At 44.2% G+C, this 72,089-nt stretch overlaps 2 protein-coding genes across 2 annotated transcripts; one reads left to right on the top strand and one right to left on the bottom strand.

The window, feature by feature from the left end:
- Nucleotides 1-14,738: 14,738 nt before the first annotated feature.
- Nucleotides 14,739-22,527, bottom strand: TMEM250 (transmembrane protein 250). Its single transcript, XM_084650469.1, has 2 exons — nucleotides 22,337-22,527; nucleotides 14,739-15,341 (listed from the first exon to the last, which is right to left on the bottom strand). The coding sequence occupies exon 2, from the start codon at nucleotides 15,206-15,208 to the stop codon at nucleotides 14,789-14,791; it is 420 nt and encodes a 139-aa protein (XP_084506595.1). The 5' UTR covers nucleotides 15,209-15,341; nucleotides 22,337-22,527; the 3' UTR covers nucleotides 14,739-14,788.
- LOC311532156 (uncharacterized protein) lies at nucleotides 20,124-46,824 on the top strand (the record flags this gene model as incomplete). Its single annotated transcript, XM_084650379.1, has 5 exons — nucleotides 20,124-20,176; nucleotides 22,838-23,310; nucleotides 36,309-36,460; nucleotides 42,903-42,989; nucleotides 43,881-46,824. The coding sequence occupies 5 exons, from the start codon at nucleotides 20,124-20,126 to the stop codon at nucleotides 44,178-44,180; spliced, it is 1,065 nt and encodes a 354-aa protein (XP_084506505.1). The 3' UTR covers nucleotides 44,181-46,824.
- Nucleotides 46,825-72,089: the final 25,265 nt, after the last annotated feature.

Below are 72,089 nucleotides of genomic sequence, written 5' to 3'. Positions count from 1 at the left end.
CTCATCTAGTCCAACCCCCTGGCTCTTGGGTTTAGCAGGCCAATGCTCAAACCACTGAACTATCCCTCACCCTCAGTCTCCTCAGTAACTTCCTTATATTGTGCCAAACAATAAAGGGGAGGGGAAGCTGGGAGCTTTACTTTTCATTCCTCCATGGTGGGGAACCAGGGCTGATTCTTGAAGGTTTGGGTCACACCTTCCTTTTTATTATATCTTGACTTTGGTCTCCACAGTGGAATAGTATTTGTGTACACCAAAGCTGAATTCAACCCTGTGGGTTCACACTTTTCACAGCAAAACCATTTCCCCACTGAAGGCCCAGTGTATGTGCAGCAGATTATCCAGTCCCTTAGATGTCTCCCAATAAAGTTTCCATCTCAGATTAAAGAGTCTAACGTTTTTGTCCAGCCCTTCCAGCATCCATTTGCGGGAGAGTATAAAGGACAGCACCACAGACTTTTCTGCCCCAAACCCATGAAGAATCACCAGGGTGCACTGAAATACTGTGCCATTGGTGAAGTCAGTGGAAGTTTGTCCTGGATAAAAATGGAGTAAGGACTCCAAGATTTGGCCCAATATATATATATTTTTATGCTATATACCGACGAAAAGAGACGGCTATGAATAGATGCATGCTGTAATCTGACCTTGTGAGCAGTTTACAAATGTGTTAGTCATTTTCCAGAGAACAACCAGTTTTGTTGGAGAGAAACAGAGGATTAAATCCTGGGTTCACTGAAGTCTGAGTGAGTTTTGCCATTGACTTCAAACGGAACTAGGATTTCATCCATAGGCTCTACAAGTCTCACTTTCCACCTCTGCTTTTGGTTGGTACCTGTGCGCTTTCCTACAGCAGGGGTCGAAGTATAGACCTGATCTCACTTCCACTGACATCAGCAGGAGTTTTGCCATAAACGTCAATGGGAGCAGGATAGGCCCCATATAATGTGAAGGTGTATATATGCTGCAATTGCTAGGTACAATGGGGTGAAATATAGGTTTAGGATAAAGATAATGATGGATCCTTTAAGGGCCCGAGTGTGTGGCTACGGTCTCCTGCTGTGAGGTTTCATGTATCTTTGATATTGGAATAAATGATTGTGATACCATATTTGAGGGGCAGCATTACGCTTTTTTTAAATAGTTTTAGAAGCTTGGAAATGAAATTCCATTTTGTACTGATTTCGTTCTTTTGCTTTTGACAAATAACAAGGAAGCCCCTGCCCACCCAATTGCAAATTCCTCCCCTTGCTGAGCAAATAATTTGTAACAAATCATTTATTTTATGAACTTCACCTCTTTTTTGGATGGCCGCAAACAGATTGCGATTTTCTCCAATTTATTAATTTTTGGCAAAATTTTCATAAAAATGTCTTTACTCCTTGAGAGCAACTCACTCAGTAGGAACATTCCCAAAAAGAGCAGGAAATCTGAAGGGAAGAGTGGTTCATTTCATTAACATGTACAACCTTGGCATCCTTCCTCAGGAAAAAAAGAAAAGGAGTACTTGTGGCACCTTAGAGACTAACAAATGTAAAAACTTAAAATTTAAAAAGGAAAAACTCTCACTGGAGCCAATGGGAGATTCGTCTGAGTAAGAACTAGGCAATGACTTCAGTATTTGTCTCCAGTGGTTTATGTGGTATCTATCAAGGCTAGTTCAGTTCAACTATTTACTCGCCTCTACTTATCCACTCTGAATCACCCCAACTTCTCCCCTGTTCCCTTCACCAACAAATGTCTTGTCTGAAAGGACTTTTCTGAGGATTTAAGAGTAGCACCATGACGTTTATAATCGAAGGAAGGTTACAAGTTAAATCATTGAGAGGCCATAAGACACTAGGCAAACTCTGAGATAAGGCCTTGTTTACATCCAGAAGTTGCATTGGTTTGACTTATGCCTTCTCTACTCAAGAAAGCTGCACTAGTTTAAGTTAAAATGGTTTTTAAATCAATTTAGTTAGTTAATAACCCCTGGATGGATGTTTTTATTTTGGTTTAAGAGGGGCTTATTCTGGTTTATTTTAAATTGACGGGTCAGATTTATATTGATTTAAGAGTGTCCGCACAGGGGTTTGCACTAGTTTATCTAAATTACTTTAAAACCACACCTTTAGTTAAACTGGTACAATTTTGCATGGAGATAAGCCCCACATTAGTGTGCATCAGGGATTAAACTCTGATTTAGAGCCACCAAAGCAGCAAAAATTCAGAGCAAACCCTGACAACCCCAGCCCTCGATATCCCTTAAGCACAGTTTTTAGTAGCTGAATAAAAATATCTTGTACTTCGCAATTTTCATTGGCTTATTACTGGACAAAAACTTTGCTTTGAACTGACATTTTCTGGGCATGACGACTGCTTTGAAGCAGGAAGAGAAAATTAACATGGTGAATTGGCTGGTGAAGAAATGAGATGAGTGTTTTTTTTCCCCTTGGCAACATAGCTGTCCAGGGGCTATGGAAACGTTGTTTGGCTAAACAAAGATGTTAAAAGATAACAAGGCTTCATTTTTCCCAGCAGTGTCTTCACCCGAACTGCTGTGTCACTGTGCAAAAGCACCCCTAAAAGCCTTTCCTGGGAGTAAACACACCTTGTTAGTTTTCACAGCTTCCAGAAAAAAAAAAACCAAACCCCAAGACCTTGCCTATCACCGTGGGTTAACTGCATTGGGAATGATAGCTCAGGGAGTGAGCTCCAGGCCAGACTGTCCCTGTTTGTGATGAACAAGTAGGAGAGAGCAGAAGGAAGCTTAGCCCCTTGGATTTCCTGGTACAGGGGTCAGCCACAATCACAGCTCTTCTAAGCACAGGGACTGTTCTCTGTTAGCACTCCCAAGGGCTCCACCACCCGAAATGTGGCAGGGAGGGAGCACGGCTTTGCCGTGCACCATCCACACTGCACCCTCCTAAGGGAATGCGCAGTAGAAACACACACACACACACACACACCCCCGCATGCTGAAGAGCTCCAGAAGCAGTCGTGGCAATACCTCCTGGTGTCCTGCTTGATTGGCGTGGGTCCACGCAGCCCCTGAGTAGGGCTTAGGCCTACAAGATAAACCTGGCTCTTGAGCCCTGTCTACAAAAAGGAAATTCATATACTGACGTAATTACCAGTGTGCTAACCCCTAACATGGACACTATTGCAACTAGTGCAAGGCATGGCTTGCACAAATGCTGCTTGATCTTGCAATATGTAGACTTAACATCAATATGGTTGCAATAGTTTGAATTTCCTTAGCACATACAGGGCTTTTGTAAGCAATCCAACATGACAAGGAGTGGGTTGTTACTAAGACGGTTGCATCTCTCAAGTGCTTTGGGAGTCACAAGGCCATGAATAACACGCTTTCAAGCACAGATAGTCTTATAAACGTAGCACACCTACAGGACTCCAAACTCATTAGTTGATCAAATGCCTCCTTTTATCTATCCCATTGTATGGCTTGCACCACACTACATCTTGCCCTGTCTACTAACTAGAAACTTAAGGATTTACTGTACCAGATCAGAGACAAGATCCACCAACTCCAATATCCTGCCTCCAGAAGCGGCCAACACCTGGTGCTTCAGAGAAGGGCTTCTCAAACTTTTTCACCGTGTGGACCATGTCGCAATAGAAGCCACTGTGGCACCTCCCCAGCCATTGATGGAAGAGCGGGTGTCCTGCCCAGTCATCTGTCATCACGTAACTAAGCGATGGCAACTACAGCACTTGCTTGCATAGATGAATAACATTAGGAAAATAGATCATGTATTTTTAGCTGTCTTTTAATACAATAGAGTAGCTGGATACAGCAAGGAGATGATTGAAGTAATCCCAGGGCTAGACCCTCCGCTGGTGCAAATTGGTTTAGCGCCACTTACTTCATTTGAGCTACACCAGTTTACACCAGCTGAGGATGTGGTCCCCCGTGTACAATTTGAATATCAACTAGTTAAGTTTGTCAAATGCATGAGGATGACAGATGCTGTATAAATACAAGTTGTTATGACTTGTCTAAGAACATGGGGCAGAATGGAATTAGCTTTTCACCAACTAATGCACTTACAAAGGGCTCATATACTGATTTTACTTCCACTAGTATATTTCCAGTGCCTTCAGTGGAGTTGCTGTGGATTTCCACTGGTGTAACTCAACCGGAATCTGGCCTGAGCTTGCTCTCTTACACAAAGAGCACATTATCGCCAATTAAAGCAGCCTGATTCTTAAAATGTTGAGAAGTGAAATGGTCAGCTTCATGATGTATGCTCAGAGAGCACACGCATTAATTTTGCTTAAATTAGTGATCCTGCACAGTACATGACTCTGAATGGGCCACGCCCACACACAGAACTCTGATGTCAGTACACCATTTTGCTCCTATCATTCTCATTCAAAAAAAGAAAAGGAGGACTTGTGGCACCTTAGAGACTAACCAATTTATTTGAGCATGAGCTTTCGTGCGCTACAGCTCACTTCATCGGATGCATGCAGTGGAGAGATTTATATGCAGAGAACACGAAACAATGGGTGTTACCATACACACTGCAATGAGAGTGATCACTTAAGGTGAGCTTTTACCAGCAAGGGCGGGGGGGGGGGCGGTAGTGATTATCAAGGTGGCCATTTCCAGCAGTGGACAAGAACATCTGAGGAACAGCCGGGGGGGGGGAGGCGGGGGGCGGAGGGGGATGGAATAAACATGGGGAAATAGTTTTACTTTGTGTAATGACCCATCCACTCCCAGTCTTTATTCAAGCCTAAGTTAATTGTATCCAGTTTGCAAATTAATTCCAATGCAGCAGTCTCTCCTTGGAGTCTGTTTTTGAAGTTTTTTTGTTTAAGAATTGCCACTTTTAGGTCTGTAATCGAATGACCAAAGAGGTTGAAGTGATCTCCGACTGGTTTTTGAATGTTATAATTTTTGAAGTCTGATTTGTGTCCATTGATTCTTTTACGTAGAGACTGTCCAGTTTGGCCAATGTACATGGCAGAGGGGCATTGCTGGCACATGATGGCATATATCACATTGGTAGATGTGCAGGTGAACGAGCCTCTGATAGAGTGGCTGATGTGATTAGGCCCCATGATGATGTCCCCTGAACAGATACATGGACACAGTTGGCAACGGGCTTTGTTGCAAGGATAGGTTCCTGGGTTAGTGGTTCTGTTGTGTGGTGTGTGGTTGCTGGTGAGTATTTGCTTCAGGTTGGAGGGCTGTCTGTAAGCAAGGACTGGCCTGTCTCCCAAGATCTGTGAGAGTGATGGGTCATCCCTCAGGATAGGTTGTAGATCCTTGATGATGCGTTGGAGAGGTTTTAGTTGGGGGCTGAAGGTGATGGCTAGTGGCGTTCTGTTATTTTCTTTGTTGGGCCTGTCCTGTAGGAGGTGGCTTCTGGGTACTCTTCTGGCTCTGTCAATCTGTTTCTTCACTTCAGCAGGTGGATATTGTAGTTGTAAGAACGCTTGATAGAGATCTTGTAGGTGTTTGTCTCTGTCTGAGGATTTGGAGCAAATGCAGTAGTAACGCAGAGCTTGGCTGTACACCATGGATCGTGTGGTGTGGTCTGGATGAAAGCTGGAGGCATGTAGGTAGGCATAGCGGTCAGTAGGTTTCCGGTATAGGGTGGTGTTTATGTGACCATTGCTTATTAGCACCGTAGTGTCCAGGAAGTGGATCTCTTGTGTGGACTGGTCCAGGCTGAGTTTGATGGCGGGATGGAAATTGTTGAAATCATGGTGGAATTCCTCAAGGGCTTCTTTTCCATGGGTCCAGATGATGAAGATGTCATCAGTGTAGCGCAATTAGAGTAGGGGCATTAGGGGACGAGAGCTGAGGAAATGTTGTTCTAAGTCAGCCATAAAAATGTTGGCATACTGTGGGGCCATGCGGGTACCCATAGCAGTGCCGCTGATTTGAAGGTATACGTTGTCCCCAAATGTGAAATAGTTATGGGTGAGGACAAAGTCACAAAGTTCAGCCACCAGGTTAGCCGTGACATTATCGGGGATAGTGTTCCTGACGGCTTGTAGTCCATCTTTGTGTGGAATGTTGGTGTAGAGGGCTTCTACATCCACAGTTTGCCAGGATGGTGTTTTCAGGAAGATCACCGATGGATTGTAGTTTCCTCAGGAAGTCAGTGGTGTCTCAAAGATAGCTGGGAGTGCTGCTAGCGTAGGGCCTGAGGAGGGAGTCTACATAGCCAGACAATCCTGCTGTCAGGGTGCCAATGCCTGAGATGATGGGGCATCCAGGATTTCCAATTTATGGATCTTGGGTAGCAGATAGAATACCCCTGGTCAGCATTCCAGATTTGTTCGGATTTGTTCTTGTGCTTTTTCAGGGATTTTCTTGAGCAAATGCTGTAGTTTCTTTTGGTAACCCTCACAGATCTTGGGAGACAGGCCAGTCCTTGCTTACAGACAGCCCCCCAACCTGAAGCAAATACTCACCAGCAACCATACAGCAGAACCACTAACCCAGGAACCTATCCTTGCAACAAAGCCCGTTGCCAACTGTGTCCACATATCTATTCATGGGACATCATCATAGGGCCTAATCACATCAGCCACACTATCAGAGGCTTGTTCACCTGCACATCTACCAATGTGATATATGCCATCATGTGCCAGCAATGCCCCTCTGCCATGTACATTGGTCAAACTGGACAGTCTCTATGTAAAAAAATCAATGGACACAAATCAGACTTCAAAAATTATAACATTCAAAAACCAGTCGGAGAACACTTCAACCTCTTTGGTCACTCGATTACAGACCTAAAAGTGGCAATTCCTAAACAAAAAAACTTCAAAAACAGACTCCAAGGAGAGACTGCTGCATTGGAATTAATTTGCAAACTGGATACAATTAACTTAGGCTTGAATAAAGACTGGGAGTGGATGGGTCATTACACAAAGTAAAACTATTTCCCCATGTTTATTCCATCCCCCTCCGCCCCCTGCCCCCGGCTGTTCCTCAGACATTCTTGTCCACTGCTGGAAATGGCCCACGTTGATTATCACTACCGCCCCCGGCCCCCCCGCTCTCCTGCTGGTAATAGCTCACTTTTCCACTGAATGCATCCGATGAAGTGAGCTGTAGCTCACAAAAGCTTATGCTCAAATAAATTTGTTAGTCTCTAAGGTGCCACAAATCCTCCTTTTCTTTGTGCAGATACAGACTAACACGGCTGCTACTCTGAACTCTATATATAGAGTGTGAATATAATGTAACTAAAATAAAGGTCTCTTGTAAGGTATCATTACAAAGCTTATAATCTATTGAGTGTGGTCATCCTATGTGTATAAATGTATCACTCTTGTATCTGAAACTAGAAATATGAAATATAATTCTGAGGGCCTATTGTAGTTATGCAAAGTGTGGGCCATTAATGGTGATTTGGAATCTTGATGGTTCCCGTCAACCGGGACAATTGACTGTGGATGGCTCTGGTTGCAGGTAGGCCTTCCTGTGAGACAGGCTGGGAGGAATGAAGGCTTGGGGTCTGACAGGACATGTGACCATGTCACCTGAACTGGAATCCATCTTTAATCTGGTGCTTTCCCACTGAGAAGGAGGGGTGGGAATCCAGAGGGACAAAGGATCCCTGCCTTATGCAAAAGATATATAAATGGGTGGAACAGAACAAGGAAGGCAGCCATCATGAGGAATCCCCTAGCTACCACCTGAGTTGGAACAAGGGCTGTACCAGGGGAAAGGATTGTGCCCAGACTAGGAAGGTCTCCAGCTCCAGTCTGTGAAAGAAACTTACTGAAACATCTCTAAGGGTGAGATTTTATCTGTATTCAGTTTTTATTACTGTACTAGACTTAGTCCGATGTCTTTTATTTTATTTTGCTTGGTAATTCACTTTGTTCTGTCTGTTACTACTTGGAACCACTTAAATCCTATTTTCTGTATTTAATAAAATCTCTTTTTACTTATTAATTAACCCAGAGTATGTATTAATACTTGGGGGGCCAAACAGCTGTGCATTTCTACCAGTGTTATAGAGGACGAACAATTTGAGTTTACCCTGTATAAGCTTTATAGAGGGTAAAACAGATTTATTTAGGGTTTGGACCCCATTGGGAATTGGGCATCTGAGTGTTAAAGACAGGCACACTTCTGTAAGCTGCTTTCAGTTAAGCCTACAGCTGTCAGGGGACGTGGTTCAGACCTGGGTCTGGCTCTGCAGCAGGCTAGCAGGTCTGGCTCAAACCAGGCAGGGTGCTGGAGTCCTACGCTGGCAGGGCAGGAAAGCAGGAGGAGAAGTAGTCTTAGCACATCAGGTGGCAGCTCCCAGGGGGTTTCTGTGATCCAACCCCTCACAACCTCCTCTCCCCACAGCACTCTGTGGCTGATATTCTAGCTTTTGGGCAGTAGTAGTGGCTACGGCCTCTTTGTGCCCCTTATGGGAGGGTTTGGGTTCCTGGAGCCACATGAATGCTGCTCCAGAAGTTTATCTTTTCCTGCTTGTAATCGCCCTCTCCATACTTGTCTCTCTGGAGCCCATGGCTTCATTGGCTAGAAAACATTACACAAAGCTAACCAATTAGTGCAGACCAGAGCAAATCATGGTCAGCATCTATCTTGGATCTGTGTATGCAGCTGCCCATCACCCTACCATCTGAGTACCTTCTATGTAAAATCAGGAGCAATAACAACGTCCTTAGTAGATGTTATGGAGTCTCTGGCACTTCTCAGTTGATGCAAAAAGTGAGATTAACCCCACAATTGGTCATGGCCTAATTGACTGCTGCATCGTGATCACAATGTTGTAGTGCAGTCCCATCCCCCCACAGGAGAGGGACAGCAGACAGCAACCTGTGCATCTACTCCACACCTGCAAGGGGATATGGCAAGACCTAAGTCAGGTTAGAGCAAGGGCCTGGGAGTCAGGACTCCTGGCTCTCCCAATAACTCCGTGGTGACTAACCTTCCTAATCATTAATTTACCCAGCTATAAAAATAGATATAATTACACTCACCTCACAAGGATGTCTGTGAGGCTTAATTACACTGGGCCTGATTCTCTACCGCCTCACCACTTGCTGTAATAATTTACATCTGTGCAATGTGGATGGCAAACAATACCAGAGCAGAGTGGTAGTATCTTTGTAAAACAGAATCTCTAACATCTTCCCATTGGTTTAAACAACCAATCCATTCAGACATTAAAAAAAAAAGTTTATTGAAGGTGGCATGTTTCATAAAGAACTCAACAGGCACTCAAGACACTGAGTTGTATCCATGTTTCAAAAGGTTAACATGGTGCAAATCAAACACTTTGCATTGTATTTTCTACATTCATCAGTTAAAGGGCAGAGCTAATGTGACTTTGTTACCACACATACAATCATCCTTGCCCTCAAGTCTGCTGTAACAGATTGGGAGTTCCTGCTTCAAAAACATAAAGGTCTTCTATTCCCTGCATATCTGAAACCTTCAATGACTTGAAAAGGAGATATCAAAGGGAGTTTTGGATGTGCAAAGACTGCAGGATTGGACCCCAAAGGGACATTGTCAGATCAAATACAGCCCAAAATGTCGGTCTGGTAAAAATAACCTCTCTCAGAACTTAAGACAAATAGAAATGCTTCTATGGTTTCTTTTTAAATTTCCCTGAAAGCACTTTGAAAACCAAACAAACATTAATCTGCAGTAGCCCAAAGAAGCAGCATGAGAGGATCAAGGAAAAACTGACTAAAAACAAAAGTGACAGTGACGAGTTTATCTCATTGTCCAAGATGAAACTGGAAAAGCGAAGCAAAAAGCACCAATGGTGAAAAGTTGGTTAAATTTTTCAAATCGTTTCAGTTTTAATGATCTATAGTGTTATCTGTAATATAATGAACTTTTTTTTTCTAATTATTTTTAATCTGACCATGTCTGTCTCTCTCTCTCTCATGTCTGAGAGTTTGGGAAACAGGAATAAATCCAAGGGAAAACTGATTTCCACAGTGGAGTAGGGTTTGCACATACCTGCTCAGGCTAAAATATTTCTGGCAACTGACATTAATTGGCTATTTGTCTGACTCCTAAAGACATAGGAATAAATTCCATCTTCTACCCATTTTATTATTTGGTCTGTTCTGATAATTTTTTTTTCTTTTTTTTATAAAAAGGATTTTTGCAATGAAGAAAGCTTTATGAGAAAAAATTGCGTATTGAAAGCACACGCTTCACCATGTCGTTTACTCAGAGGCTCGTTCACCTGCACATCTACCAATGTGATATATGCCATCATGTGCCAGCAATGCCCCTCTGCCATGTACATTGGTCAAACTGGACAGTCTCTACGTAAAAGAATAAATGGACACAAATCAGATGTCAAAAATTATAACATTCATAAACCCGTCGGAGAACACTTCAATCTCTCTGGTCACTCGATTTCTGACCTAAAAGTGACTATTCTTCAACAAAAAAACTTCAAAAACAGACTCCAACCAGAGACTGCTGAATCGGAATTAATTTGCAAATTGGATACAATTAATTTAGGCTTGAATAGAGACTGGGAGTGGTTGAGTCATTATACAAAGTAAAACTATTTCCCTTTGTTTATTCCCCACCCCACCCCCGCCGTTCCTCAGACGTTCTTTTTAACTCCTGGAAATGGCCCACATTGATTATCACTCAAAAGGTTTTCTCTCCCTCCACCCCACTCTCCTGCTGGTAATAGCTCATCTTAAGTGATCATTCTCCTTACAATGTGTATGATAAACACCCATTTTTTCATGGTCTGTGTGTATATAAATCTCCTCACTGTATTTTCCACTTTATGTATCCGATGAAGTGAGCTGTAGCTCACAAAAGCTTATGCTCAAATAAATTACTTAGTCTCTAAGGTGCCACAAGTCCTCCTTTTCTTTTTGCGAATACAGACTAACACGGCTGCTACTCTGAAATCTGTCCATAATATAGCTCTGGCTTGGTTAACAGGATTTTCCCCTCACAGCCCACCGTCACCTCCTTGAACTTGTAGGTCACCTTGAACATCTCAACTCCTTGAGAAAAACCTTTAATTAAAAGTAAACTTAAATGCTTAAAAACAAAATCCCTGTATTAAAACACTGATTACAATCCCAAATCGTTACCAAGATCTTACTTATTCAGCAACCTCCTAGGGACGTTGTGAGGATTAATTAGCTAGTGTTTGTAAAACACTTTGAAGATGAAAAGTTCTCTATAGGTGCCAAATATTAGTCTATTCATGTACACCTAAAATGTTCAAGTTGACACATTTTAAAAATTTGAAAACTACTCCCTCTTCCTCTTACCTGCCAACATTGGTGTTCAAAGGCCATCATTTCCCCAGCTGCAGCTGATACAATGCATAGGTGATGGTGATGTTAAGGAATATAGGTCTTGCACTGGCTTAGGGCCTGTGACGTAATATTTTTCCCTTTGTGTATTTAGTACCTTTCAAACAAAGATCATTAGCACTTTACAAAGGAAGGCAGGTATAATCTCCATTTTACAGATGTGGAAAATGAGTCAGTTTCAAGGACTTACCCAAGCTCTCAGCAATAGTGACACATCTGGGAATAGAACATAGGAATCTTGCTACTTGTTCGCCTGCTGTAATCACACCATGCATTTACAGCCTTCCAAGTTATCCACCTTTCCAGGAGAATCACAGAGTCCTGAAGTCAGGTCTTGGTAAGTGAAGCTTTAGGGCATTTTACAGCAGACATTTGGGTGTAGGGAATAAATTGGGGGATCATTTTCATATATAGGGCACCATTTTCATCTACATTTAATCTTTTATGTGACCTTTTATCCTTGACTTGGTCTGCTCCTTTCCTTGATTTGATAAACATTTCCCTTTTACTTGACTTTAGAAGGACATTCACTTGATAAGTAATATCCAATTTTGGACACCGAGGGCCAGCATGGCGCTTTAGGAACACTGTAATGCACTGAAACACAGGGGTGCATATTTGGTGCCTGGCTCCCTGGATCAACAAGGACTGGGACTGCTGTAGATAGCTCATGCAGAAGATGGAGCAGGTGAGGAGAAATCAAGACAGCACACTCTCCAGTGACCCCTCTTCTGGCTGTTATTTAAATAGGCACTGAAAGAGATCCCCTCTGCCAAGAGTTTTCACCTGACTTAAAGCCAGACTCTGTGATGTGCCAGCCAGGCACAGTTGGGAGGAGCACAAGTGGCTTTACCTGACTTTTGCAGCTGTGGGATTTTGGATGGTTTGGGGGCTGCTGGGGCCCCAGCATTAGTCAGAGCAGCTCCAAGGCTGCTGTAACTTATATTGCCTGCAGTGACTCCCTATGAATTGTCAGGGAGGCTAGGATAATCGGTGCCCAGAGTACTCCAACTCTACTCCTTCCTACTCCCTTAGGCTGGGAGCTGCATGGAGAATGGAGATAACAGGGCATTGTTATCCCACGTGGGAAACCGCCCTCCCTAGAGACCCGATACAGCTTTGCTAGAAAGGGTCTGTGCATTGGAGCCCAGAATCTGGGCCTCCAAATTTTGGGTGGGAGGATTGGGGAATGGAAGTATCACAGAGGATCTCCCTCCCTCCCATCAATTCTGGAAACTCATATATAAGAAACATAAGTAAGGCAGTGATACTGTCACGGAGGTCGCAGATTCCATTACTTTCTGGGACCTCCGGGACTTCTTCTGGGGCAGGGCTGGAGCAGCTGTCAGTCTCGGGGCTGCTCAAATCACAGTTGCCAGAACCTTTGACCAGTGGCTAACCCCTGGGCCACCAAAACAGCTGACCGGCAGCCAGCCAGAGTTGGGTCAGTCCCCCGGGGGCAGTGGCGGAGCTGGAGCAGCTGCAAGTCCCAACAGCATTGTGTGTTGTGGCCTTCTGTGACTTTTACTAAAAAATACCCATGACAAAATCTTAGCCTTAAACATCAGATATTACTAAAACAAATTAAGAATGTGCAAGGTGCTCAGACGCAAGGGTGATGAGTGCAGGTTGGGTAGCCAGATTTAATAAACACAGCAGTTGCGTGAGCTCTCCTAGAACAAAGCCCAAGGGGAGCAGTTACATGCAGAGTTCTGGCAACTACCACAGAGCATCAAGAGAACATGGTTCATGGCACACTGATTAACCACTTTGCTCCCATAGAAACGTCCCTCAGCTCCTGCAGTGCTGATCTAAGATTTATTCTGCAGGGACCCAGCCTTAATCAGCACCCTGTGGTCAGTCTGTATTATTGGATTATCAGACTGTATAAATAATTTCTGGTTTTGCTCTAGATTAAGGCTTCAGACAGAAGCATCCCTACTCTGCATCCGCAAATTTGCAAAACAAAAGGTCTACCACCAAAAGGCACTGTTCCCACAAGCTGCAACGTAAAAGTACCTTTTTTCTCAGCATATGAGTATGTATTGGACTCTGTGAAGTAATCCTACTGAAGGCAATACAAATACTGGACCACAAAAATGTTCTTTTCAATACATTAGTGACCTAATTCTCATCTCACTTACACTAACTTTATATCAGCATGACTCCATTGACTTCAATGGACTGAATTATAATGGTTTGAAAACAGAAACAGGTCTTGGTCTTTGTAGTCAACCTTCCTGTAAGGAATCAATCTGCAATTCCTTACAGAAAAATGGGGAAAGGGACAACATTCTAAGTTTGTTTTGAGTAAATGCTGGTAACGCTGAACAGACACTTTGGGCCAGGCACTGAACTCAGTTGCAGTTATGAGTAAATGGATTTCAGGGGAATTACCCCAGATTAAGATCGGTGTGACTGAGATCAGAACTTGTCTCTCGATTATTAAATCCACAGAAAAAGTTTCTAATTACTTGACCTTCCCCTACCACAACTGGTGGCAGAGCCAGAATATTTCCTCTATAATATTTAAGAATTCACAATGCTGCACTTTCAGATTTTGGTTAGTTTTCAAGTTCCCCTAAATGAAGGACACCATAGTCTGATCTCACTTGCACTGGTGCAATTCAGGAGTAACTTCCGTGAAGACACTAGAGTAAACCCAAAGTAAGAAAGATCAGAATCAGGTCCAAATATGTTTGGCGTTAAGGAAGAGATGGAGATGAGTTACTCTAGGCCTATCATTTTCCAGTGATCTATTTGCCGAGGGTGGAATTTTCAGAAGCATTTAGCATTGGGCCTAACTCTCCTTCCATTACTTCAAATGGAATGATATGTCAATGTCGAGTGATTTTGGAAGATCCCACCTTAAATGCCTAGTGGGGAAGCCATTCAAAGCTATCAAAGCTGCAGACTGAGGTAAATAAAATATCAAAATGGTCCAAATACATCCCTGGTGTAAGTCTACTCAAATCACTGATGAATTTGGCCCAATATGTTTAGCAAAGAATAATGTAAAGTCCAGAATACATAGAGGGAGAAGACTGGGTATATAGGACTATATATTACTTGTGTAGGACATCACTGAACATTTTTAGAAAGAGGAGACAGATGGATTAAAGGGGCAGGGTGCAAAATTATTTGACTTCCCTCCTCCAGTTAAATCACTGCCCTTTTCATGCCCACTGGAATAGTTCAGCAGGCTAGACTCCGATAAACTGAAAGGAAATGTATGTACTTTTCACTGTGCAAACAAAAATCGAATGTAGCCCACTTGCAATCAGGGATTGGAATTAAGCAGTACCCCAGCCCTCAAAAATAAAATAAAATTGAAATAAACCCAATTCCAGAGACAGATACATGAATTTATCAAAAAACTAGCACTGATAAATAAATTTATATTTAAAAAAAGGAAAAGGAGATATATGTTTGGGGTAGAGTAAGAGTCGCCTCCTGAGCCCACGTGCGCTCACTTTATTTACATATCCACAAACACCATGAAACACCAGCCCAGCCCCCCCACTAGCAGCATGGTCACGTGAATTCCATAGATGAGCAGTTCATTCATGAGGCTGAAGTCCACCCGCCTTCGCCCCAACAAGAGGAGGATGATGGAGAGTTTGTACTGGAAACGCAGAAAGATCCGGATGCCCAGGTACTGAAGGCAAAACAAGAGAGAGAGTGCCACCCAGAGGATGGAGGTAAACAGGCTGCAGCTGAAGTACAGCAGGAAGCGAATGAATCCGTACATCCATCGGGATTTCAGATAGATGTCGAAGTTGTTGTACTTGGTGCGCACCAAGTGAGTGGTCCTTACTGGGCCACAGGCTGAATGCAGACATGTTGTGTGGGGGCCGTGGAAAGAACGGACACGGCGGGGAATGGGGATTACAGGCATCAGGCACCCCACAGTTCACAGAGTCCCAGAGCAGGATTTGCAGTGCACATATCAAATGTCATCCATTAATATGGAAAAGATTCGGCAACCTATGAATGCAAACTTTCTGCTGAATTTCCAGGAAGGAACAGGCCTGCAGGAAGGAACAGAAGGAAAACATGTTTAAAAAACTCCAGAGGGAGATAGAGAGCGTCTGGTGGATCTATTCCAACCTGGCTGCTATTTACAGCCCCCTTGCAAAACTCTATTCACTCGCTTGCCTGGGGTAATGTATTTTTTTCATGGGAAAGTAAAATATAATTTTTTCCATTACTGCCTAACTAGATTACAAAACACCCAATCAGCATGCTATCTAGATTCTAATATTAGCCTACCATCAACCTCACTATGGCAATGGAGTGGAGGCAAGAGGATTGTGTCTCTGAACTGGTATATTTTCATGACAATTTTGCAAGGTTGATTAACATACAGCACATCCTCTTAATCAACGGGGCATGATACTGCAACATGACCAGTCCTTACCCATGTCACTAGTTCCACTAATGTATGGGTTTTCATTTGATCCTTATTCACTTATAAGTAAAACTCTATTCGAGTGAGGATTTCTACGTACTGTGCAAATAAATACTGGGCATAGTAAAGACAATAGCAATTCTGGGCTCAATTTAAACCTTGCTAAGCATCACAGAATTGAAGGACTAGAAGAGACCTCTAGATATTTTCTAGTCCAGTCCCCTGCATTCAAGGCAGGACTAAATATTCTCTAGACCATCCCTGACAGGTGTTGTCTAACCTGCTCTTAAAAATCTCCAATGATGGAGATTCCACAACCTCCCTAGGCAATTTATTCCAGTGCTTAACCACCCTGACAGTTAGGATGTTTCTCCTAATGTCCAACTTAAACTGCTTAAACTTGCTGCAATTTAAGCCCACTGCTTCTTGACCTATCCTCAGAAATTAACGAGAACAGTTTTTCTCCCTACTCCTTATAATAATCTTTTATGTACTTGAAAACTGTTATCATGACCCCCTAGGTCTTCTCTTCTCCAAACTAAACAAACCCATCTTTTTTCCCCCTAATCTTCCCTCACAGGTCATGTTTACTAGACCTTTAATAATTTTTGTTGCTCTTCTCTGGACTCTCGCCAATTCGTTCATATCTTTCCCGAAACGTGGTGTCCAGAACCAGACACAATACTCCAGATGAGCCCTAATCAACGTGGAGTAGAGAGGAGGAATTACTTATTGTGTCTTGCTTACAACACTCCTGCTAATACATCCCAGAATGAGGTTTCCAACAAACAAAACGAAAACAGTGGAACATTTTGCAAGAAAAACAAAGCAATGTGTTTTTTTCACACTGTACAGGATGTACGTCCCTTTGCTTGGATAAGCCTTGAGGCCTCACTGTCATGGCAATTCCCTGTGCTCCATAGTTTTAAAAGATATTTACCTACCTTATTTCTCCCTTCATATTCTACAAAGATAAATGAAATATCCTTAGTCTTATGCAGTTTTTATGATTTAAAATCATAACATGTTTCCATGTAACCTTTGTTATTATTTCACAGTGATGAGCATTAGTCTGTTAGCTGCTCTCCGTTTCACCTCATGCTTCTAATGTGCCAATTTCCAGGAATTATCAGATGACAACACACTAAACAGACAATGCCATTAAATAATGGGGAACTTCCCTAGCCTTCTTTCACACCCCGTAACATTGCTTCTTGTTATTACTTCGCATCTCACAGCTGGAGAAAGTTCAGACACACAGGCCTGGAAAGTTCTCTCTTTTGCTGAAGAAGAAATACTATCATTGCTAGGACTAACAAGAAATTTCACTTTATTATTAGAGCATCCTTTGAAATTAATTTCTATTATTACCAAGGCTACTATTAGTTATTATAAGGTTATAATACCTTATATGCCAGGATATTAAAGTACCCGTACTTTACAAACCTCAGAACAGCCTCATTAACTCAACGTGAGACTTTGGGCAAGTCATAACCACCCTCCGCCTCAGTTAACCCTGTAGAGATAATAATCCTGACCTATTTAATGGGGCCATGTATTGTTGCACTGTTTAAGGTGAAATCCCCAAGTAAATTCTGCCTAATAACCAATGAACAGTATGACCCAGGGGCTTAACAGAGAGGGAAATTATTGGTGTTGTGGTTAAGTTATTTGGGAGATCTGGGGGTCTGCTCCTGGGTCTATCGGGGCATCCTATATGACCCTGAACAAGTCGCCTCCCCAGTCTTTGCTACAGCTTCCCATCTGTAAAATGGGAATACTTCTTCCCTACTTCACAAGAGTGTTATAGGAACAAATTTAGTAAAGTGCTCAGGTACTATCATGAGAAACACTACAGAAAAAGCCCATAACATACAATTAATTCAAGTTTCTAAAGTGGTTTGAGATCCTTGGGTGAAAGACAATACATAGATGTACAGCATTATTATTCTAACCATATTATGAATTATTCTTAATCTTGTGATTAAGAAAATGAAGTATCTTTCTAACAGATGATGTTCTAGATCACTAAAACTTACACATGATCGTATATGTAACAATGTGCTTCTACACACTATACTGCTTTTAAGTGATTTTTTTAAATAAAAATATTGTTAATGGACAAATTGCAAAACTTAGAACTTGATATATTCCTGTATTAGATATGACAGTATCAACAACATTCTATATATTATTTTTATTGTATTTTTAAAAATATAATCTCTTTTTGAATACCGTCAATTGGAACATTACTGAACATTCTAAAATCCTTCCCTAAGGCCCTGTTCCTGCAAACTCTTATGCACCTACTTAATTTTACTCAGCTGAGTAGCCCCACTGAAGTCAATTGAACTACTTACCTACTTAAGAGTAAGTACATTCGTAAGTATAGAGGGTCAGAGCATTAAAACCTGATTTCTGTATCTGCTCTGCCCTGTCCATGAATACCCCCCTTTTTCATGGTATGATGCTGGGGTGTAGTTAAGATACTGGCTTTATGTCTGAGCCTTGTCATAGAGGAAGAGTTGTTATTCTCTACCGTGAAACAATCAGCAGGTTAATCTGAGATCTGCTCCAACAGCTGAGCTAACCGGGTCATTTAACAGCAACAGCTTGTTCTCATTTGCATGCTGCTGTGCCCATCATGTAAACATAAATGACTTTTAATGGGTCTACGCTCTTAGATAAGATTAACACTGACACTGGATCAGCTGTGGGAGGGGATGTTGTAAGATGAAATGTAAACTTTTAAAAACATTACATTTTTAATGACATAACCATCCATTCGGCAAAAGGTCAATAATCCGTTGACTTTTCTGGATCTCATTTAACTCTTGCAATGAAATAATATTTGACATTTTCCAGTGCCACCTGACCAGCTAGGTACAGTGAAAAATATTGCTAGGGTGTTTCACAGCTCCACAACTTTCTAAGTTTGAGTTGATCTAAAAAATAAAAAAATAAGTTTCACCTTGCTGACTGGAAATATTCATAACTTCCAAACTACTGAAACAACTGTCTTGTTATTTATCTCACTGAGACTTTAAAAAAAAAAATCAAGCCAAGTCTGAAGCAGATATATATTGTAGTTTATTGCATAGATGGCAGTCTTATGTTATACTGTACATGGTACCAATTTGACAAATAATTTATAATGTTATAAAGAGAAACTTCTATTAAGGTATAAGCTCAAGGAACGGAGTTAATGTCAAGCTTCCAGCTGTAGCTTCAAAGGAACCACTCACTTTTAAAGTTCAGCATGCACGTAAGTGATTTCATGACTAGGGCCTAACGCTGAAATTGTAGACCCTTAGGTGCTTGATCTTTCAGGGCAGGTCTACACTTAAAACACGGCAATGGTGCAGCCGTAGTGCTTCAGTGAAGACACTACTATGCCAATGGGAGAGCTTCTCCCATCGGCATAGTCTATCCACCTCTGCAACAGGCAGTAGGTATGTCAACAGGAGAAGCCCTCCTGTCAACATAGTACTGTCTACACCATGGTTTAGGTCGGTATAACTGTGTCGCTCAGGGGTGCAGATTTTTCACATCCCTGAATGACACAGTTATAGCGAGGCAAGTTTATAGTGGAGACCTGGCCTCAGCCGTAACACTGAATTAACACTAGTTTTCTGCAAGGATATAACAAATTATGTTTCACATATCTACAGCACCTTTCTTCCCAAAAGCTACTGGATCTGTGTGGAGGAAGGTCCACTGAAATCATTAAAGTTCAGAACAGGTGCAAGGTTCTATTCACATGGACCTAACTAATATGGGCCTAAATACATCCACCTCCACAAATTACAATTGCCATAGGGATAGAAAAGATCAACTAGCTAGTGCACAGTACCTTGCACAAAAGAGGGAGAATGGAAATTTTCCCCAGGAACTATTAGGCAACCTCCCCCTCTTACTATAGTATGTTTAATGCCCATTACAGACCATACAGGAGAGAGTCAAAATTGTTAATCTTAGTCTTTAATGCTAGGCACCAAAATTTGTATTTAGGCACATACACATGAAAGTTTAAGTTCCTAACTATGCATTTGGATACCTAACTTTATACACCCTATTTTGAAGATTTTGCCTTTTTTTTTTTTTTTTTTTTTTAAAAAAGATCTGTTGTTGCAAGGGAGTATCTACCTCAGAAGGATGAAAAACTGAGTCAACCCTTTCTGGATTTGATACTGTGGTTCTGGGAATTTCAACTCAGAGGCTTAGACCATCCCCTCCGGCTGGCTCAGTGCCAGTCTGGATCCAAGCGCTCATAACACAAAAACCCCTCACCGTCATTGGCACCCTTTGCCATGGTGTCAAGCTAAAGATCTGAAAGTCACTGAAAACTGACCCCCCTTCTGCCCTTTTAGACATTTCCCTGCTAGCTAAGGTAGATGGGGGAATGCGTGTGCACACATGTAAAGTGCTGCTGCCCATGATGATCCCATTCTGTGGGTAAATGGAGGCATCAGTCTCCTAGGCAATCAAGCTGGCACATTTTATTCTCTCTTGCTATAAAGGGTGCTCATGATGAAAATGCTATAATTACCTCCTATAACACCAACTCTACTAGAATCACACTAGATTAGGTCCAGTGTTGTTTAATATATTTATTTGTGATCTGGAAAGGGAGGTAAACAGTGAGGTAGCAAAATTTGCAGATGACACAAAATTCTTTAAGTTAGTCAGGCCCACAGAGGCTTGCGAGGGACTTCAGAGGGACCTAAACAAGCTTGGTGAACGGGCAACACAACAACAAATGAAGTTCAATGTAGATAAATGAAAAGTAATGCACACTGGAGGGGAAAATTATACTCCTCATACACCTTGCAAGATTCTAAGTTAAAACTATCAATTCAGGAAAGGGAGCTGGGTGACACCGTGGCCAATGAAGACCTTCGCTTGGTGTGCGGCTGTGGCCAAAAAATCAAACACGATGTTAGGATGCATAAGGATTGAGAGAGAGAATACAGCGAGTATTACAATGTCATTCTGTAAATCAATGATGTGGTCTCATCTACAATATCATGCGCAGTATTGGTCACGCCCGCCCCCCCAAAAGGATAATCCAGAATTAGGAGTTCAGAAAAGAGTGACGAGAATGATCAATGGCCTGGAAAAATGCTCAGCTGAAAAGAGATTTACAAAACTTGGATTATTTACCTTACAAATAAAGAGGGAACATGAAAAAAAAACTGTATAAAATAATGATAGCAGATCAGGAGTTAACAAAATTTTGGAGAGATAGTAAACCTCATGCTTTTTCTAATTTGAGAGATTAGGAGACGGGCAGATATTCCCACATGTACCTAATACGAGGTTTCTTACACCTTCCTCTGAAGCAACTGCTGCTGGCCACTATCAGATAGGAGACTAGACTAGATGGGCTGTGGGTGATCCAGTCTGGCAATGCATATATTCCTATAAGTATATACATATATAGACATACACCATTATATGTACACATGGACACCAAACAACACGCTATACGCACACACATATTTGGCAGAGCACACTCACACCATCAAAGAAGCTTCTGCGAGATGAGGAACCAGTTTGGTGCAGCCACAGATCACAACATAGCACTGGACAGAATGACATTTCCTAGCAATAACCTGATATCAGAGCAACACAGGCTACTGCAATACCCATCCAGAGAACAAGCAGATGTGGGCAGGGCCACCTCCCTTAGAGAAGGATTAACACACAGTACACACACATACATACACACACCTTACCCAATCTACTATCCCAAGGCCCTACCGATTACCTTCCTCCACATCCCTTTGCTCCCATCTCTTCCTCCCCTCCCTTTTGCATTCTCTCTGTGGCCCATGCCCTCCTCCCAACTATGGGGAGATAGGATAGAGGTCTATAAAACCGTGAGTGGGGTGGAGAAAGCAAATAGGGAAGTGTTATTTACCCCTTCACATAACATAAGAACCAGGGGTCACCAGATGAAATTAAGAGGCAGCAGGTTTAAAACAAACACAAGGAAGTACTTCTTTACACAAGGCACAGTCAACCTGTGGAACTCCCTGCCGGGGGATGTTGTGAAGGCCAAAAGCATAACTGGGTTCAAAAAGAGAATTTGATAAATTCATGAAAGGGAGTCGTGTGTAGCTTGAGAGCCTACCTCTCTCACCAAGAGAAGGTGGGCCTGTAAGAGGTATTACCACCCCCACCTTGTCTCGCTGATATCCTGCGCGGGACACAGCTACACCAGCACTGCATACGCAGAGGAGGGGTCCACAAATGAGACGCAAGGCGGGTGAGGTAATATCGTGTACCGGCCCGACTTCTCTCGGCGAGCGGGTCGGGGGGAGGCACTGGGCGGGTCCCAGCCGAACCCCAGGGGGAAGAGGTGGTTTCGCAGGAGGGGTAACCCACACTCGAAGGGGCCGCTCAAGGCGGCGTGGTCAGTTAACAACACTGCAAAGGCCCACGGGGGGCAGGGACGCAGCCCCGTGCTCCCGGTGTCCCTCGCCTCTCACTGCCAGGAGCTGGCAGCGGCCGACAGGCGGCGGGTCACTGGGCGATCGCCCTATTCTCTCCCTCGGGGGCACCGGCCTGCCCCGCTCGCCCCAGCCGCCGCACCCTGGCGCTGACACTCACCGCGCTGCCCATGGTCCCGGGCCGAGTGGCCGCCGCTACTGGGGACAGGTGTCCCGGGCCCGGGGGGGGCCCGGGCCTGAGGTCAAGCGCTGCTATGCGCATGTGCGGGCCAGCGGCGCTCGGGGCTCCAACCGGTACCGGCCGAGGCGACTGAGGAGGGGGGGGAGGTTGCTGGCGCGAAATGATGATGTCATCATCGAGCGCCTCGCCTCCCTGAGGACAGCCGCAGAGGAGCCGCGAGGGTGGGGGAGCCTGTCGCCCGGGCAACGGGGGAGGGACAAGAACAGGCGGGGCGGGGCAAGGGGGTTTCACCCAGGGGAGTGGGGGGAATAATGGGGGAAGGGAGGTTTGGGGTAACGGGATGGGGAGTGGGGCAATAACGGGCGGGAGGGGATAAGAGCTTGGGGGCAATAACGAGGGGAGGGTAATAACGAGGGGGCAGCGCTGGCGCGAGCTGTTGCCCCCCGTTTCTCGCTATCCCATTCCGGGGCTGCCCCCCAGTTTCCGCTCGGCAGAGGACAGCTGGTCCCCGCCCGCAGGGGAGCGGCGGCGGTTGATTAACGGCCGCCCAGAGCCGCAGCGTTTGGCCCGGGGGGGGGTGGGCGCCGCCGCCGCCGATGCGCGAGCTCGGGGGCCGGCGGGCGGGACCGAGCGAGCGAAGCGCCGAGCTGGCGGGCTCGCCTCCCCTCTCCCGGGCTCTCTTCCCGGTAGGGGGACAGCGCCGGGGGAGCCCGTCGGCACCAGCTGCTGGGGCCCCCCGGCCCCTCAGCCGCCTGAAGCGCTCCGCGGGGCTGGCGCGGTTGTTGCAGGAACGGAACCGCTGGACGCTCAGGCGCGGGTCGTGTTGTGTACTTTCCCCTGGGCGAGGGCTCGAAGGGCGCCGCTGACCAGGCAAGAGGCTGGAGGCGAAGCCACTGGCTCAGTGGACTCTAGAGATCCGCGGAGAAGGTGGACCTTTCCCAGCCTTTGGAATGGTTGGTTAGTTACGCCTCGGGATTGTTGTATTTTCATAATTATCGAGCTCTGTTTACAGATACATGGATACAAATAACCCTGAGCCGCGTCTTCCCCACTTCAGTCAGTGAAGTCGCACCGGGGTGCATTTAGCCCCGTCTCTTTTTTCAGTTGCACCCAGCCCAGCCTTTCCACCTCCTTCAGTGAACAATTTGAAATGAGCTTTCGGTTTTCTCTATACATTCGCCTCTGAAACGTTTCATTACTAAATTTTTATTTAGCCAAAACTGTACTGTGGGGAATTGTCAAACGAAATTTCAACAGCAATAATATTATGTTTCCTCCTGTGGATTTGTGTGCAGTGTTATTTCGGAAGTTCTTTTAAATAAAAATACTCCAGGCTCCTGATCAAAACAAGATGCATGCAATGCTCTTTCAGACCCCACTCTGGCATAGATAAAGAAGTATGTACCTAATCAGTGACTACTAGAATAAAATGTATTTGGACTTCCCAGGATCTTTCCTTATGCTTGTAGTTCTCATGTGTTTGTGTAGGCATTTGGTGGAGCAGGGCCAAGAAAAACAGAATTTGTCAAACAGCAGCAAAACATTTTTTTTCTAGAGTGATCCCACTGGACAACATATTTGGCTAAATTTAGATTAAATAAAATGTAATTTCTTAAAACATACAATACCACAGCGTGATAGGAGAAATATATCAGCCAAAACAGGTAGATTTGATTTTTTCAAAGACGGGTGGAACTCTGTCCTATGGGCTCTATTCTGACCTTTCATATTCTCACAAATAGGTCTTTGTATTCACAATACAACTTGTAGAGGGCCAAAGGGTGCCTGCTATAAGTCTTCCCCCCTCCCACTGTATAACACTTCTTACAATTAGGAGTTTTAAAATTCATGTATGGATATGGGGAAAAAACATTCCTCCTCTTAGTATGAAAGAGCCAGATCATGCTTTTCAGCTGTCTATGTCAGGATATTTTTTAAATGAAAGTTTCACAATGTTGCTACAGTTACTGTTGCTGCCATAACAGTGGTGGGAGTGCTAGTGTAGGCAATGATCCGAAGACTGCTGCCATTTTAAGTAGTGTGTTGTGTTCAAGCTGCTCAATGTATGTCTGCACAACATGGTGCTTAAGATAGTGGATGCCAGTGCTTTGGGGGCAGGGATCATCTCATTGTCTGTGTTTGTACAGCGCCCAGCACCGTGGGGCCTTGGTTTATGACTGGGGCTACTAGGTGTTACTGCAATACAAATAAATAGTAGTAATAATAATACATTAGCACTCCCACTCTTGCTGTCTTTGATGATTTTGTAACAGTGGTAGCAACCCCATGACATTTTTAGGGGGAAAAAATGTAGACATGATGTTCCCTGTGATAACCCTTAAGAGGCAACAGATAACTCAAATTTAAATTAATGGAGTTTCTAACATGTAGTGCTGTTAGGGGGAGAAGGGGCAGAGAGGGAATTGCCCACATCCAAAGAGAGCAATAGGTGTACCCTTTCCAGTGAATTGATATCCACCTGGCCCCATAGAATCATAGGACTGGAAGGGACTTTGAGAGGTCATCTAGTCAAGTCCCCTGCACTCATAGCAGGACTAAGTATTATCTGGACCAGGGGATCTCAAACTCCAATCACTACGAGGGCCACATGAGGACTAATACATTGGCCCGAGAGCCGCATCACTGACACCTTTTCATATAAAGAAAGATACAAAAGCCTGGCCCCGCCCCCACTCTGCCTCTTCCCATCCCTTCCCTGCCCCTATTCCAACCCCTTCCTCAAATCCCCACCCCTGCCCCACCTCTTTTCCACCTCCTCCCCACTCCCTCCTGGAAAGTGCTAAGCGCTGCCAAACAGCTGTTTGGCGGCAGGAAGCACCTGGAGGTAGGCAGAGGAGCGGGGATGTGGCACACTGGGGGAAGCGGGTGGCGGGGGAGGGGAGCTTGGCAGCCGCAGGAAATAACTCTGGTGGGGGTGGGAGCTTGGTGGGCCACAGCAAATAACTCTGCGGGTTTCAAACTCTGTGTTTGAAACCCCTGATCTAGACCATCCCTGACAGGTGTTTGTCTAACCTGCTCTTAAAAATCTCCACAACTTCGCGAGGCAATTTATTCCAGTGCTTAACCACCCTGACAGTTAGGAGGTTTTTCCTAATGTCCAACCTAAACTGCCTTTGCTGCAATTTAAGCCCATTGCTTCTTGTACTGTCCTCAGAAGTTAAGGAGAACAATTTTTCTCCCTCCTCCTTGTAACAACCTTTTATGTACCAAGCACGGCTCCATCAGGAGCAAACTAGATAGAATATTAAGTAGGATGCTACTGCTTAACTTGTCCTAGCATATAGAGCCACTCAGAAGTGTCAAGCATTACAAAGATCATGACTGAAAAGCCATTTTCTAGTAGATTAGGCCCAAGATTTGATCTACGTTAAACCACAATACATTTAAGCACAGATTCAGTCCAGTTCATCCTGTGATTTCAAGAACTGACCAACGTGCTGTGGCCTGGAAGAAGGCCTTCAGAAGTAGGGCAGTGTCTTGGCCTGGTTCCAGATGGTGTCTATGTGCAACTGGAATGGTCAGAAGAAGTTTCTATATTAAAAACAGTAGGAAAAGAAAATGTCTTCCCTACTATTTTCTCTAGTCTTAACAAAGGAACTACTTTCCAGTATGGAAGGATACAAAACTCACATCAGTCCCCTGTAAACATTAAATAATAATAATTTGAGCCATGTGCAAGCCATGATCCCAGAAAAGCTGAGAGAGTATTGACTAAGATGGCTGCGTCATATGAGACAACGAGATACAGTTATGTTGGCCAAAGAGTACAAGATCTAGTAGTCTTGGGAAGACCAAGAAAAAGGTGGTCTGAGATGGTGAAGGAGTACATGAAGAAAGTTGGTGTCAGCTTGGAAGCCACACTCGACAAGAACACTTGGAGACAAAAAACAACAGCCACAGACCCCAATTAATGGAACAAGGCAAAGAACAAGAAAAGTTTGAGCCACCTGCTAATACCAATAAGCCATGCCAGTCATTAGAGGTTACAGCCACACTGCATAGGCTGTTGAAAGCACAGGACCAATATCAGTGTACAATAACTTACAAATGCATATACTGTCTTGTGGGTTATTGCAATATTCTCTCTATTTTCTGTCTATACTGGAGACTATTTTTAGCCTGCATATAGGAAGAGAGACAAGGGTTCCTGATGTATGCTGTGGGAAAAAGTATACCAAGGGTAATAGGGCAGCCTTATATTCCTAGAAAATTGCCCTTTCTATTTCTCCCACATACCTTCTGGTGGGACGGAGAAGAGGAGATGCAAAGTTCACAGATTTTTCCAATAGCACAAAACTGGAAACATCTGTTCAATGACTAATATTAGCAAGACAGCAGCCTTCCATTTACCTCCCTCGGTCATTCCCTGGAATTAACTCTCAGGAACTGGAGCCCACAGTGAGGGAACGAGAGAAGTAAAATTCAGCCAAGCTAGTGCATAACAACAAAATTATGAAAATAGATTTGTCCCATCTGAGTCTTGGTTTCCCATCTTCTGATCTGGAAAATGCTGGGGCTGCTGCTGAATCCAAGTGCTGTAGGTGGGGTGGGAGATGGCAGTCCTCCTGATGTCCAATAGCAGCCCCTCTGTCTGATTAAGAAATGCCTTTGATAAATTCTAGAAATGTCCAGTCCTCAGACAATTCTACTGAGCAACTATAGGAATCAAAATGGAATGAAAGCAGAAGGGGTAACCCCTGGCAGCAGCCACATCAGTGATGTATTTAAAATGCAACTTTTTGTTTTTCAGGTCTCAGTTACAAAAAGCAGACAGTAGGATCCACTTTTCTACTTGTGGTATTCTGGCCACTTTGCTGTTTAAATGAATGAGTGTCCTCATAAATATAATGTCCTAGGGCCAAGTGGGAATTGAAGCTTTGATATTCAAAGAGATAAGAGATCAGATCTTAAACAAACACTCCTGAGTTCAGTCCAAAGAGAATCCATCCACACGCACTTTGGTGAGGCTATTGGTTGTATTTCTTTCCTGTGCTAATTTTACTAAAGACAGAACTCATATTCCTGATGATTGAACAGTTTTGTGTTGACAGGATTGAAGATTTGTGATGAAACTTATCATTGGCCCCGAGAGCAGGCCATTAGTACTAGTCAAAGTGGCCGGCTAGCACTGATATATTTTATGGCATGCTTAGAAGACAAACATACACATTTATATGTCACTTGTTGCAATATAAATGCTAACTTGTACTTCTTTCAAAACTTTTAATGAATTGTACACATTTCCAAAGATTTATAGCGTGAACCGAATGGCTCAAAATATTATTTTAAACATATTTGTCACTTTGGCAACAGAACAAAAAAAAATCTGGAAGATATTGCATTGAGAAATAAATCATAAATATACGCATCTTAAAAGAGTTTATTTTGGTCATTAATAGTTGATGCCCCCCCCCCAAGTGCAGGATTTAAAGTTAAATTATGCAAAATCAAAAACAAACCTTATAATACTTAATCAAACATGCATAAAACTGTCAGGGCCAAATAAATTCTCTCAATTAACTTGCTTCAGATTGTGATTGCATTTACTAATTTAATCAACACTAGAATAATTTGGAGGCTGAGTAATGATGAATTACTATGGTACTGCACATTAAGGGACGTTAAGGTAGTGCACTGAGACAAGAATCCAAGAAATGCTTTCTAGGTTGAGAGGAAAGAAAGTAACAGTTAAGATGCCACAACCCTTTTGTAATGGAAACAATTTCTTTGCTATAATTTCTTCTGGAAAATTGTTTCTATTGAAGATTTCAAATGTCTATCAAGGAGGCACACTACTTAGATAAAATTACTGTCTGGTATGTTAATCTATATGGTTGTCTCCTTTATTTTATTTAAGGATGAACTAAAAAGTGAAATGTTTCATGCGTTAGTGTTGGCATTTGCTCTGTTTTTGAATGATTTTATGGGTGTGGCCTGGTGGTCTGAGCACCAGACTAGACGCCAAGAATTTAGGAGTTCTAATTCTGGTTCTGATACTGTCTCTCTTTGGCCTTGGTCATGTCATTTAGGCTGCATCTACAATGGCAAAATTGGAACCTGTAATTCTCGATTGGAGGAGCTCTTCTGCAGCCTCATAGCAACAGGCCTGACTCTTGTCTGTGTAATAGCTTCCCCCTTGTTACCGCTGATTAGAGTTGTGTCTGATTTCTGCTACTATAAGCAAGGCTGTAGACCCTGTTTTTCAGAGGTGCTAAGCATTCACAGCTCCATGTGAAGGAAGGGAGAGCTGTGGCTGCTCACGTTTCTGAAAATCAGGTCCTTAACTTGTTGCCTGTTTCCCTAGCTGTAAAATACCTCCCTCTCAGAGGTGTTCTGAGAATGAATTAATCTTTGTAAAGTGCTTTAATATGAAATATACTCTCTCCGGTGGTTACCCTTAAAATTTTTCATCTTTCTTTTGTAGCAAGGATCATGCCTTCTTACAGTTGTACAGCACCTAGCACATTATGGGCACTACTGGAATAGATGAATAAATAATAACAAATACTAACTAAATAATAATATACTACCACTGTATCTCCTGTACCAAGAAGTGAATCCAGAGTGAGGGCTTCAGAATTTGACTCAGAGACGCAAAGGGCTACTCTTAAAAGTTGGACCAAATTATGAAGGATTAAAAAAACAACAACCTAGTCATCATGGCATGTTCCAGACCAGTTCTCCCTGCAGATTGCCAGCAGTACCTTTAATTACTCTTGAACCTCAACAGCACCTCATCTAAACTTCATTGTATTGAAAAGACACCGTCTATGAAGGTGAAATACAACAAATGAAGGAATTTGTATTAAAAGAGATTTAGGGTCAAGTCTGGACCTTAAGTGTTAGATGTAATCGATCTTCCCTGCAAATCTAAAATGTAAGAGTCTGCAAAATATGTTTCCTTTTATTTAGGGCTGTCAAGCAATTAAAAAAATTAATCACGATTAATCGCACTGTTAAACAATAAGAGAAAAGTATTTATTTAAATATTTTTGGATGTTTTCAACATTGTCAAATATATTGATTTCAGTTACAACACAGAATACAAAGTGTACAGTGCTCACTTTATATTTATTTTTATTATAAATATTTGCACTGTACAAATAAAAGAAATAGTATTTTTCAATTCACTTAATACAAGTATTGCAGTGCAATCTCTTTATCATGCAAGTTGAACTTACAAACGTAGAATTATGTACAAAAAATAACTGCATTCAAAAATAAAACAATGTAAAACTTTAGAGCCTACAAGTCCACTCAGTCCTACTTCTTGTTCAGCCAACCGCGCAGACAAACAAGTTTGTTTACATTTGCAGGAGTTAATGCTGCCCACTTCTTGTTTACGTCACCTGAAAGTGAGAACAGGCGTTTGCATGGCACTGTTGTAGCCAGCATTGCAAGATATTTATGTGCCAGATGCGCTAAAGATTCATATATCCCTTCATGCTTCAGTCACCATTCCAGAGGACATGCGTCCATGCTGATGACTGATACTGTTTGATAACGATCCAAAGCAGTGCAGACCAACACATGTTCATTTTCATCATCTGAATCAGATCACATCAGCAGAAGGTTGATTTTCTTTTTTTGGTGGTTCGGGTTCTGTAGTTTCAGTGTCGGAGTTTTGCTCTTTTAAGACTTCTGAAAGTATCCTCCACACCTTGTTCCTCTCAGATTTTGGAAGGCACTTCAGATTCTTAAATCTTGGGTCGAGTGCTATAGCTATCTTTAGAAATCTCACATTGGTACCTTCTTTACTTTTTGTGAAATCTGCAGTGAAATTATTCTTAAAATGAACAAAATGTGCTGGGTCATCATCCAAGACTGCTATAACATGAAATATATGGCAGAATGCAGGTAAAACACAGAGCAGGTGACCTACAATTTCCCCCCAAGGAGTTCAGTCACAAATTTAATTAATGCATTATTTTTTTAAAAGCGTCATCAGCATGGAAGCATGTCCTCTGGAATGGTGGCCAAAGCATGAAGGGGTATACCAGTCTTTAGCATATCTGGCATGTAAATACCTTGAAATGCTGGCTACAAAAGTGCCATGCAAATGCCTGTTCTCACTTTCTGGTGACATTGTAAATAAGAAGAGGGAAGTATTATATTCTGTAAATGTAAACAAACTTGTTTGTCTTAGCGATTGGCTGAACAAGAGGTAGGACTGAGTGGACTTGTAGGCTCTGAAGTTTTAAATTTTTTTAGTTTTGAGTGCAATGATGTAACAAAAAAAATCTACATTTCTAAGTTGTGCTTTCACGACAAAGGGACTGCACTACAGTATTTATATGAGGTGAACTGAAAAATACGATTTCTTTTGTTTATCATTTTTACAGTGCAAATATTTATAATAAAAATAATATAAAGTGAGTACTGTACACTTTGCATTCTGTGTTGTAATTGAAATCAATATATTTGAAAATGTAGAAAAACATCCAAAATATTTAATAAATTTCAATTGGTATTCTATTGTTTAACAGTGCTATTAAAATCGAACACCCTTGCCTTGCCTCCTGCCATGCCCTCCTCTGAGGCCCCGCCCCTTCTCTGAGGCTCCGCCCCCACTTACTCCATTCCCCCCCCCCCGTCACTCGCTCTCTCTACCCTCACTCACTTGCTCATTTTCACTGGGTTGGCTCAGGGGATTGGGGTGCGGGAGAGGGTGAGGGCTCTGGCTGGGGGTGTGGACTCAGGGGTGGGGCCAGAAATGAGGAATTCAGGGTGCTGGAGGGGGCTCCAGGCTAGGGCAGGGGGTTGGGATGTGGGAGGGGGCTCCAGGCTGGGGGGTGGAGCAGAGGGGTTCAGAGTATGGGAGGAGCTCTGGGCTGAGGCAGGGGGTTGGGTGTGGGAGGGGGTACAGGCTCTGGGCTGGGGGAGCAGGTTCCAGGGTGGGGCCTGAATTAGGGGCTCTGGGCTGGGGCAGGAGGTTGGGATGCGGGGTGGGGGGTGCATGTGGGTTCTGGTGTGGGACCGGGGATGAGGAGATTGTGGTGCAGGAGGGTGCTCTGGGCTAGGTCTGAGGGGTTTGGAAGGCAGGAGGGGGATCAGGGCTGGGGCAGAGGGTTGGGGCGTGGGAGGGGGTGAAGGGTGCAGGCTCTGGGCAGCGCTTACCTCAAGCAGCTCTTGGAAGCAGCAGCATATCTTCCCCTCCTCCCCACCCCCCTGTCTCCTATGTGGAGGCGCGGCCAGGTAGCTCTGTGCGCTGCCTGTCTGTAGATGCTGCCTCTGTAGCTCCCATTGGCCACGATTTCCGGCCAATGGGAGCTGTGGAACCGTTGCCTGGGGCAGGGGCAGTGTGCAGAGCCCCCTGGCTGCTCCGATGTATAGGAGCCGGAGGGGGGACATGCTGCTGCTTCCAGGAGGTGTGTGGAGCCACGGCAGGCAGGGAGCCTGCCCTAGCCCCACTGTATCGCCGACTGGACTCTTAATGGCCCGGTCAGCAGTGCTGACTGGAGCCACCAGGGTCCCTTTTTGACCGTGCGTTCCAGTCGAAAACGAGATGTCTGGCAACCCTAACAGCAATTTGTGGCTTTTCGAGGGCTGCTGTGACTGTCTGTGGCCAAGCAAGCTTGCAAAGGGCTCCATTTGTAACACTCCTGGACTACAGACCCCAAGGCAAATGGGAGCGCATCAGGGTGGGTTTACATCTGTTAGCTAATGAGAATGCTGCTTTGCTCCAAGGGTTTTCACTTGCTGTTGGAATTATTGACTGATCAGAGTGTCCAATCCACACTTGCTCTTTGGGGCTGGTTTTTACTTCGCCAAGTTTGGCTGCATTCTGGTTAGTATATCTGGCAACAGTCAGTTTTTGCTCCAGATCCCCAAGTTTATGAAGGGGCAAAGTTCAGTTTTACCTCCTGCAAAAAAAAATAGTGTAATGAAAAGCACAGCTTGCCAGCCAGAAGTCATTCCTGTGCTCAGCATGAGGCTTTCATCCATGGATCTAAAAGTGCATTAGTAGCAGTAATGAGCTAGGTTTCCTAGCACCCCTGTGAAGCTGGGATTATCTTTGTTTTACGGAGTGGGAGGCTGAGGGACGGAGATGTTAAGACCAACATTTTCCCCTAGTGGCCTCTGGTTTTTGGATGTCCAGACCTGAGACTGATTTTGAGGAGTGCTGAGATCCAACAACTCCAGCTGAAGTCATCGGGCGTTTCCCACTCCCCCCCCCCCCCATTAATGTAGCCTGCCTCAGAGTCACAAGCTGCCTGTCCTCACAGTCCAGGTTCCATTCCCACTCATCCTGCCCATACCTCTGCTTCCTTTCCATACTACTCCTTCACTCTGCCCAGATCTCTGGCCAACCGCTCCCTTTGCATCCTTCTCCACTCTTGCTTTTGCATTGTCTTCTGCGATGCCCCTTATTCCTGGAATAGCATCACGCTCCTTAGCCTTGTCTGCCCGGTGATTTTCATGTACCATTGATGGAGCTAACCTAGTAGTAGGGCAACAAGGGGAGAATTTGAGAAGATACATTGTAGACATAGCAGTAGTGAGCCAAGCTAATTGCACTGGGAAATATCCTTTTATTAGTGCATATTTCCCTCTAGAAAATAGTTCCCCAGAAGTGAACTGGGCACACTCAAATACAGCAACAGGCTCCTCCAAAAGAACACACAGCAATAACACTTCAATACTTTAAAGCACCTTTCATTGGAGGGTCTCCATTCACTCTTCATCCATTCATTAGTTCAGTCTCCCTGAACCCTGCAAAGGAACTGCTCTTGTGCCCCTTGCATAGCTCTATCAGTTTAATCTGTTTCGAAGATGCCCTCTGAGTGCCATCTTGGCAAAACGAACTTGCACAATGAATCAGTGGCAGAACTCGGATTTGACACCTGATGCCTCCCCCATCCCTACACTAGTAGGGATGTCCAGGGCATTAAGCACTTGCATTGGTATTTCCAGTATTCCGATCTGTGTTTACGTTTTTCACGAGCTTTGTAATGCCTTGGGGAACATGCCCAGCATGGGGTTGGTGCTTATACTGGAAACACTTTGAGGCAGGGACTGTCTTTTTGTTCTGTGTTTATACAGCACCTAGCACAATGGGGTCCTGGTCCATGGGTGTGGCTCATAAGTGCTAATGGAACTCAAATAAATCAGCAGCAGCAGCAGCAGCAGCAGCTAAATAATGATGATAATTAATGATTACATTGGGAGTCACTTATAGGGATGAAATAACATGAGATCTGGTCCTCTCAGGTGGTTTTAACCCCTAGATGGTGCAAATATTTGTGATGAGACTCAATCTCACTTTATTTTGTCCTCATAAACATCTCCTGTAGCAAAAACAGCCAGTGAGAAACACAAACCCAGATACAGAGGTTGATTCTAGCCTTCACCTCCAGGGAATACTCCCTCTGTACTTCAGGTGTTTGAATGGTAGACATTTAGAACCACATGGTTGCTTTCAAATGTACAAAACCGAATATGGTTTTCTTCCCATCAGCTATACCTGGCAGAGATAAACCACAAGTCCTGGCTTTGGTGTGTCAGATTTTGAGATCTTCTAGTGGATCTGTGGGGTGTGGCACATCCCGCATTTCAAGGTTTAGTCCAGTCACCTTTGGAGAGGGGCAGGACCCCTTGCAACTTGGGATTGCGAAAGCATCTAAGGATGCTCTGATTCTCCCCCACCCAAAGCTAATCAATAAGGTCATCTACTCTGCATCGGATAAATGTCAAATTTAGAGATAGCATTAATTTTCCTGAGATCAATAGAAATCAGGATATGCCCATATTTCTTAAGCATCATTATGGGAGAGCATCAGTCAGTGATTGCTCTTACCTCTTGCTGTTATTGCTCATGGTAGCATCATTTTCAGCACTGGAAGTTTCAGCGTCTCAGGAATCCTGGAAGGAGGCTTTTGATTAGGGCTGGGCAAAAAAGTGAATTTATTTTTTCCCCATGAAAATTTGAAAAAAAAAATTCTGACAGAACAAAAAACCCAAACTAAAAATAAACAAACAGACAAGATTTTTTTTTTTGAAAACGAAACTTTTCCAGTGGGAAAAAGGGGGATAAAATGGCGGGGGAGGGGGGAAAGGGCAAACCCTTACTGAAATTTGGAACAGTTCAGTTTGAACTTTTTGTTTGTTTTTTGCTGAAAAATTTCAAATGAAATAAAAAAATGAAACTTTAAATTTCATTTGAAAAGCCATTTGTTAGGGGGCTTATTCCTTCACCCACTCACTTCCGTGGTCCTTCTCGCATGAACAGAGAGCAACAATACCCGAAATCCAAAGGTGCAAACAATTCTATATTTATTGGGGTGAACTTCCAGCAAGCATGATTACAGTTTCCTTCCTTAGTATCCTCCTTCCCAGCTCTGACACCACAGAGCCTTACACCTGTGTCCCTGTTCCCATTCCTGCCCTTAGCCAAACATGATTCCAATTTCCCCAGCCCCATTCCCTGTTCCCATTTCCCCTCTTTAGCAAAATATCCAATTTCCTTACCCCATTCCCTGTTCCCATCTCTCTCACCCACACACCCACCCCCTCCCACCCACTCACTTCCTCATTGACTACAGATTATATAGTAAAACTTGAGTTCTGCTTAGCTATACCTTAACCAATCATTTTCCTGAAATTTAACTAACCAATCCTAACATATTGTAACACGATTATGTAACCAATTATATCCCACCACCTTAATTAGTTTACACTGAGCAAAATTAATTATACAGCAGACAGGAACAATCACAGAACCAGAGAGATTATACAGACAAACAATAGCAAAGTGGGAACTATAATGACAAAACAATACAGAAGTGAGGATTTCACATCCCAGCTATTGATAAGTGAGTTCTTGCCAGACAGGATGCTATCAAACTAAGTTTCCTTTTACATTTTCTAGGCACTTCCCTTTCTCTGGAGGTGATAGGAATACAGTCCTGTCCTGATAGTGCCTAACAGCCCAATAGCACCTTATTTCAGTGTGACTAGTTTGGAATGTGAGGATGTGACTGTTCACTTCCTAGCTTATGGCTGCCTCTGCTGCTTAGCCAGAGGCCTTAGCCTAAGAACAGGGCCTCAGACTGTCACAGTGAGAGAAGGCCCTTACACCAGCAGACAGTGATTTTGATTCTTTCTTTTATACCTCTAGAACTAGCCAAGTGATAAGAATACACCTAAATTCTTAAAGTACAGGCCTTTGCAGACAGGCCTGAATATCTTTATCCTAACATCATTTGCCACTGAAAATTTTTTTCATGGGAACATTTTCTTTCAACCCTACTTTGCATAGACTAAAGTTTGTTTTCTCCATTGGTGTAAAAGGTCACTGTTATTTTACCAGTAATACACAATTTAGCATGTACTTTGCATCTCCAAAAGCATTTAACAAGCATCAGACCCGGCTCACTGTTGGCAGAAGCCAGCGTAACTTAGCTGAGGTCAGTGAAGTTGTGCTCAAGCCAGCAGTGAATTTATCCCATTAACTAATGAATCCAGATAGGCTGATGTTGCTATTTCCACTTTGCAGCTAGGGAAACTGAGGCAGGAAATGATGACGGGAGTTACCCAAGGCTACACAGTGGATCAGTGGCTGAGCTGGGATTAGAACTGAGAGATTCCTGATTCCCAGTGTTTTGCTCAAGTTGGTAACAGAGATGGTACCAAGCTTCAAAATTGAGATCCAGATTGCAAAGATCCAAACATTCAACTACCAAAACAAGACGCTTCACTGTACGTGCTTCTCCCCCTGGGGAGAGGATGAGTGAACAACACAACATGGCAGATGTTTGTCACACTGCTTAAAGCACTGCTGGAGGCTCTCGGATACTACGGGGATGAATATGATATAAGAACGTATAAAGAATAGAATAGAAAAGTTTGGGAGTATTTGGGTCTGAGATTTTCAATCCATTATAGTTCAAACCATTAGAGAGTAGGGACTAATTGCAAAATTTCTGTCTAGATGCAGTTTGGTTTCTCAAATCTGGTGTTGTTTGGATCCTGGGTTTTGGTCTATTTCCTATCAGTAGGCCACATTTGCCTTTGTTCCTGGATATCGAAACTGCAGAACAAAAACCCTACCAACGACTTTTGACAGAAGTTCTCCCTCCATGTGTAAGTTTCTCCCCTTTTGACTTCTCCAAGATCACGATCTTTATGTTACCAATGCCGTAAATATTTTCAAGAGGCTGCACTACCATGTGTATAAGGGTATGTCTACACTACGAAATTAGGTCGAATTTATAGAAGTCGGTTTTTTAGAAATCGGTTTTATATATTCGAGTGTGTGTGTCCCCACAGAAAATGCTCTAAGTGCATTAACTCGGCGGAGCGCTTCCACAGTACCGAGGCAAGCGTCGACTTCCGGAGCGTTGCACTGTGGGTAGCTATCCCACAGTTCCCGCAGTCTCCGCTGCCCACTGGAATTCTGGGTTGAGATCCCAATGCCTGATGGGGCTAAAACATTGTCGCGGGTGGTTCTGGGTACATATCGTCAGGCCCCCGTTCCCTCCCTCCCCCCGTGAAAGCAAGGGCAGACAATCATTTCGCGCCTTTTTTCCTGAGTTACCTGTGCAGACGCCATGGCACGGCAAGCATGGAGCCCGCTCAGGTAACCGTCACCCTATGTCTCCTGGGTGCTGGCAGACGCGGTACAGCATTGCTACACAGTAGCAGCAACCCCTTGCCTTGTGGCAGCAGACGGTACAGTACGACTGGTAGCCGTCATCGTCATGTCTGAGGTGCTCCTGGTCGCCTCTGTGAGGTCGATCAGGAGCGCCTGGGCAGACATGGGCGCAGGGACTAAATTTGGAGTGACTTGAGCAGGTCATTCTCTTTAGTCCTGCAGTCAGTCCTATTGAACCGTCTTATGGTGAGCGGGCAGGCGATACGGACTGCTAGCAGTCGTACTGTACCATCTTCTGCCGAGCAGCCATGAGATGTGGATGGCATGCAGTCCTTCTGCACCGTCTGCTGCCAGCCAAAGATGTAAAAGATAGATGGAGTGGATCAAAACAAGAAATAGACCAGATTTGTTTTGTACTCATTTGCTTCCCCCCTCCCCTGTCTAGGGGACTCATTCTTCTAGATCACACTGCAGTCACTTACAGAGAAGGTGCAGCGAGGTAAATCTAGCCATGTATCAATCAGAGGCCAGGCTAACCTTCTTGTTCCAATAAGGACAATAACTTAGGTGCACCATTTCTTATTGGAACCCTCCGTGAAGTCCTGCCTGAAATACTCCTTGATGTAAAGCCACCCCCTTTGTTGATTTTAGCTCCCTGAAGCCAACCCTGTAAGCGCCCCTCCCAGCGTCAGAGCCATGGAAAACAATAGGGCATCTGAGAGTGCTGTCCAGAGCACTCACAATGGAGCACTCTGATGGGGCTAAAACATTGTCGCGGGTGGTTCTGGGTACGTGTCGTCAGGCCCCCGTTCCCTCCCTCCCTCCGTGAAAGCAAGGGCAGACAATCATTTCGCGCCTTTTTTCATGAGTTACCTGTGCAGACGCCATACCACGGCAAGCATGGAGCCCGCTCAGGTAACCGTCACCCTATGTCTCCTGGGTGCTGGCAGACGCGGTACGGTTTTGCTGCACAGTAGCAGCAACCCATTGCCTTCTGGCAGCAGACGGTGCAATACGATTGGTAGTCGTCCTCGTCGTGTCCGAGGTGCTCCTGGCCACGTCGGCTGGGAGCGCCTGGGCAGACATGGGCGCAGGGACTAAATTTGGAGTGACTTGAGCAGGTCATTCTCTTTAGTCCTGCAGTCAGTCCTATTGAACCGTCTTATGGTGAGCGGGCAGGCGATACGGACTGCTAGCAGTCGTACTGTACCATCTTCTGCCAGGCAGGCAAGAGATGAGGATTGCTAGCAGTCGTATTGTACCATCTTATGCCAGGCAGGCAAGAGATGAAGATGGCTAGCAGTCGTACTGTACCATCTTCTGCCGAGCAGCCATGAGATGTGGATGGCATGCAGTCCTGCACCGTCTGCTGCCAGCCAAAGATGTAAAAGATAGATGGAGTGGGTCAGAACAAGAAATAGACCAGATTTGTTTTGTACTCATTTGCCTCCTCCCCTGTCTAGATCACACTGCAGTCACTCACAGAGAAAGTGCAGCGAGGTAAATCTAGCCATGTATCAATCAGAGGCCAGGCTAACCTCCTTGTTCCAATAACAACGATAACTTAGGTGCACCATTTCTTATTGGAACCCTCCGTGCAGTCCTGCCTGAAATACTCCTTGATGTACAGGCACACCCTTTGTTGATTTTAGCTCCCTGAAGCCAACTCTGTAAGCCGTGTTGTCAGTCGCCCCTCCCTCCGTCAGAGCAACGGCAGACAATCGTTCCGTGCCTTTTTTCTGTGCAGACGCCATACCAAGGCAAGCATGGAGGCCGCTGAGCTCATTTTGGCAATTAGGAGCACATTAACCACCACACGCATTATCCAGCAGTATATGCAGCACCAGAACATGGCAACGCGATACCGGGCGAGGAGGCGACGTCAGCGCGGTCCCGTGAGTGATCAGGACATGGACACAGATTTCTCTGAAAGCATGGGCCATGACAATGCATGCATCATGGTGCTAATGAGGCAGGTTCATGCTGTGGAACGCCGATTCTGGGCTCGGGAAACAAGCACAGACTGGTGGGACCGCATAGTGTTGCAGGTCTGGGACGATTCCCAGTGGCTGCGAAACTTTCGCATGCGTAGGGGCACTTTCATGGAACTTTGTGACTTGCTTTCCCCTGCCCTGAAGCGCATGAATACCAAGATGAGAGCAGCCCTCACAGTTGAGAAGCGAGTGGCGATAGCCCTGTGGAAGCTTGCAACGCCAGACAGCTACCGGTCAGTTGGGAATCAATTTGGAGTGGGCAAATCTACTGTGGGGGCTGCTGTGATGCAAGTAGCTCACGCAATCAAAGATCTGCTGATATCAAGGGTAGTGACCCTGGGAAATGTGCAGGTCATAGTGGATGGCTTTGCTGCAATGGGATTCCCTAACTGTGGTGGGGCTATAGACGGAACCCATATCCCTATCTTGGCACCGGAGCACCAAGCCGCCGAGTACATAAACCGCAAGGGGTACTTTTCGATAGTGCTGCAAGCTCTGGTGGATCACAAGGGACGTTTCACCAACATCAACGTGGGATGGCCGGGAAAGATGCATGATGCTCGCATCTTCAGGAACTCTGGTCTGTTTCAAAAGCTGCAGGAAGGGACTTTATTCCCAGACCAGAAAATAACTGTTGGGGATGTTGAAATGCCTATCTGTATCCTTGGGGACCCAGCCTACCCCTTAATGCCATGGCTCATGAAGCCGTACACAGGCAGCCTGGACAGTAGTCAGGAGCTGTTCAACTACAGGCTGAGCAAGTGCAGAATGGTGGTAGAATGTGCATTTGGACGTTTAAAGGCGCGCTGGCGCAGTTTACTGACTCGCTTAGACCTCAGCGAAACCAATATTCCCACTGTTATTACTGCTTGCTGTGTGCTCCACAATATCTGTGAGAGTAAGGGGGAGACGTTTATGGCGGGGTGGGAGGCTGAGGCAAATCGCCTAGCTGCTGGTTACACGCAGCCAGACACCAGGGCGGTTAGAAGAGCACAGGAGGGCGCGGTACGCATCAGAGAAGCTTTGAAAACCAGTTTCATGACTGGCCAGGCTACGGTGTGAAAGTTCTGTTTGTTTCTCCTTGATGAAACCCCCCGCCCCTTGGTTCACTCTACTTCCCTGTAAGCTAACCACCCTCCCCTCCTCCGTTTAATCATTGCTTGCAGAGGCAATAAAGTCATTGCTGCTTCACAGTCATGCATTCATTATTCATTCATCACACAAATAGGGAGATGACTACCAAGGTATCCCAGGAGGGGTGGTGGAGGAGGGAAGGAAAATGCCACACAGCACTTTAAGCACAGCACTTTAAAAGTTTACAACTTTAAAATTTATTGAATGACAGCCTTCTTTTTTTGGGGCAATCCTCTGTGGTGGAGTGGCTGGTTGGCCGGAGGCCCCCCCACCGCGTTCTTGGGCGTCTGGGTGTGGAGGCTATGGAACTTGGGGAGGAGGGCGGTTGGTTACAGAGGGGCAGCAGTGGCAGTCTGTGCTCCAGCTGCCTTTGCTGCAGCTCAACCATACACTGGAGCATACTGGTTTGGTCCTGCAGCAGCCTCAGCATTGAATCCTGCCTCCTCTCATCACGCTGCCGCCACATTTGAGCTTCAGCCCTGTCTTCAGCCCGCCACTTACTCTCTTCAGCCCGCCACTTACTCTCTTCAGCCCTCCACCTCTCCTCCCGGTCATTTTGTGCTTTCCTGCACTCTGACATTATTTGCCTCCACGCATTCGTCTGTGCTCTCTCAGTGTGGGAGGACAGCATGAGCTCGGAGAATATTTCATCGCGAGTGTGTTTTTTTTTCTTTCTAAGCTTCACTAGCCTCTGGGAAGGAGAAGATCCTGTGATCATTGAAACACATGCAGCTGGTGGAGAAAAAAAAAGGGACAGCGGTATTTAAAAAGACACATTTTATAAAACAGTCGCTACACTCTTTCAGGGTAAACCTTGCTGTTAACATTACATACATAGCACATGTGCTTTCGTTACAAGGTCGCATTTTGCCTCCTCCCACAGCGTGACTACCCCCTCAACCTTCCCCCCTCCCTGTGGCTAACAGCGGGGAACATTTCTGTTTAGCCACAGGCAAACAGCCCAGCAGGAATGGGCTCCTCTGAGTGTCCCCTGAAGAAAAGCACTCTATTTCAACCAGGTGACCATGAATTATATCTCAGTCTCCTGAGGATAACACAGAGAGATAAAGAACGGATTTTGGTTGAATGCCAGCAAACATACACTGCAATGCTTTGTTCTACAGTGATTCCCGAGTACGTGTTACTGGCCTGGAGTGATAAAAGTGTCCTACCATGAAGGACGAAATAAGGCTGCCCTCCCCAGAAATCTTTTGCAAAGGCTATAGGACTACATCTAGGAGAACCGCAAATGCCAGGGCAAAGTAATCCTTTCACATGCTTGCTTTTAAACCATGTATAGCATTTTAAAAGGTACACTCACCAGAGGTCCCTTCTCCGCCTGCTGGGTCCAGGAGGCAGCCTTGGGTGGGTTCGGGGGGTACTGGCTCCAGGTCTAGGGTGAGAAACAGTTCCTGGCTGTCGGGAAAACCGGTTTCTCCGCTTGCTTGCTGTGAGCTATCTACAACCTCCTCATCATCATCATCTTCTTCGTCCCCAAAACCTACTTCCGTATTGCCTCCATCTCCATTGAAGGAGTCAAACAACACGGCTGGGGTAGTGGTGGCTGAACCCCCTAAAATGGCATGCAGCTCATCATAGAAGCGGCATGTTTGGGGCTCTGACCCAGAGCGGCTGTTCGCCTCTCTGGTTTTCTGGTAGGCTTGCCTCAGCTCCTTCAGTTTCACGCGGCACTGCTTCGGGTCCCTGTTATGGCCTCTGTCCTTCATGCCCTGTGAGATTTTGACAAAGGTTTTGGCATTTCGAAAACTGGAACAGAGTTCTGATAGCACGGATTCCTCTCCCCAAACAGCGATCAGATCCCGTACCTCAGTCCATGCTGGAGCTCTTTTGCGATTCTGGGACTCCATCATGGTCACCTGTGCTGATGAGCTCTGCATGGTCACCTGCAGCTTGCCACGCTGGCCAAACAGGAAATGAGATTCAAAAGTTCGCGGTTCTTTTCCTGTCTACCTGGCCAGTGCATCTGAGTTGAGAGTGCTGTCCAGAGCGGTCAGAATGGAGCACTCTGGGATAGCTCCCGGAGGCCAATACCATCGAATTGTGTCCACAGTACCCCAAATTCGAGCCGGCAACATCGATTTAAGCGCTAATCCACTTGTCAGGGGTGGAGTAAGGAAATTGATTTTAAGAGCCCTTTAAGTCGAAATAAAGGGCTTCATTGTGTGGACGGGTGCAGGTTTAAATGGATTTAACGCTGCTAAATTCGACCTAAAGTCCTAGTGTAGACCAGGGCTAAGACATAATTATTTAAAAAATGCAGTCAACTTCAAATGTGCAATACTTTATAGAAATTATTTGGTTAGAAGACATTCTAACGTTGAGCCACCAGGGGGTGCTCCTGCCAAAAAGATGTTCCATTCTAGGATGAGCTCTGTGCTCTGCCAACATAGATTAAAAATAGGGCCAAGTAGTCAAGAGATTGCTGGACAGCAGTAAGCCGTTAAACATGGTTTGGGGGGGGGGGTTCTGAGCACTGAAACTTTAATTTGCTTAGTCACCTTGGTGAACATGCTGCAAAATTCTTGAAAGAGTCTAAACTTCTGTTAAACATAAAAGACGGAAGAAAGGAAAACTGCACAAAACATTCGAGGTTAAGGACAAAGGGGTGTTCGTTCCAGACCGTTGTATTCAAGGCTTGGCAAAGTTCTTTAGAGAGTAGATATTAATTCGAGACCCTTGTTTACTAACGAGTCCTTTTTGGGGAAGAGAACAGGTTAATACTGGTGTTGGATCTTTAACACAGAGTCCCTTGTTTAAGGTTATTCCTTCTTTTGACAGACAGAGAGACGGACACAAGGCAGAAGAGGGAATAGGTAGCAAAGGTGGGGGAATTCACCTTTCTGTTTGCTGTTCATGGGAATTGATGCAGGTAGGTTGACCACAAACAGGGCTCAGCGATACACCAGTCTTGCTTCCCTGATCTGGGGATCCATCTCAGTGGTCTCCGTCTAATCCATCTCTTCATCACTGGCCCTTCTCAGCATGGGGAGAGGCTGCCTCAACCCACAGGGCTGGTGCTGTGCAGCACTGTTGATTTTGAGATCATGACAGAAGCCAAGAGAGGGACGACAGGAGGTAGATAGTGGGGGCAGGAAAGGAGCGTACAAGGGAAGAGAAACACAGCAGGAACCTTATATCTTACATTTCAGCCTGCCAGAACCCTCGCTGGTCTAGTGTCCTCACCGTGCATGTTGAAGCGTGGACAGCTCTGAGTCTCCTCCCAGTTCCTAGACCAAGGACGGAATCTGGAGCAGAGTGTCAGCCTTCCCAGAAAGCACTTTAGGTGCCTGTATCTTACCCTCCAGCACCTCGCTTGTTGTGAGCAATCCCCAAAAGCATGGTGGACCACATGGACCATCCCCTCAGTATCACAGCCAACCATTCAACTTCACTTCTGCTGCCCCCATTTGGGTGCTTTCTGCTTGCTCCAAGATCCTCCTAACCTGCAGATTTCAACTGGAGCATAGTGTTTGGGCCATATCAGTAGTCCTCTTTATTTATACAAACTCAGCCTCTGTCTCTCTCTTTTCTATCAACATATATTGTTATCAGTTTGTTCCCTTTACCATATATATAATGCAAGGCTTAAAAAATCAACTTAGACTTGCAGGGGTTCTCAAACTGGGGGTTGTGACCCCTTAGGGGGTCGTGAGGTTATTACGTGGGGGTCGCGAGCTGTCAGCCTCCATCCCCTAACCCCGCTTCACTTCCAGTATTTATAATAGTGTTAAATACTAAAAAAATGTTTTTTTATTTATAGGGGAGGAGGTTGCATTCAGAGGCTTGCTGTGTGAAAGGATCACCAATACAAGAGTCTGAGAGCACTGTGCTAAATCCTGATTGTTACAACATCACATACAGGAATATTAGGAAGGTGAAAAGAGCTCTCCCCTGGCTCTTGCTGGGAAAATTATTTTTAATCCTTGACCCCTTTGGCAGGCTACATTTTGGCCTCACATACACAGGTGAAATCTACACAGGCTACAGGCAGAATTCAACCTGCAGCTTAGGAAAATGCTATGCTGCTTTGTGTAAGGAACCTTACCTAATACATTTTTGAGACACGAGATGGGTGAGGTGATCTCTTTTATTGGACTGTCTATGGAGCTTGAAAACCTCTCTCTTTCTCCAGCAGAAGTTGATCCAATATTAGTTACAATGTCACCAATCTTGTCTATAAAGTGCAGCAGATCTTGAATCCAGGCCCCAGTGTTGCCAGGCAGCAGCCACCACCCAGCCACAACTGTAATCAGCTTGTGCCTCCTATCCACAACCCGCTGCGGACATAGACCACAGGAAGTCCCACCTCCAGGGGTTTGAAGACAGCAGCCTCATGGTGCTTGATTTGCTCCCCACCCTGTATAAACCCAAGGGGCGCTCCAGGAAGCGTCCAGGTAGCAATGCAGTTGAGTAGCTAGCTGCCGTGATCACCCTGCAGTCCCTGTTCCCAAACTCCCAGGTCAAACCCTAGAACACCCCCTGATACTTGGTATTGACCCTCAGCCTGATCCCCAACCTGTCTCCAGCTCTGCCATTCAGCTTGACCCTCAGCCTGACCATTGACCCCGATACTAACTCCGAACCCTGCAGGTTGTTCCTGCAACTGAGCTTCTGTACTAGCCCCACGTACCTTGGCCCCGGACCCTGGCGTTGTCTCCCTCGTATAGTGGGACTTACATGGCTACAGCAATTACATAGTAAAGTTCTGTCACTTAACATATTTCAGAGTCTCTTTGACTTTATTTATGTGCAGAACTTCTGTGTGTGGGGGGATGGGGAACATTTTAGAAACCTCATTATACTCAAAGTCCTACAATAAAAGTGGTCAGGAAAAGGGAAATAGAAGATCCAGTGCACCAGTTTAGAAGGCAAAAACTTCTCCAAATGTACCTATCTTTAATACCAGGGGCTGAAGCTGCAAACACAGGCACATGTACGTTTTTACTGACAAGTAATATAGTTGAATTTAGTGGAACGACTCACATAGGTAAATTTACTCCCATGGGAGAGCAAGGACAAGAGCTGTCCCTAAATGTTAAACCTCAGCTGCTAAGACTGTGTCAAAGTTTGGATCCAGATACAAACGTTGCAGCTTGGGTGCAGTTCTGCAACGAAGAAATAACCATTTTATTTCAAACACTTCCATTCAACCCCCACAACTACTCTGGGATTGTGCATCATAATGGAATTTTAAAAATCTGAAATTTGTTTTAAAAAATCTCTTCCCCCCCCATTTATGCTGTGCTGTTGTGTTTTTCAAAGAAGCCTAAGGGAATGAGATGCCCAATAAATGTAGGTGGGAATTAGGTGTCTAAATCACTTAGACACCTTTGAAAATCAGTCTGCAAGTGTAAGCATTATTTTATACAGGACCTCAAATGCTTTGCACATGGAGTAAGTAGTTATTATGCTCATTGTATAGATAGGGATACAGACACAGAGATGTTAAATGATTTGCTATGAAGAGACAGGGAATAGAACCCAGGTGTCCTGAGTTGAGCTGCATGAAACATCTGCAGCGTTACCCTAAACTGCAGGGTATTGTTACACACTCAGAACTCAAAGCAGGCTTATTGGAAGGTGCATGGATCTTCACACCAAACCTGGGGCTGGTTTGAAAAGAAGTGAGACTGATTTTATGGTTTGGCACCAAGTTGCTAGGCCTGACTCTGCACTTATACACCCCAAAGTTTAGGGTGTCCAGCTCTGGGGTGCTGATTTGGCCCAATATAAAGACAAGTGCCATTTATAAGTGCCTTTGAGTGAGGCGTTCAAACTGCCCATGCTTTCAGGGTGTTTGGATCCAGGTATACGCTCAGGCCTGTCTCTAACTGGAAATTACACATTCACAGTTTTGCCATAAAATCAGATTAAAAGTAACATTTTGGGCTGAGTTTTGATGTGGGATTTGTTGAACTTAACACTCGAAGCAAATGCCAGGGCTCAGCAAACCTTACATGGATGAAGACTGACAGAAGTGACCGCACATACCCCCATGAAGGGAAAACACAGAGTTTCACACAGGGCTAGACTTGATACTCCTGTACTTACCACTAGACATTTTGACCCCATATAGCCGGACAAATACCACAAGCATCTCTCTGGTGATTGGGGCTCTCAGTCCATGTTGATCCAAACAAAGGAGAGAGATGTAATGGTAGATCAAGTCATCTTAATAACCAAACCACCAAATCATATGAGAGAAAGCACCTTGCTGCTGAAACAGCAAGCTTCAATTGGCTCAGCTCATTTTTTGAGGTATTTCAGGCAGATTCCTGCTTGCGGACTGTAAATGTCCTTTCTGGTATAACATCCTCATTTTAAACACACGACAATGGAAGGTTTACTCATCCGAGCCTCACTTATTTTCTTGCAATTGTTCACAGCTGATCAACTCTTAAGATGCAACATTTTGTTAGTGAGAGCTTGGAGAAGACAAAACCCCCCAAACCCTCATCAATCATCCCCTGCAGCTCAAGTTACAATTAGCAAGTTCTATTATTTTAGGAATGACACTTGTAGCACAGAGCAAACCACAGCATACCTAATATTATAATACTGCACGTAAAAAAGGGAAAACTTGAATTGCATTAGCATTGCATTAGGTTCCCTTGACTTTTTATATTGGCACTTGTGAGTTATTTATGAATTCATTTATTTACAAGGACATCCCTTTCTGCATTCAGTTGCCATGGTTGCTTTAACTTCTGTATCCTATTAATTCTGGATGTTATGTAATAAATATAGATAAAACAATCATTGTGTGCTGGGTGGTTCTTTCTTTCTTTCTTTCTATTCTTATTTTACCTGCTTGATTCCTGTTGTCCTGACCAGGAAGCTTATATTGCTAAGCATCTCATTGACAGAGTCTAAAGCATTAGCCAGCTAGTACCATGGGGAAGCTGGGGCCTGGGGCAAGGTTTTACAACTAGGCACAGGTTCAGCAAAGCACATGATTAACTTTAAGCCCATGAGTGCTCACATGCTTAAAGCTATGCGCAACCTTAAATAACTGGCTATATCCGGGCTTTAAGCATGTGCTTAACTTGAAGCACATGCTTAAATCCCATGGACAATGGGACTTAAGCACATGCTTAAGTGCTTTGCTGAACGGTGGGGCATAATGAGACTTTACAGTACCCAACTAATGCAGCCCATATGAAGAATAGCAATCCGTGACCTTTCCACAGCACCTTTCATCCTAAAGCATGTCAAAGCATTTTATTTCTAAACTCTTCTCAGAGACCGATTTACCTACTATGCAAATGCAACCTTTGCTGGGGTGAAATATGGCAGCTGTTTAACAGTGCACAGCAACACTACACATTAGTTAAAGCAGCAAATCCACTTGAAATGGCAGCGTTGTATAGGGAGACAGAAGAGTAAAGCACCATGATATTTGCCTAGAACACCAAGGTAGGCACCTCCCTGCTCCTCCAAAAAGCACTATGGAATCAGTGGTTGTGGATCTCATCCAAAAGATGCCAGACTCAGCAGCACAGAGCCACCTAACATCTTGCTGGGACACTGGTTGAACCTGAAGGCCCAGATTCAGCAAGGTACTTAAGGAGAAGCTAACTGTAACTCTGCGAGCAGTCCCTTTGACTTTAATGGGTCTATTAATGAGTGAAAGTTAGGCACATGGTGAACTGGGATCTATTTCACTGTGGAAACGGCCACTCACTAAACATCACCATAATTTTCTGGTGAAAGCACCAGAGTATGTGCTCTTTGGAGGGCTCTCATCCAAATATTGTCCCAGCACAAGCCCTGCTTAGCATGTAAAAGCAGAGAGGAAACTTCTGGCTGCTGTTCGCCCATCTGGACAGAGGAGCTAATCCACTGGCAGCAGAGAGGAGCACAGTTCTCTGGATTATCTGAAACCTCCTCAGGGACCATTCCCCATAAAGGGAAAGCTCTGGGATAAACCCATCTCGGGTTTGTCAGGGTGGGGAGATGGGCTTCTTATCCTTGGCAGGCTCCTTGAGTATATGCCTCGGTTGCTCCACATCAACGGAAGGGCCCTGCCAGTCCAGATCACGCAGACTCAGCACCTTTATGGACCGCCTATAAAACTCCTCAAGCCAGACACGAATGAAATGAAAACTGAAGTTGAAATCTATGGGGTAACTCAAATCAAATTCCAGTCCATTGACTTCATTGGCCAACCCAGGCACAGACTGGTCCATCATGCTCAACACATGAAGGTCAATAATGAAGCCAGCCAGCCACTCCAAACTGATAAGTGATCTTTGTGGTCTTCATCGTTCTGGGAATAAGCCTATGTCTGACTTCATTCACTTCAAAAGATTACTCAGAAAAATTCATTCATGTATAGAGCCACAGTGTGCATATGTGATCAGTCATGGCATTGCCAGAATAATGTGTGAAAATCAGAGGACTTTGGTGGCACACACAGTTAGTTCAATGAAGGGAACTCTCTGGATTTTAAATGGATGAAAGTTTTGAAGCAAGTGTCTTTGATAGTCAGGAATCGCCTGCCATGTACCTTGTGGGCTCTTGGACTTTGCTGGCCAAGTATTCATCTGATTGCACTCTAAACAACACACCTTAGAAAACAAAAAGTAGATGCTCAGAGTGGGGAGTTTTCTTGGAGCCAGGCTTCAGAAGCAAGTGAGCTGGAAGTATTTTGTAATAGAATTCCACAAGAAAATTAAATCAATTACTGGGTCTAATAAAGCTTTCAAGGTTTTTAATTAAACTAAGTTTTAATTAAAGCAGCAAGAGCCGGTGCTCGTTCTGCATCAGGCTCAGGAGGCTCGTGACTCCTTTTTGTAATTTACATGGGGCTGGATCAATCAGGGAGCCACAGAAATGTGAGGAGTGTGTCAATTTTACAGGATGAAATACTGTACGTCAGTCCTGGGCCGCTAACAATTCATTGTTGAAAGAGCAATATAGATTGGGGTGACCTTTGCTGCCCTCAGCAAATCAAGACAAAACTCATCAGTCTGGGCAGTTACCAAGTAAAATTCATGTCCCCAGCAAAATACCTGGATTCAAATCACGTGGCTGATTTTATGGAGGAAGTTTAGGTAGCAGAGTGATAGGTGCCTTGAAACTACCACTGGCTGAGGAAAGATGGTCTTGTGGGGAAGCTACAGGACTCGGACTCTGGGCATCTGGATTCAATTCACTCACTGTGTGACCTTGGGCAAGTTGCTGACTCTCTCTGGACCTCAGTTCTGTAAAATGGGGATAATAATCATTCCTCTTCTCCATCCTTTGTCTGTCTCATCTATTTAAATGGTAAGCTCTTCGGGACAAGGTCTGTCTCTTGTTACGTGTCTGTGCAGTGCCTCGCTCAAAGGAGGCCTGAAGGCAGTTGGCGCCTTTAGACACTACTGGAACAATAATGATAATAAATAAATTATTAATATAACGATGATAGATAGAGAGATATGTGAATCCCATTTTTGGCCAGAACATAACATTGTTGAGTTGCTAGCTCCTACCCTCTTTGTCATTTATCTCCAGGGTTGGTGCTCTGTTCAAGACAGAATATGCCCAGTGGGAGAAGAAATAGGAGCACCAAGGAGTATGCTGTCAAACCCTTTCTCTGTTACCTGTTAATCTGATTTAGCGTATGCCACCCCTGCACAGCCTTTGAACTAAAACCCTAGCAGAATTCGTGTGCCTCTGATATACTGCACTTTATTATTAAAAAGCCCTCTTCTGAAAACTAGGCCTGTTAAGGGTAAATGAAAGATAAATCATAAGGACATATTTATAGAGAGAGGAGTACATTAGTGACACAGATCTGTGTTTCATATGTTGCTTATATATGGCAGGGAATTTAGATATGGGCCTAAACCAACCCCATGCCTTAACTTTGTGGGGGAGAGGGGATGCATTTCAAAATCTGGCCCCCAGAATTTTCTGGCCTAGGCTCAGCTCTATAACGCATACTGGTCCAACTGGAGATATTCTTCTGCAGCTGGGAAGTGTCCGGCTCCTCAGGATCATAGTTACACTAGCACCCTCACATTTTCTCTGTTGGGCTCTCCATGCCTGTTCCCTGGAGACTGGGAAATCCTGACTCCCTCTCCATTTGCTTGTTTCCTCACTGGAAGGAACACCTGCTTCGTTGTTTCTCTGAAGAGATTCTGATGGCTCAAGTGTGAGAGAAAATCCAATCATCTGCAGCCCAGCCGCAGACAGGAAGCATACTTCCCTCATATGCAGCACGCCCGTAAGATTGCCATTGTTTCCTTCAGCTGGACTCAAGATGCATCCAAGGTCACTGGCTAGATTAAAATGCCCCGCAGCATCTGTAGCAGAGATCATGGGACGGGACAAAGCCTTGGCTAGCCTTGATTATTAAAGCCTTAAAATAAGTCGGCTGTCTAACCGTCTCAATATGTGCCTGGTGGGCAGCACCTATGACTACATCTCAACCCCGCCTCCTTTCCCTGCCTGCTCTCGCTGCCATATTTCACAACAAGCAAGAAATGACGAGAGGCCATTCTTCCCAGGGAGCGTAGCCGTGATTTGGGAGTCTGAGCCGCTGGCAGAAGAGGTTTATGTTTTGAAATGGTGTTCTGTTCTGTGGGAGGAAAGTAATGCTGAGAACTGGGAAACCCGATGGTCCAATTTAATGTTACATTATCTGTTGTCAGGTATATTGTCATATGTGCTTAATTATTCATCCATTCTGTGTTGCAGCTCGTAATTTTGCTGCCTGCTGTTAGATAAAACTACTCAGCTGGGAAGAAGTGTTGCCAGGACTCTGGAACTCTAGTTTCAGCTCCATCATTAATTTGCTGAGTTTGCTTCGGGCAAGCCACTTAACCTGTCTGTGCCTCAGTTTACCCCCAGTAACACAGAGATAACATCCTTTGTCTTATGAAGGTATTGTGTGGGGTTGATTAGTTATGAATAAATTCATTCCTTAAATACACACCCATAACTTCCACTGAAGCCAATAGAGACATAAGGTGGGTGAGGTAATATTTTGTATTGGAGCAACTTCTATTGGTGAGAGACACAAACTTTGGGAGATGTACTCCCAGACCTGAAAAAGAGCTCTGTGTGGCTCAACAGCTTGTTTCTCTCACCAACAGAAGTTGGTCCAATAAAAGATATCATCTCACCCATCCTGTGTCTCTAATATCCTGGGACCGACAGCTACAACTACACTGCATGCATTGACATTCAGCAGCTCTGAGAAACAAGCCAAAAAAAGTGCCACAGGACTATAAGAGTGCTATTTTTTCTCTTTTTTTTAAACATTCGGGGTTAGAGCCTTAGTGGGTGTAAATCAACCTAGTTCCATTGAAGTCAATAGAACTGTACCAATTTATCCCAGCCAAGGATCTAGCCCAATAAGTAGAACTGATCCAAATATTTGTTGCTAGCAACTTATTTGTCACATTTGGCCCATTTTCTCTATTTTTAGAGTGGTGACAGACCAGTCACTATTCTCCCAAATTTGTGCATCAGTCATGTTTGTAACATTGGCAAAGAGACCTTTATACCAACAGAAAAGGAAGGCCCTCACATGTGGACATCTGGTAAGTGGCCCCAGAATATTCTGTCTCTATTTTAGTCTTGTTTTGTGTACAATATGCACAAAACATGCTTTATTTCTTAAGGAGATAAGAATCTTTATGTAACCTATTTTCCCTTAACACTAAGTCCTTTGTCAGGATTAAAGAATCCTAAAACATCTGTACAGGCTTGGGTGGCAGATGTATGGAAAAAGCTGCCTAAAATAACACAGAATATTAACCTACTAAATGAGGTATTTAAAAATAATAATAAAATAACCATCTTGCATCTTTTGCTACAGCCTATTCCTGACACATCTACAATAATAAACTAAAAATCATAATCATTTGCTCTTATGTCTGAAGATCTCAAAGTGCTCTTACAAAACTAAGTGTTAGCCCCATTTTAGAACTAGTGAGACTGAAGCAGAGAGAGGTTAAGGGTCAGAATCTGGTGCCATTACTCTGCTTTAGCAGCATTATACTGCATGAGTAGTCCCCCCATAAGAATCTGGCCCTTAGTGGCATGAAGGAACTGTCTGCAACTAAGACCCGGGTGTTTAGGAGCCCAGTTCTGTGTTCTGACTACTAGCCAACCCTGCCTCCCAGGCAATGGGTTAACTTCAGAGCTGGCATGAATGCAGCTTCATTGAAGTCACTGTAGTTCCTTCCAGCTGCTTATACCAAGTCTGAATTTTGCCCATTATCTGAAACTAGAGGGTTTTATACAATAAATTTCTCTGTATGACATTAAGTCGAGAAAAACAATTGATGTAGAATGGGGTTGAAGGCTCTGAGGCCATTACAGTTTGCAATTTGAAGGCATATTAAAAATAGAGAGAGACTCCATCCAAACCCCGGATCAGGACAGCCCCAGATTCTGGGAAAGGTTTGATCCAGATCCGAGGCCCATCTCTGATTACAAGTGCCCTGTCCCTTACCAGAGCACATGGATAGCTTGCTCTGAGTGCAGCAAAACACCACCATTTCCTCTGAATTCGTCTGGCTTGTATAAAAGAAGGTGAAATCTAACAAGGTCCATTAGGGAGGTTCTCCTATGCTGCTGTGATATGGAGAATGGATTGGTTTTAGGAAACCCCATGCTGAGCAGGGCATTCCCGAGACCAGCCAGCCCATCCAGACTTAATATGGACACAGTGTGGTGAGGCCAATGTCAAGGAAAGGAGGGTATGTTTTGTCAGCCTTGCTTCATTTCCATGCTGGCCATAGCTGTGGTCCTTTTCTCAGACTGGGTCAATAATAGGCCAGATCCTTAAAGCCATGCTCCCTGCAGGAGAGCACTGTTTGGAATGTAGTGCCCTCAAGAGATAGTTTGTTTCATAACCCTAGACTCCTGGTTTCCCTTTATTTGGATGCTATTATTTAATTGTATTCACCAGCACCTAAAGAACCCAGCTAGCCTCCATGTGTCCATGCACCTAGTGAGAGACAGTCACTGCCCCAGACAGCTTACATTCTATATAGACAAGACAGAAGATAGCAGGGAGAAAGCCCTTACTATTAGCTCCTATTGGGAACTGAGGGACAGAGACTAGATTCAGTGACTTCCCAAGCACATAAAGGCGGAGCTTGGAATTGAGTCCTGAACTTGGAGTCCCAGTGCAGTGCTTTACCCACAAGACCCTCCTTCCTCTCACTCTAATAGAAGGAAGGACATGCCTTCATGTGAGCTTAATTGCAGGTTCTGAAGGAGTCCTGTGCTTTTGCAGCTGTCCATCAGGAGATTTAGTGGAACTGGTTTAAGAAGCAATGCATAACACCTCTAGACAGCAGCAACTTCATTTAAATTTATTCAATACTACTTAAAAATCAGTCCTTTGTATTAAAGGGATTGATTGACGGGGGCTTCTGATGTGTGGTAGGTTTGTGTAAATGGGAAGAATGAAGAACTTTTCCTTTAACCTGATTATTCTGAAAACGTAAAGTACTGGGCCCAGGATATTTCTCTCTTATTGTAAGATAAGATGTTGAGAGGATTCTTGAAATGGCAGACATTGTGCAAAGTCTATATTGAAGGAGTTATATTAACTGGTTGTTCAATTCACTTCATTTGGAGAGCATCCGGTTACTCATTTGAAACATGATAAACTCCCCAATAACAATAATACTTTGCTTATATAGAACTGTTCATCCAGGGAATTCAAAGCACTTTCACAAACAAGGACACAAAGTTAATCAGTCCCAGACTTGGGACTATGCAACCCAGAAGTCCTGACTTTCAGTCCCCTGCTCTGGTTACCAGACTGTATTGCTTCTCAGTTTAGGGACTTGAATATTTTACATTTTAAATGTAAGGCACTGCACAATATCAACACATGCAGCTGTGACATCCTTTTTCCTATCAGAGTTTTGTCTGTCTCTCTGAGCCAAGGAGAAACCTCTCAGACTTTTTGTCTCTGGTCTTTCTCTCTAAGTGCTCTTACATCTACCCTGTAATAATACCAGCTCTTTTCATGCCTAGATCTCACAAAGGAAGGTTCAGTTGTCCCTACTGTACAGATGGGGAAACAGGATGTAGTGGTTTGTCCAATGCTACCAAGTCACCAGTAAAACCAGACCTAGAAGCGAGTCCTCCTGTATCCCAAGCTGGTACCCTATCCATTGGACCACACTGGCACTCCAGCGCTGTTATAAAAAGAGACTTCAGTAACATTCATTAGCTTATCCCGTTTCTCAATGTAAAACTTGTTGTCTGGAGAAAATGGTGGGTCTGAAAGACTCCTACTTTCTCCTACAGGAAAATCTCACCTTCCCTACCACCAAAAATATAGCATCTCTGCATGCTGGAATGGCCACAGAGTTATTAATAGAATGCATCAGTCCTCTGCTCTACAATAGCGGGTTGGATTTCCCGTGATAGTTTGCGCACTGAAGATATGATCTCTTTACTGCTTGACTCATTGGTTGGCCCGAGGTCAGGGAACCCCCAGACAGCCCTGTAATGTATTGCAACTGATGTTTAACATGAGTTAAATTTTTCAAGATGGAAAGCACTACATAAATGCTAAACAGCATTAACTATGATTATTAAACCTAGGAGTCAAGGTTGCTTTGATGGGGTCTACATATACCTTATACAATAATGTTTATTGTCTCAGTTCTGCTGTATTCCCCTATTTTGTAAACCTGACACCCACTTGTTAATGGCTCATGTAAGGAAATAACTTGTATTGATCACAACGCTGTTTGTCTTTCATTTCAAAAAAGATTAAAAAGCATATTTTAAAAAGTGTATTTGCTTAAAAGGAAGCAGTCTTGCTTTTTTAATATCACAAGCTCTCTAGAGAATGGGGGGAAATATTACCTATCTCACAGAGGTGTTTTGCAACCTTGAGGAAGTCATTGAACCGCTCTGTGCCTCAGGTTCCCTTTCTATAAAATGATACCTATCTACCTTATGGGTGGGTTGCAAGGCTAGATTAATTAAAGTTTTAAAGTGCTTGGAGATCCTCATGTGGAACATGCTAAGGAAAGGGAAATGCTGTTATTGTTCTATCCCTTTTATTCTAGAATATATGTACACATGCTGACACAGTTATTGTGGACAATTAGAAGAAAAGTCTCTTCCCCGCCCATGTTCTCTTGTGCCCCTGGTGCCATCCTAGGGCAAGGAAGAATCTAGCACCAACACACCCACTTGGGTCTCGTCTACACTGAGGATTTCAACCGTCCATGACAAGGCCCCTGGCCTAGCTGCCCCCAGTGCCAGCCACTAGTGTAGTTAGGGTAAAACAATATGAACTGCAATTTGCATGAATGGAGCTTATTCCTGCCAGAAACTAGGGTAAACTGCACCAAATGCATCTGACGAAGTGGGTATTCACCCATGAAAGCTTATGCTCCAATACGTCTATTAGTCTATAAGGTGCCACCGGATTCTTTGCCGCTTTTACAGATCCAGACTAACATGGCTACCCCTCTGATACCTGCACCAAATAGTGACTTATAGCAACTTGGTCTGTTTACTCTAGGGTTTGCACCATTACAGCTGACCCAGTGGCTGGCCACCAACAGCTGGAATTGGGTCAAATCCCCTGGGTAGACAAGGATTTAGATTGATCGGGTTTGGGGTTTTTTTTGCCACCATCTGGATTGTATACCCATAAACTCCCCACTAGTCCCAAATTTTACTCTCAGAGAGGCCACAGCTGAGCATCTGACTTTGGCTTCACTCTGCCGAGGGGCTGGACTGAGGCATAAAACTTCAGAGGCCAAAAATTAAAAAACAAACACCCCAATTTCGGGTTGGTAACCAGTAGAGAGTAAAAGATTCGGGATAGCCCCTTCCCCCAGTTCCCATTGCACATGCGGAGTATTCATAGACGGCCGCATGTTGCTGACTGTGTGTTTGGTCTGAGATAGAACCAGCCAACCTAGTGCTGGCTAAGTCCCAATCTCACAGAGGTTTGGGAGAGCACTAAGAGCTGGATGGGGAGAAGATGAGAGTAGCAGAGATTCAAGACCTAATCAGAGAGACTGAAGAGAAAGATGATCTTGCTGACATCCACCTGCCGATAAAAAGGACCTTCGCTGGCACCAGAACTGGATCTGCCTGGCCAGGTTATTGCCTTTGGCCTGAGAGAATAAGAATGCAGGTTCCAGACCCCTATGTTTTCCTTCCCCACCTCTTCGAATGAATGCATGGCATCTGCCTTGGAAGGCTGCTGCCAGCTGCCCACTCCTGACACCCTCTCTGCTAATCAGACGGATCTATGCGCTACTTGTTAGCTTTTACAGCTCAGCACGGATGGATGGATGGATGGATGGATGGATGGAGGGAGGGAGAGAGGGAGAGAACTTGCAGCGATTGCTTTCCCAATGCCTTTGCCAATATCCCTGATCAAGCCTGACTCAGAAGAAAAGCCGGGGGAGCTTCTCTACTTCATCCAGAAATACTGCACGCTGCCTCAGCTGGTTAGAGCACAATGTTAGCAACCTCTCAAATCCTCCTTCCCACCCTAGCCTTCAGGAATCTGTATAGGCCCAGCAGCCCTGAGACAGTCAACTCCCCCTCTTCTACCCAGCCACGGCCATTAGTGTGATTACTAGAGGTCGTGAAGTTCAAACGAAAATGTCAATTTTCATTTGGAAGAACGGTTCCATTTTAGGAGTGAAAGGTTTGGTTTCTTTTTTTAAAGAGACCCCTGACTGTGCAATCATCACTCCCGGAAGGCTTGCAAATTCTAGGCTGACGAAGGGTGCCAATAGCTGCTCAAGCCAATAAAAGGATTAACAAGGGTCACTGCTGCTTTGCTCTTTCTCTGTACTCTTAGGCTCTCGGGCCTATTTTGAAGATATTAACCATTGCTTTTTCCCTCTGAATGTTCATCACTGGGCTTTGGATCTTTATGGATTTATTGACAAGACTTTGCCATTAGTCTTACTAGTAGAATGCCGGCCCATGGGTCACTTAGGACTACAACTCTAGTTCATACATGAGACTTTGTCCAGATAAGTTAAAACTCAGAGAGAAAATAGGTAAGAGATAGATGTGAAGGACAGATTATAATCATCTAGCTATGAATATCATCTGTTTTTTATTATCTCCCTATCTAGTTACCTAAAGACTGAACAAGTTTAAGCAACTTTCCACACTCCAAAATTCAGGGCTGTTCACGTCTGGGGTGAGATGCCCCACTGAAATCAATGGGAGTTTTCCTATTGACTTCAATGGGGCCACCCCTATTGGATACAGGGTCCAACTGCAAAATTCAGATCTGGATTGGAATTTGGATTTCTGGCAGTTGAAAGAGGTCAGGGGATTTGTTCCATTCTGAAGTTTGGAATCAGCCCATTTCTAACAAACCTCAGATCATAGAATCATAGACTATCTGGGTTGGAAGGGACCTCAGGAGGTCATCTAGTCCAACCCCCTGCTCAAAGTAGGACCAATCCCCAATTTTTGCCCCAGATCCCTAAATGGCCCCCTCAAGGATTGAACTCACAACCCTGGGTTTAGCAGGCCAATGCTCAAACCACTGAGCTCTCCCTCCCCCCAGGGATCGGCAACTTTTGGCACACGGCCCGCCAGGGTAAGCCCCCTGGCGGACTGGGCCGGTTTGTTTACCTGCCACATCAGCGGGTTTGGCTGATCGCGGCTCCCACTGGCTGCAGGAACTATATTTCAGTGTGTAGTACATAGAGCAGTATAAACAAGTCATTGTCTGTATGAAATTTTAGTCTGTACTGACTTTGCTGGTGCTCTTTATGTAGTCTGTTGTAATACTAGGCAAATCTCTAGATGAGTTGATGGTACCCCCTGGAAGATCTCTGCGTACTCCTGGCTGAGAAGCACTGCTTTTAACATATTTGGAAATTCCACCTGAGCTGGAATGAATTTCATGACATTCCATTTCAAGGAGCTTTAATGTTTGTACAGGTAATAAACAAGAGTTGCTAAGAGCAACAGACCTGATGAAGTGAGCTGTAGCTCACGAAAGCTTATGCTCAAATAAATTTGTTATTCTCTAAGGTGCCACAAGTCCTCCTTTTCTTTTTTTCTCTTGTTTTACTTGCTCTGAAACTAGCTGCTCTTTTCCACAATCTTTATTGTTGCTTTACCTGTCTTGAAATGGGAACTCCAGGTACTTTGTGAAACAGATCAATAGATTATCTAGTTTTGTTGTGACTTCTGTACATACTACCACACTCTACTTCCCTGCAGCTTCCCAGAGTGCATCAGTGCATCCCTGTTGTCCCTAGGCTTCCTGCAGCAGGTGGGTACCGTAGGTGTGCTGGAAGTCAGTTTGACTGCTTGCATATGTGAAGTGCCCAAAGCCCATGGAAATTTGATGAATTTCACTTCTTTGAAAATCCCAGCCTAAGCATTTCACTAGATCGGGGACTAAAGACTGAACCTAGCGAAAATCTTCCCCAAAGCACACCACCCCCTTGCTGCTCATTTCCACCCTTGGAACACTGGCCCTGCTTGGGAATAGCAGGAAGCTGGAAGTACTTTTGGGAAAGTCCTGCCTCCGGATAAGCAATGCCCCAAATCTGGTATTCTGCTATCATGCTTTGTTTTGGTTTTTTCCCACCTACGTCGTGTGAAATAATTAAGTCTGTTCTGTCTTTTCTCTACCTACTATCAATGTGGGACTTAATTAAGTGGTTTAATTAGAAGCTGGCCGTTTTAATTAAGTTTGGGATGGTAGAGGTGTTTTAGAACCTATACTTTCTTTAAGTCCGTGAGGGAGTGAAGTGAGTTATAGGAGATGGACAAAGGTACTTTGATCTTCCCACTTCCACTTTCTTCCCTTCAACTGCCTTAGCAAAGTCAGAGAATGGAACAGCCTCAGATCAAACATGACATCCATTATCTTCACGTCTCATTCCGTATGCACGCAAAAGGACGTGAAAGAAACCTTCTCTCTCTACTAAGGAGGGCTGCCTTTTGCTTTGCTGAACCAAGGAACTGGTCTAATTGGATCAAACCAATATTATTAACACTCTCCTGATCAACTAGGCAACATTAGATCCCAAGAAATTAAACCATTCTGTGTGAAGTTCATATCATGGCAATAAGTAGGGCTGAGGAAGTTTAGTTGGAAGTTTGAGCACCTTTCATTCACAAATGTAGTGAGAAGAGGGATCTGTATTTTGCCCACACTGTCTACAGTGGAATTATCCAGAGTATAAATGAATAGACCATTATAAAAGAAAATTAGTGGAATTAGCACTGGGATGGGAATCAGGAAGCTACGAGTTCTAATTCTAGCTCTGTCACTAACTCACTAGGTGACCTTGGTCAAGTTACTGCAGCACTCTGCCTCACTTTACTATAATAATACTTACCCACCTACTTCACAGGGGTGTTTTCAGTAGTATTTTATTAAGATCTCTACAGTGCTTTGAACATGTAAATCCCTACATAAATGCAAAATATTAATTCAGCCTCAGGAGTTTTGGAATTTATATTTAATTATTCTTTAAAGACTTGATCTTCATGCATCATAGATATCAGACCCGATTCTGATCTCCCATACACCAGTGAAAATAAGGAGTAACTCCAATTAAGTCAACAGAGTTACACAGGGGTAAGAGGAGATTCAAGCCTTCAGATGCCAGTTACTGAACATCAGTGCACTAGGGATCAGATCCTGTACTACTTACTCTGGCAAAATTCCCACCAAAGGTCACATCATTCACCTTTTTGTGTGATGTTTTACCACTGTGCTTTAGACACTACAGCTAAAGTCCGATCTGTTCAATCATGATTACTTTAGATACCTGCTGCACAAATGTGCAGTGAAGTTCATTTCTCTTGGGAGAACTGTTAGATAATTACAAAAATATTCCATTAAAGATCATTCAGCTTTGTAGCAGAATCAGGACTATGTGCAATGCACAGTAACGCTTGTTTTGCGCTCTGTGGTCATTTCTGCTTCCACTCTTTTGGGTGCTAACATTTCAACAGCTGTGCGTGGAGAACAGGCAGTTTCTGTTGTCTCTCACCCTCATGGTGATCTGTCATCAAAACCTAGCGCCAGACAGCCAACCCTTCATGAAAACACCCCCCCACCACCACCACAGCTCATGGCTGGTGGAGATGTTTGGATCAAGAGATTTGGTTCAGCTCATTATAGGAACAGATTAGAGTCATTGTTTTTTGGACCTATGTCTAGATTATTCGGCTGAACCTACCTCCCTGGCAAGCCCTTTGCTTCAGAAGACATCAGGAGTCCTACACATGCAATACGACAATCCCAGTCAGCAGTGGTGACAATAACATGATTAATGTGAGCAATGGGCAAACTCCCAGGGATCAGTTAATTGTAAACGGAGGCTGCCCCAGGCTAAATCCCGGTATCTGAGCCTGTTTGGCCTAAATTCGTTCGTTAAGGTGCAATCTACATTACGCAGTCCAAGAAACTCTGTTCTAAGAAGCCAGGCTTGCAACCTCAGGAGAACAGTCTTCATGGAAGACTTCTGGTGAACCCTGGTTACAGCCCAATTGGAAATACTGTGAGAAAATATTTTCTCGAGTTAGTTTTGCATTGCTACTTCTGGTGCAAATATAAGGGCTAAAAAGTCTTCAAAACTTTTGTAAACATCCTCAAAGGCCCCGTGAATTTTTGCCCAACCCTAGTTATTAGTTCTTCTAAATGCGTCGAGTGAAATCCTGCACTTCAGAAATTTGGGGTGGCCATGCTGGGCTTAATGGGGAAGGGGCGTGGAGTGGTGATGATTGTACTGCAGGGCACCAGAGCCATCCATGCACGTGGAGGGCCCCATACTGAGCAGAGAAGAATCTCCAGGGGCTATGGTGCCCCAGAAAATGTGATAGCCAAGTAGGTCTCCATCCTAATATTCATTTGAGTGCTAGTTGCAAATCAGAGCTAGCAGATTGACGAGGCTTTTCTCTGCTCCATAGTCAGTGACAGGACAAGGTCAGAAATGAGGATTCATAGCAGAACCCAGCAACCGCCTCCATCAGCACTGGTTTGGTTTCGACAGCTTTCTTGGTTATGGACATATTATGAGGATGGAAGACCAATACATTTTGAAATGTGTTTGCCAAGGGAGGCCACTACAAGGCCAGCGATCACATGGGCATGAAAAGCTTCGGTTGTGCGATAAGATCACCAGTGATGTCTATAACCTGAATATTAAGCAAGAGCACCTCACAGGTGTAGCTAGAGATAGATCCAGGTGGCCCTCAATCTATGAGGAGACCAGGTCCCTTTAGGATTTTTCATGATGATGATGAGCTCCCTGCCACCCCCAGGCAATTCAGGGAGGGTAGGATTTGCCTCTAAAAGAAGGATCCAGCTTCAGAACCCTTATTCAGGTTAAACTTAGTCAATACCAATGACTAACACCAGTGTTCAGAACAAGTATTGGAAAGTGAAGGCTATGGACTGGCTTGGAAACTGCATCTGCCATGCAAACCCCATGCACTGGGCTGTCTAAAAGATATATTGCTTTTTAATCATGTAAATATGTAAATATCACAGAGGCACCATTAATCCTAGTTGCCTCAATGTGATACCACTCTTAAGAACAGATGTAATAAGATATTATAAATATGCAAAGTAATAGTACATTAACCTGCCTAACACCAATAAATTGCAGTGCTTAGCACAGAGTGGAAAATCCTTCATGGAATGGCCTGCATCACGTTCCTGCTAAGTGTAGTCAGGAATCCTGTCTCATGTGACAAGCCTGTCTCATTTATTCAGCTGCTGCCAGCCGTGTACCCCTCTGTGTTTTATAGGCTCGTGACATTGCTCCCTACCTTACTGTACATGGTGGAAAGTAGGTTTTGCTCCATGGCCATGTAGAGGAATCAGGAAGTTAGGCGCCCGATTCCCATTGTGCTTCAGTGGGAGTTAGGAGCCCAACTTCCTTAGACACCTTTGAAAATCCTAACCTGAATGTCCAGCCTACAGATCTGGGGAGGATTATTTGGGAAACACTCCTCAAATAATGGACACACTACAAACGTGCATGCATGTATGTGTGTTGGCAAAATCCTTAGCTCCACAGAAGCCTCTTGCTACAGAAATTGAGTCAAACTGCATTCAACCTTTGCAATCAGTTTGCCTCAATTTTCCAAGGTCTCTTTTGCTAAGAAAAGGGCTAGACACTTGGTTGGTTGGTTGGTTTTTATATGAAAGCTGAGATTTTTCAGCACAGGCCCAAAGTCCAGTTCTATTAATGAGCATCCTGCAGCAGGTCCCCAAGCCTGATCCAGCTCGGACCTGCAGTGTTGCTCCCTGTGGGGGGTGGATTTACTTTCTGAAATGTGAACACATACAGGAATTGAAAACTAAAATGAAATTCCCTGATTTGAATTTGCCAGAACACGAGGGAAAACTAATGCCAGTTCTTCTGATAGCTGGAGGAATAGCTTGATCTCTTTAAGACGTGTGGACCGTGAGTGGCAATGGAAGAATCCACGCAGACCCCGAATAGGGGAAAAGGAAAAAAACATAAAAGTCTGAATTTAGGGCTTGAAAAAGAAATTGTTCTTTGCAAACCAGCCTTTTCTACATACTGTTGATCCTTCTCACAAGGGAAACTCAAACGGAAGCTCTGAAAAAAGCAATATTTCAGCAGCACACAAATTCTTGAGGACTTTAGCCTCTTAAAGTCCCTTGGTGCACAGCTATTGTGTGTAGGATTGGAGAGCACGAAAGGTTTGTGCACATACATGGCTCTTGCACAAATTAACCTATTGGCTTTATTTGGGCCAGGGTAATCCAGTTTATTTTGGCAGTCTGGGCACTTGATCTCTAACGAGGCCTCAGGGGGGAGCAATACTTTTAATTCTTTGTTGGGAGGAGAGTGACCACATGGGGTTAAAATTCAGCCACAGTGGAAGAGCAAAGGCCTGTGACTGCTTAGATGTGGCTGGTTTTCACATGAATGGAAGCCTCAGCATGAGAAAGGACATGGGAAACTCGGGTACAAGAGGGAAACATCCTTCTTCTAATGCACTGATGCCCAGATTAGTATGAATGGATCCTTCAATATGAATGGATACTCGGATTTGTGAAAAATGAACCCCAGCTCTACATTTTCAAAGGTGCCGCAATCCAATGTGAATCCCGCACATTTGCACTCTTGTGCTTCTGCACGCTTCTTTTATTTAAGTCACAGTGTAGCTCACATGAAAACTCTAGATTTACCTGGGCAAAGTGCATTTACGAACTGGCCATTTGGGAAAGTGCGCTGTGAACTGGGCAGTCAGAATCGTTCAGTGTCTCTGGGACAGGGCTGAGGTGCAGAGTGTCTTGAAGCAGCGTGCACTGTCATTGTCCAGGAGAGTTTTCTCTGTGGATAAACAGATTGCCTCTGGAGTCTGTCCATCTGGAACCAAATCCACTTAAAAAATCCCTGTGACGGAGGTCACCTTTCACTGATATTAGGGTAAAAAATAATATTTATTTAAGGGGAGATTACTAAAGGCACCAATGGGAACTGGGGGCTCATGTCCCATTGTTTTACAATGGGAGCTTGGAACCTACTTACCCTTCACACATCTCTCCCCTAAAGCTGATGCAACACATTGACCAAGTGTGACTATGACACTGCAACTGCTTCCAGTGAGTGGACTGAGGCAAAGATGTTCAAGGCGCACTTGGGAGTGAGGCACCCAGTTCCCAGTGACGTTCAATGGGACTTGGGCACCTCGCTCTCTTTTGCGCCTTTGACAATCTGCTCCTTAAACTCCAGTTGTAGAGGCCTTGCCTTTGGACCTCGCACAATTGGGTTCAGTCCCTGATGATGATCCGACCAATGAATTGCTACTTTAAAGGTTTATCGACACAGAGTTTCACTGTTTTAACTAAAGGTGTGATGTTAAATCAGTGCAACGGACAGTGTGGATGCTCTCTTATCATTTTATCCTAAGTCAAATAAGCTCAACCAAAATAAGCCACTCTTAAACCGAAATAAGTGTGTCACACAGCTGTTTGTGACAACATAACTAAACTGGTTTAATTAAACTGGTTCAAGTTTGTGTGTAGATAAGGCCATATGTTAATTAAAGTGGCTACAGTATCATGTATCATTACAGATTAACTCACCTTCACATCCAATGCATCAGATATGTAATCTACAAGGACCTTCTGCCTCCATCCTCTCCTCCTCTTCCTTCTTTTGCTTACTTAATTCAGGTGGCCAGCTGAAGCTCGCTGGATAATAAATTACGTTCTCTTCTCAAAATGTAAACTTCTCATTTCTTTCCAGTGTTTGTTTCTTTGATGCATCATCATTTCAGTAGACCCCAGTGTATCAAAAATCTGTTTGCCAAATATTAGCTAGAGCTCATTTGCTAGTACCCTTTGTTAAATATTAACGGAGAGGGATCTATTTTAAAAAAGGTTGAAAGATCCTTGGGTTTCAAAGCCTGCAGATGTGGAGACAGATGTTTTGGCAGATAAAAACACATGTGGGAGGTGACTTACCTGATGTAAGAAACCCAGGCACTCGGCGCTAGTAAGAAAATTCCCTATCATATTGCATTTGAAGTGCTTTCAAAGTATATAATAATAGAAATGTCGGGTTGGAAGGGACCTTGAGAGGTCATCAAATCCAGCCCCCATGCTGAGACAGGACCAGGCGCAAGCTCTCTTGCAAGCTTGTTCCAGAGCTTAACTACCCTTTTAGTTAAAACATTTTTCCTAATATCTAACCTAAATCTCCCTTGCTGCAGATTAAGCCCATTGCTTCTTGTTAATTACTTAGGTAACATCATGTGAACGAGAGTCTTGGCAGGTTCAGAAGCCTTTAAAATTTTGCACGAACATGTTGCTATTAAAAAAGAATGAGGCGTTTTCCATGTAAGGTGGAATTTTTAAGGAGGAAGGTAAATAGTTGCCATAGATTGGAAATGTAAATCTCTTGTAACCAGACTTTACTGTCACAGGTGCTGGAACTCGGGGTGCTGCAGCATCCCCTGCCTTGAAGTGGTTTCCATTATATCTAGGGTTTACAGTTTGGTTCAATGGCTCTCAGCACCTCCACTATAAAAATTGTTCCAGAGCCCCTGTTTACCGTCCTTATCGGATACACAGAATGTGACAGGTGAGACGGTCTCACCAGTGAATTGCTTTGAATCCGCCAGTTTGTTAAGAGAGCCCCCACTTGCAGCTTATTGTTTCATTGATAATATAGTACTCATTTGGAACCCAACTGCTAATTTGAAAGAGACTGAACACACGCAATGACCTTCCGCACCATACACCTCAGCTATCTTCACTCGTTTCCAGCCACGGCCTCTCTTGATCTATACATTCTGACATCAAAGATGAGATACACACGGCGTCTGTGTTGGACACAGAGCATGTGGAAGAGCAATAACATATCCAGCATTTCCCTATTTCTGGGCATTTAAAAATAGAACCTTGAGCTGTATCTGAATTTCACCATGGGCTCCATCTGTCTAACGGACAGTTCTTCACTACCTCCCATCTCCACTACAGAAGTGACCTACATACAATATATGTTAAAGGTCACTCAACAAGGCAAAAAACTGAGGGCATGGGGGAATCTTTCAGATAAAATTAGAACTCTGCCTGAGACTTCTCGAACCGACATTTTGCATGGCCCCACAATCTAAGAGATCTTAGAGTCACCTCTGGACCTGCCCCTAGGTTAGGAATGGAGAAGGAAGCTTGAAGTTCATTGTGGTTCTGGATGAGCAGAATACTAAACTCAGTCCTGGGTTTGCAGGCTCAAGAAATTCAGGGGTGGGGCAGACGTGTATGTGAAATTTAGGGCATTTTTCAGATGTGATTGAAGATTGTTCACACCAATCAATATGATCCCACAGCCCTTTCATAAATTAGTTAGTTTTGTCCAGATTTCTTGAACCAAACATTTCTCACCTCCTCAATGGTATGTACAATGTTGATGGCCACCCTCCACCCCAGAAGTGGCTGCATTTCTGTGGGACTTGATGAACGGAAAAATCCTTCCTATACAAAGCAGCACTATAAATGAAAATGGTTGATTATTATTCTCCAGGCCTCTGAACTTTGTGGGGTTCATTCACTGGCTTAAGCTGATCATTTTCTCATCCTGTGTACACCTTTCCTCATCCTCTCTTCCCAGGGGAAAAAACCAGGAGACTTTTGGGGAACTTCCCAGGAAGGAAGAGTTTTGGTTTTGACCTCTAGCAAAGCCTCAGGCAGAACCCGAACGGACACGCTTTGGGGAAATGGTTGGTGCTTCCTCTTTTCTTTGCAGAATGACAGGACCACCCAGCTGGTTTATGAGAACTGTCAACACCCCCCTGGCTCCTCAGTGACCATTAACTCACCCAACCTTGAGTTAGGAACAACAAGGGCAAAAGGACAACAGAGCAGAAGTCAGCCTTGAAGGGTGTCGGATAACCAGTCACCTGATCCTTGCCACAGAGGTAACCTCCTCATGAATAGCCTACAATTGCTCATAAGAGCTTCAACATGTGAAACTAGTGAATTATGCACAGGGCCCAGGCTGTAGTGAGCAGATGGCAATGCTGGTGTAACATGAGCTTGGGCTTTAAGAGGAGCCGCACTAGACAAAAACGCAAAGCCCAGCAATTAACCTCTGCGAAGGTTCACTCTTGTTTATGGCAGCAAAAAACAAAACAGAACAACCAACCAAACCTTCCAAAAAACAAACACAAAACTGAGAGCCCCCAGAACAAAAAACCGTGTCTCCAAGGCTGTGAAGCCTGCGGGGAGCCTGTCAAACAGGTTCATGTGCATTTGGCAAAACACAGCCAGGCTGTAAAACGAAAGCCGAGCGACAGTAATGCATAGAACTCTGTTTAGCTGGAGCACGAACTATCCTAGCCCTCTTCCTAATTCCATTTTGCCTTCTTACCTTCATTCCTAACAGCAGCAGTTGGCTGGGAAGCCGTGCTCATGCCAGAGTCACCTTTGTGACAACTTTACTGGCATCAGAGGACTTGCTCCAGGGCTCAATTGACTAATCCGGACTTTTCTATACGAGACCTTTTTAAAATCACCTTCCATTGCCAGTGGCCCACTTTTGCGCCTAGAAATGTTTCTGCCACTGCATGTCCACATGTGAGTGTGCCCTGATCAGGCATTTCTTCATACAAATCAGGTAGTTCTGTGCACAGCTGTGATAAAATTCCACACAAGTGTAGTCGTGCAATTGCACATATGTCTGCGTGTGCAACTAGACCTCTTATTTCTAAACATTTGGCCCTAATTAGCACTCACCTAATGGTGTCTACAGGGAGATGTGATCCTTTAGTTACTTCACAATGCTGCCTTGCTCTTACATCTGTTAAATGAGTCAACGTTCCCTTCATAGAGCCAATTTCTGTCCTCACTCACACCTGTGCCATGGCAGTGGAGTCAGCAGGGTTGCTCCGGTGAACCTAATAATAGGTTTCAGCGCACATCATGATGGCTTGAATGGTCTGGGCAGGGCTTATATCCAGAGCAATTAAGGGAATAAAAGTGGCCCAAGCCAGTTCCCACTGAAAACAACAGGGTTCTTTCCAAAAACCTCAGTTAGAGTTGGTTTGGGCCCTATGAGCCCATTCTGTTCATACAGGCCTGTGAGTGTCAGGACAATCACTCAGCGGGCACATAACTCAGCTTCACCAGGCTCTGTGCCAGCTGAAGAGCTGGTTGCCCTGTAGTGAGTGGGATAAACCATCTAGCAGATAGGAGCTGCAACGTTACAGCTTTAGATGCACAAGAACCCTCTCCCAGTCAGAGCAGGCCTTCCACTGTAGCCCCTTGCAATCCACAGGCTAGAGAGTTTGTCATTACACTTAATGGAGTCCATTCGGTTATTGTTCTTTGAAATTAAACTTCTGTTCCAGGAGACTCTTTGAATCTGCTTCAGATGCAATATTTATTTACATTTCCAGACTTCAGCATTTTATCCTTACGGTGGCCTCCCCTAACACAGCCTTGGCTGGCTTTGATTTATGACTGGGAATAAAAGAAGAAGAAATCATTTTTTAAAGGAAGAGAGTGAACAGATCTTTTCATCTTGGAGTGAAAAAGTTTCCATTATATCCCATATAAAAAGTCTCTGGCTGTTATTACAGGATTTGAAAGAGGCCGGACTAGAGCAAAAGAACCATAACATTCAGAAGATGACAGCCTCAATCCCATGTGATATATTTAATGCTTTCATTTTTTAAACTATATTTCCTTTTGCCATGCAGCTTTCCCCAAAAGTTGCTAAGGGAAAAAGAGAGCCCTAAAAACTGGCATCTAACCAAACCAAATCTCCTCAGCAGAATACCCATGCTTGGAAACATACTCAAGAAAACCAAATGCTTTCTTCCTATATTCTCACTTAGCCTTTCATTAAAAAAAAAAATGTAAATGTTATGTCAACCTAACGGACCATCAGGACTTTGATCTCACCCAAACCTTGGGTCCAACCACCACTAGACTTGGGGCAAAGGGCTGACATCCAAACCCACAGCTGATCCAGATTTTGCCCATCCCTCTATAATAGTCTTAACCAAAACTCTTAGATCCAAATACCCTAGGACTTGCAGGAGTTCAAAATACAGCTCTGGGTCCAGAATAGCAGTTTTGGCCCATCTCATCTAATTGCCATAAGCACCCACCATCTAAGGTGAGATTCTTCCCCTCCCCCATATTCTGACCATGTTGTGCCACTTAGGTCATGCAAAATGGTGGAATCCAACTCTCACTGGCCAGCAGGTGTGTGGGAGCTCTCAGCTGACATCGAGTGGCATAACTGACTCCTGCGCCAACAGCCTATCCCACCACACACCCTTGACTTGGGGAACATGGGCACAGGACAGATGCATCTATGCTATGCCAATTCACAACTGATGCATGGTCCTGTAGGGACTTAGCCAGTTGGCATAATTTAGAGCAACTGCCAACCTATGCTAATTTCTATCAGTGCGCCACAGCTGAATCAGGAGAATGAAAGAGATGTACCTTGTTTCCTGATGGGCTCAGCCTGGGATAAAACGGGCACCTAATTCACACTCACTTTGCTATGCTACTATCTCTGTGCTCCACTCTTTCAGTAATCCAGTCATTCGAACCAGGTCCACCTCCTGCTCTCCTGTCCCATGGGAAGGAGTGGGGGGGATGAGGACCAGTAATGGTTTATCATTTAGGAATGAAAAAAAATAGTCTCCAAAGCTTTCATCTTGGTATAAGACTGAAAGCTATTACTTTAATTACGATATTTAATCATCCCCATAATTAAACTGATTAATTCACAACAATGGAGCCTATATCACCTAATACTTTTAATTAACAAAGTATTGTACATACACTGGCAAAGCATTACCGGCACGTTCCCTGTGTAATACTCTTAATTTGGTAATAAATTATCATCATGAAAGATTAAGATTCTGTCCCCCAGGGTGCGGTGTGTCAAAGATTGAGAACATAGGAGGACTTCTTCAGATTCTAGCCCATTAATTGGGACCACAGGGGTGTGGGTGTCATGTCAGATCCTTTGCTTCCTTCTCTTCCATTGTGGAATCAGGAAGAACCTTATATCCCCAGGCCGGGATTCTGCTGCTTCCCTTAGCCTCTATGTCCTGCAAGTAATGGTGATTCTTCTAGTGCTGCTCATGGACATCCTTCTCCAAGCCCCACTGAAGTCAATGACAGGCTCTTCAGTGCTTTCCGTGAGTGCCTGACCAGGTCCCGACTGTGCCGTGGAAATGCTGAGTTTCTGGATCCTTGTCTGAAATCTTGTCATCTCAGTGCCTGGTGGCATGCACAGGAGAATTGCGATGCAGGTCATGTACCATATTCTTCAACCTTTATTGGAGGCTTTGCCTGTTATTTTCATGTTTACACCCTAATCCCATTGATTTGTGTGTTACAACAGGGACAGTGTGGACCTGATCTTTAATATAGGAGTCACATGGCCTTGCTGTAGGAGATCATAGAATGGCTTCAGGTGTCACTGATGCTTTCTCTGCTCTCTTGAAGTCAAACTATTTAGTATGAGGCAACAAATGGGTCATGTTCAGTCCTTGATATATCTTGCTAAATGTATTGTTTTATTTATTTACTTTACATAGAATGTACGTATCTACACAAAACATTTGTGGAGGATTTTTGTGATGTCAAAGAGGACTTAGGAAAAGCCTCAGCCTTCAGCTGGACTGATGTAGGAGAGGCTAGAGAAATGGGATATATGAACACCACAGAGAAACAACAGGATGCCACCCCAACAGAATGAAGGCAGCAACAGGGTATAAGCAAGTCCCCCATTATCAGAGATAAAAGAAAGAAGAAATGGGAGACTGGTTCAGAGATGAGCATACTAGAAAGACAATGAGGCCTAAGAAGCCACAATGGTCTGGCAATCAAGGTCATGTGCCTACAGTGGGCTATGCACTAGTAACTCCTGGTCCTAGCAAGTCAGCAAAGAAAAGACACAACAACAACAACAATTAAAAGGAAAGATGTTGCAAGCTGCATGGAACTTGGCAGAAGGAGCACAGGTTTCAGGAGGGAAGAGTTTGGAGGAGGCACTAGGAAGTCAGTCTGTGTCCACATGGCTAGAATGCTAACTGCTATTGCAGCATCTCTCCTTATAGTTCTCTTAATAAAGAACCACTTTAGTTTAAGAAGCATGGAGTCCTCTCATATTATTATCCAGCATGCAGTACATAACACATAGTTCATTTTCAGAATGTGCCCAAATAAATACTAAAGCAAGGGCCACTTGCAGTTAAACAAACTGGGCCTAAATCCTGCTCACAGTTACCCCAGTGCAACTCCATTGGAGTCAATGGTCAAAATGGAATGAAGGCAATGGAGTTAAATCAATGTAACGGGTAGCAAAATGTAGCCGTAGGACTTCAATGGGAGTTTTGCCTGGGTGGGCATTGTAGAGCATCTACCTTCATTCGGTCTTCGCCCCGTAAAGCATGTTCTCTGTGCGTGCGTTTACTCAGTTACAAGGCTGCTAGGTCAGAGGTGACTGATGTTTTTATTAACAGTCATTAGATCTCAGAAGGAATCTGTATCTTGTAAAGTAAGGAAATGAAGCTTAATGTAATGAGTCTATGGTTTGCCAGGTTCCTCTCAAATAAGTTAACAGACACAAATACCCTGGGGCCACATGCAAAGGCACAATTCATTTCAGAAACTTTTATTAGATCATAATTGAAGAACCTCAAGGTTAAAGGTCATCAGTGTTACTTTAAGACACAACTGCTGGGGTCAAATTAATTAGTGTCAGGGATCAAGTTGCAGGCTTTTCCCTTTTCTCTTTGTTCAAAAACTCAGTAACCCCCTAGATCTCAGACTTATGCTCACCCTGGGTGTGAAATTATCTGCAGAGATTGAGATGGGAACCTCCTTACTTATGGTAAACACTCAGGTTACCTCTAGTTTACTTCTTTTCTTTTTTTTTTTTTTGAGTTTGCAACAAAAGCAACTATGTTTACCCAAGGAAAATGACCCCCACCAAATGCAGCTAATTGTTTTCCCACTGAACAGGGTAAGTGGTGGCCACAGCTATACATTCACTTGGTGCAATTGATTGATAGCAGAGAAAAGCATGCAGCTCATTCACTGTGCAAGTTCCATAGGCAGTTACAGATTTGCAATGCAAATCTCTCAGGATCAGTTCTTTATTGTATATTCCGTCTGTTTAGGTTAAACAGGACCTGGAACTTTTAAATGATTTGGATTTAGAGGGCAACGCAATCCTCTGAACAAGATGAACTTTTGGGGAAGTTTTTTCTACAGTCTTTGCCATCTTTCTTTCTGGCTACACTTTTGTCACTTTTCTTTTGCTCCTCCTCATATAGTTCTCTCCACATGAATACCCACAAATTATGCACACAGAGTTGATCCCGGAGTATTAATGGAGTATGCCTAATTTTAAGAGCCCTGGAAATTAGGACTTCTGGGATCTAGCCCCAACTCTGTCACAGCCTTACTGTGTAACCCTGATAATCATTAATTCTAACATTCATACAGCACCTC

The sequence above is a fragment of the Lepidochelys olivacea genome, assembly GCF_965140295.1.
Source record: "Lepidochelys olivacea isolate rLepOli2 genome assembly, chromosome: 16".
In the NCBI taxonomy this organism is placed as follows: Eukaryota; Metazoa; Chordata; order Testudines; family Cheloniidae; genus Lepidochelys; species Lepidochelys olivacea.
Note: the sequence above shows the minus strand (reverse complement) of the source record. Positions and strands in the feature narration are given on the sequence as shown.

Coding starts and splice junctions, on each gene's coding strand:
- TMEM250 (XM_084650469.1), bottom strand. CDS start 15,208: ATGCCTGTAATCCCCATTCCCCGCCGTGTCCGTTCTTTCCACGGCCCC.